The sequence below is a fragment of the Anabrus simplex genome, chromosome 1, assembly GCF_040414725.1.
Source record: "Anabrus simplex isolate iqAnaSimp1 chromosome 1, ASM4041472v1, whole genome shotgun sequence".
Taxonomy (NCBI): Eukaryota; Metazoa; Arthropoda; class Insecta; order Orthoptera; family Tettigoniidae; genus Anabrus; species Anabrus simplex.
In genome coordinates, this window is record NC_090265.1 from 716,286,710 (window position 1) to 716,347,657 (window position 60,948).

Consider the following 60,948-nt stretch of genomic DNA (forward strand, 5'->3'; position numbering starts at 1 on the left):
TGTCTCACCCCGTAGCATAACATCATCAGCAAATACAAGTTCATTTGTTGTCTGATCCTTCATTTTCACTGCTTTCATAACCTCATCCATTATAGTAATGATGAGAAGTGGTGATAGACAACTTCTTTGTTGGACCTTCACCACGATTACTTGATACAAAAACTAGAAAAAATCGAAAGGAAAACAGCATGATTTGTTCTGGGTGATTTCCAACAAAAGAATAGCGTTATGAGATTGTGCGCAACTGGCTGGTGACACGACCCTGTTCTTTTTATGATGAGGGCATCAAAAAGCCACCAATACGCTGGGACAAATGCGTTTCCAAAGCAGGAAACTATGTGGAAAACTAAATTGTAATTGCCTTGTGTTTATCAATAAATGAATTTAAATAAAAAATAAAATCCCGTTTATATTTGATCCCCCCTTGTACATTTGTTTGTGCGTATTGAAAATGCCTCTGACAATTAGCGGTCCCGCCGAGTATGAAGTATGCGCTGTGATTCGATCTTTAAATGGAAATGGCGTGAAAACTGTTCAAATTCATCAGCACATTAGTGAAGTGTATGAAGAACACACTATGAGCAAAGGAATGGTAAGAAAATAGGCTAGAGCATTTAAAGAAGGCCGTACTAATATCCACAACGAGAAGCACAGTGGACGACCGTCTGTCAGTACTGAAGACTTGGTGCAAAGGTTCGAGAACACAGACGCTTTAAGATTTCATCATTAAGTTATGAGTTGCCTGAAATTTCAAGAAGCATTCTTTATGAAATTGTGTCAGGATGCTTAGGTTATTGGAAGGTGTGCTCACGCAATCCAAAACAAACAGCTTGTCATGCTCACAAGGGGGATTCTTTTGTTTCATGACAATGTGCAATCTCACGAGGCTAATTGAACCCAAGACCTCATTGCTTCTTTTGGTTGGGGACAATTTGATTATTCCCCGTATAGTTGTGACCTATTATCTAGTGACTACCACTTGTTCCTGCACCTGAACAAGCATTTTGGAAGTCAACACCATGACAACGATGATGATGATCTAAAAAGGACCACGCGGCAGTGGCTGGCACATCAGGTGGCAGATAACTATGCGGGTGGAATTCAGAAGTTGGCTTCATAATATGACAAGTGCCTTAATATGGCTGGAATTTACGTTGAGAAGTAGTTTAAGGTACAGGCTTACACATAAAGAAAAGGAATTTGTTCAAAAAATTGCATTACTTTTTTTCTGAATCGAAACAGTACTTACTTAAAAAACACGCCTTGTATAATACTAATATTATGTATATTATTATTAGCCACCCCTGTGGCGTACTTATATAATGCCTGTTTTTTCATTTTCTGGCCAGTTCAAGGATTTTAATTCTAGCCGGAGGAGTAGAACAGGTTTCACTTGACACAAGAGTTTCTCAAGCTCTTAGTTACATGAAGAAAGCGCACAGTGAGAAGAAGACGCTACTGACCTAGTATACATAGATGAAAAGTTGCTATGGTAACAATGGTGTCAGGAATTTGATGACGCAAACACAAACCCACCAGCCCAAAACATATCCACGTTAAAAAGATAAGCCAGCATTTAGAACTTTCTTCAGAAGCAAAACAAAACACAGTGTTCTATGCATAGAGACTGTTCAAAGGAAGATGCTCCAAGAGTACCTGACAACGTTACAGTATTACTCGCTTCCAGGACTAATGGTAGTAACATCAATAATAGTAAAATATGTTGAGCATAAAACCACAACTCAATCTCATGACAGAAACTGTTTTGACATGAATATGCTTTATGGCTGAGGGTCATCTGAAAATGTGTGTGGGCTGATGAGCTCAGATGTTAGACCCCTTTAACAACAAGCATCAGAAAATGTGCGTAATGCAACAAAATGTGAGATGGAAGTGACGTCATCGTAGGCCTTGTTCGCCAAAAATGTTGCAGCTGTGGATTTGTATAAATAGTGTGTTGAAATAGAAAGTGTACCGTCAGGGATGTCACATTTGTCGTTAAAACTAAGAAACAATGTTAGGTTTTGGTCCACCCAATCAATACACATCACTTTACAAGTGAAAAACTATTTAATTAGAAAACATATTAAATATTAGGGACATGTTTTGTCTCTATTTGAGACTTCATCAGCCATATAATCAAGTGGCAGATTACAAAACTCATTGTTCAGAAATTGAAACAAATGGAAGAACCCAATGCCTTTTTAAGGATTATTTGAGAAATGCAAAATATATATATATATATTATTTACACAAAATGACCTCACTTCTTGCAAAAACTTTTGTTGTCTTCAATGTTAAATTTGAAATATAACTTGAAATGTGACATGCCTGCCATAACGTCTCATACAGAATACAATGCCCATTTTTTCTGTCCGTACTTAAAACGGAAGTTCCTCTATGAACTGTTGAGAATACACTGGAGAACAAATATACTCATATTTAATGAGGTAGTTTAACACTTCTTGCAAACAATCTTTCTGCAATGTTAAATATGAACAACCTTACTTGAAAATGTTGCAATCATTGTTGGAATCTGGTAGTTTCAGTGTGTTGACTGGGGAGATTGAAATTCTGGCCTCAGAAACAGGATTGGTAAAAATCCACATCAGAACATTTAAAAACTTTAACTTGTAAGGAATACTTTCTTCAAATTGAGCTATTCTGGTAGAAGTAATCTGAAGCCTTATGAGATCGCCTGTCATATGGCAAAGATCAGCACTGCATGACCACTATATTCAGAGTGTGTTGAAATAGGAAGTGTACCATCAGTAACGTCACAATAGTCGTTACCGTAGGCCTCGGTCACCAAAAATGCTGCAACTATGGTTTCGTATAAATAGTGTGTCGAAATAGAAAGTGTACTGTTAGTGACATACATTAGTCGTTACCGTAGGCCTTGGTCACCAAAGATGCTGTGGCTGTGGATTTGTATAAATAGACCGTGCTGAAATAGAAAATGTACCGTCAGTGACGTCACATTAATAGTTACCACAGCCCTTGGTCGCCAAAGATGCTACGGATACAAGTTCCTTCGACGTAGAGCTGAAGTTCTCCTCGATGTAACATTGTTTGCCAGATGTAGATGATTGTTTCATATTAAAAAAAATTAAATAATTTTCATGTAAATACTTTACTGATTAGGATACTAACCAGTGGGCACCCTATGTAAAAATCCTGGCATTTTTTTGATTTCTTTTTACATGTATGTGTATGTTGGGTATTCAGCCCAAAGGCTGGTTTGATCCTCTACAGCTCCACCAACAGCTGTCATAGATAGCCTAGGTGTCACTAAAGAGGCATACTAGGGAAAAACTTGGATTTTAATTTCTTATGGTTTTCAAATTTTCTCTGAAATATTATAAAAGTGAGAGCGCTGTGTAGTGAATATAGGTCTACATTCTAATCTACAAGATATTTTTATAACATGAAATACAAATAAATTGTGGAGGAGGGTGCTACGCACCCTGTATGATATTTCCCACCCATTTGTTTCCTCACTATACCACTGGTTTGTACAACAATACTTACTGCTTATAACAAAAAATAATTTCAAAATACCACACAGTTTATAACTTAAGTTGTGTTAAGAATATTATGGTTAGAGGCGTATTTTGAGTAACAATATCCTCCTGTGGATGGGGGTGGTAGAATAACACCTGCCTGTCGTAAGAGGTGACTAAAAGGAGCTCCAGAGGCTCTCAATTTGCGAGTGTGGGTTGGCGACCACGGGGTTTTTAACTGACTCCTCACACTGCTTTCACTTACTTGTGATATACTGTAGATGTCAATTGCCACAGGGAACCAACATCTATTGGCACTGCCGGTGGCTCCAAGTAGCCTAAACAGTGGCTTCCGCAGTATGCACTAGCCATGCGTTTTGGTAAGTGTGCTATTTACCAACTGATGAGCCCAACTTAGTACACTGGGACTTAATGCTGACAACCAGGAAAATTTATAATGTCCAATAACGGACCAACTATATTGGTATTATCCACTTACGTATGCCATGCTCCTCACTTTCATTTATCCTATCCAACCTCCCTTGGTTAACCCTTGTTCTTTTCCGACCCCAACTGTATTAGAGCACTCGAGGCCTAGAGAGTCTTTCATTTTCACACCCTTCGTGGCTCTTGTCTTCCTTTAGTCGATATCTTCATTTTTTAACTGTTGGATCCCTTCCATTTTTCCTCTCTGATTAGTGTTATCTAGAGGATGGTTGCCTAACTGTACTTCCTCTTAAAACAACAATCACCACCACCACCCTCTGAGAAACAATACTGTTGTTCTAACTAACACTAATGTGTGATAACAATACTTACAGTTTACAAACACCAGGACAGTGACATCTGAGCAGTAGGAATGTGAGCAGCTACAACTGTTGTCATGGTAACAGACAAACATATTGATCTTTACAACAGAGCATCAAGCTTTTGTGTCCTACATCAATGAAGAAAAGTGATTTGTATGTATATAGTGGGAGTGTGTTCTGCTACCTAGGTAACAAGTTTAATAAAGGAAGGTAAGACCTGGGACTGTGAAAACACTGTGGCTTGCTCTGAAATATTTTCAGGCTTCATGATATATCAAAAACCAGCTCTGGATTGTGTGAAGGATTAACTATCTAAATACTTAACTCATTACAATCAAATCAGTGACAAAACTACTTGGAGTCATTTGAGGCAATGCCTAACCTAAGAAATACGATTAAACATAAATACTGTAACAAATTTATCTGCTGTTGTTATTGTGTTAAATCAACAATAATCTCCATTTGATATCCGCTACATGATGACAAGAGGATGACGTGCTTCGCTGATCGACCCAATAGATGGCGACAGCAGACTACTTGTTCTGACAGGGAGGCAGGCTGTAACTTGTCTCACCCAGGATTTTTCATTTTGTTTGCATTCAGTCAGCTTGTGGACTAGAGCAGGGTGGTGGAGAAAAGATAGGTTACCGCCCGCACTCCTCTCCCCGCAATGTCTAGGCCCCAGTGAGACATGCATCCTCTGCTATTTGAGTGTGTAGAAACTCCCAGCGCGAAGGTGACAATCAAGCACTGTATTGTTAATTGTGCAATAGTCTTTCGAATTAGTAGGCAATCAGTACATTATTGGCTTTATTTGTGACAATTCAGACATGGACAGTTATTTGGGTAAAACAAGACTGACATCATCCTGTTGAAACTCACATTGAAATAATGAGTGAAGTAGGCCCCTTTGGGAACTTAACGAATCTTTTGAACTCTATAAAATGTAAACCATTCTCATCTTGGACTTACAAAGAGAAGTGTGAAACCAAAAACAAAATATGAATGCCTAATTTAGATATTAAGTATTTTGACGGTAAAGTAGCAAGAACATTTCAATTTACTTGGTATACACAATATTTGTGGTTAACAGCCTGTTCCGAAAGCAAGAAACTCTTTTGTTATACGTGTGTTTTGTTTGGGGGTGAAAAGGAATCGACTTAAAATGGGTTGTTACAAAAATCTTTCTTACAAAAGCAGAGATTCAAATAAATATATTCAGAATGAAGAGAGATTCCATTTACTGGGGCGCGGGAGGATAGAACATTCTTTATCTGAAGGTGCAAGAATTTAAGCCATTCAACATCACGGAGCTGTGAAACAAAATCGGCTTGTTGAGAAACTTATTGACATTGTGTGTTTTCTTGGTTTGCTTAACATACTCAAGAAGGCCCAGTTAATTTAGTTGATCTGTCTCTATGGATAAATGTTTATTTATACAGACCATCTCCTTGCTCTAGTGCAACATAAAACCACATCTGATGTAATTCCAAGCAGTACTGAAATTAGAAAAACCACTGGTATCCTCAAGGATATGCAATCAGAAAACACGGTATCCTCTTGCATTGTCTCCCTGTGAGTGGGGGTGGTATAATTAATAAGCATGGTATCCCCTACCTGCCATAAGAGGCAACTAAAACGGGCCTCAGATGCGTGGGTTAGCGACCATGGGGCCTTTAACTGAGTCCTGGCGTTGCTTCCACTTACTTGTGCAGGGCTCCTCTCTCTTATCTATTCTATCAGACCTCCCTTGGTCAAAACTTGTTCTTTTCCAACACCGACGGTATTAGGTCCGTGAATCTTAGGAAGTCTTTCATTTTCACGCCATTTGTGTGACCCTTGTCTTTCTTTGGCCGATATCTTCATTTTTTGAAGTGCCGGATACTCTCCAATTTTTCTCTCTGATTATTGTTATACAGAGGATGGTTGCCTAGTTGTACTTCCTCTTAAAACAATAATCACCACTGCTACCACCACCTCTTGCGTTGAAAATGTTGCAAAATAAATAGTAAGATGAATGTAGATGAAACAACATTCCAAATGCTCAAAATTTTTACACATGAAGTTTTTGATACATTAATTATGCAAATGGAAAAACAGCTTGACGATTTTGAAAGCATCCAGTTTTTTGAGTTGTTGGATCCAAATCACTTCATAGTTTACAAAGAGAGTTTCCCTGCTGTTAAAATGAACAGTCTTTAATAATAAGGCTTGGAAGTTCATGCCCTAAAAAACTACGAAATATGCACGCAAATATGCCAATAAATATGCACTATTAAAATTTAAAAATGACAGTAGACAAGTCAAGTTAGTACTGATAACAATAAACTTGCATTTATTCCTTGGAGGTTGAAGCAGAAATGGTCCCGCTGCCAATGCTTGAGTGATGAATTGCAGTTCACAACCATCACTTTGCACAAATTTTCAACTAAAAAACATCATCTGCTCTCTCGCAAAACACTTTTGTAACGCGAAAAACTTCTTTCCACATCACAAGATGTTATTGGGGCATATTTAAATGATGATAACTGCTCCACAGAAAGAGGCTAGTCTCTTGGTGTGACAGACGGTTTTCCTTTGAGAATGTCTCGAATATCGCACAACTGTTTATAACCGGAATTTTTTGAAGTTACATAATTTATTTCTTTCACTTTTTGTCCTATACTACCAGGAACAGAATTTAAATTGGATATCGTTTTTTCGAAAACAGTGTTTCCTTAAGGGAGATCCTACAGCTTCCAGTGACGTTACGGCGGTTGGCAAAAAAGAAAAATGGGCATTTATAAAAACAAGATTCTCTTCCAACTCAATGCCTGACAGAATATTTTGCACTGTTCGTACTGATGCAGCTTCATTCAAGTCCAATGAATTAACAACCTCTTTGAATACTTCTATGTGCTGAGCGGCATCCAGCCATGATCCTCATCATGTTAACACTGGCGCAGGAGGAAGTGGGATACTGGGTGCTGTTGATCTAAACAACTTGACTCTTGAAGGAGATTTAACAAAAATTTTCTTTGAACAGGCTACAAATCGATCTACCAATGGGAAAGAATTGCGTATTGTCTCAGCAATGAGATTAAGAGCATGTGCCTAACAAGTTATATGAATTAAGTTAGGAAAAATGCCTTTCATTGTTTGTCCTGATTTTACCATGTAAGTACCAGCATCGTAACAAATAAAAGTAGCCAGACGTATTTGATTCCAGATGGCCATAATAATTACAATGAGTCCATCACACACTGCGTTACAGTTACATTGTTAGTGGCCGGCAATTCACACATTAAGAAGATATGGTATCGTCTTTTGTTCCTTATTTAAGGCGCCCACAATTACATTAGCAATAAATCGGCCCTCAGAATCAGTGGTTTCATCAATAGACAACCACACAAACTGATCCGCTAATTAAATTTGTAAACTTGACAATACGTTATTGTACCAACGTCCTACGTAAGTCTTACACAATATACTTGCTTCAGGCACATGTGGTCGAGTGTATTTGGCAAGAAAATGTTTTAATGTGGGGTTATTAATGTTATACAAGGGAATATCAGCAGCTAAAAATGCTTGGCACAAGTTGTAAGAAAACTCACTAATCCTACTTCCTAAAAACACTAATAGTTGTTTTTTACAGGCTCTTTATTTGCGAGTTTGCTAATTAAATTCTCCTTATGTTTTGCTGTGTTTATGTGTTGAACTATTTGAAATCTATTCTCAATCCCTATAGTTTTCTCACACGCTCCACAGAACAGTACCCCATTATCTGTAGATATTAAGTCACCTGAAAACTCCTTCTGTAAATTAGTTTATCTACAACTCGAAGTTGCTCTTATTTTCGGCATTTAAAGAACTTTTTAAGCCTCCATGGCTCAGACGGCAGCGCGTCGGCCCCTCACTGCTGGATACTGTGGTTCAAATCCTGGTAACTCCATGTGAGATTTGTGCTGGACAAAGTGGAGGCGGGACAGGTTTTTCTCCAGGTACTCCGGTTTTCCCTGTCATCTTTCATTCCAGCAACACTCTCCATTATCATTTCATAGCATTTATCACTTATTAATAAAAATCACCTTGGGAGTGGCGACCCCATTGTAATAACAGCCTATATATGTTTCATTCATTATATCCCTGACCCGGTCAATGACTGGAAAACAGGTTGTAGGTTTTCATTTTCAAAGAACTTTTTAAGGGACATTTTATACACAAAACATAGTTTGGTCACAATCAGTTCACAACACCATTACACGACTCAATGGACAGCCAGTCGACAGCTAAGCACAAAACGTGAGGGTAGATGATGAAACAGGGGATTAACTGCGTGACATCATAACTCCTCACCACATGACAAGTTGCATCATACCGGGCGAGTTGGCTGTGCAGTTATAGGCACGCAGCTGTGAGCTTGCATCCGGGAGATAGTGGGTTTGAATCCCTGAAGATGCTTTTCCATGTTTTCCCATTTTCACACCAGGCAAATGCTGGGGCTGTACCTTAATTGAATCGGTCATTTGGAAAAGGGCACATGTCCACTTTTTTCCAAATGCATGTTTTCTTATATTCCTGTAGTTGAAATGTAGACGCATTGATCCACGCGAAAAAGACACATCTAAGACTTCTAAGTATGGAGCACGGGATCTGAAAATTTCGTCATTCCATTCAAGAAGGACACATAGCCCACTGCATGTCCTTTTCCAATGGATCGCAGTGACTCTGAGGCATTGCTTGTATGTTGCAGTTGTAAACATGGCAAGCTCAAGTGATTGTAGTGAGAGTATAGATTCTGATAGTGCTACAGTATGCAAGAGAAGAAAGAAAGGAGTAGTTAACCGCACAAATTATCAGCCTTTTCTAATTAAAATGGCTAAGATTAAAGGATTGTCTCATATTAACCACATTGGTAAATCTATTGACGCTAGGAAAACTGGATCAAGCTGCAGGTGTGTCCATATTATTATTATTATTATTATTATTATTATTATTATTATTATTATTATTATGTGAGCTACACACATTATATTTAGGTTATACAAAATATTTTCCTTTGTGTTTTAGATGTCCCAGAGGGTGTTTTAAAGGATTAACGGAAGAAGATAAAATGACTGTTTTGAGCTGTGTTAATAACTTTGACACTAAGGATGCACAGGACACATATTTACAAAGTCTTATTGAGTTTAAGGAGATTTCAAGAGAACGAAAGAATCCAGAAGGTTCTGTTTCAAAACCTAAAATACACAGTATTATATTTGCCTGAACAGTCGGCGAGTACCAGTATGCAAACAAGCTTTGATTAGTTTACATGGTGTAAGTTCTAAGAAACGATTTATGTACATTGTTTGAAATATTTTTGTAATTCTCTGATTTCTAAGTGCTACAGGTTGATTAAAAAGACACATTGCAATGATAAAATGTAATTTAAAACAAAATTAAAGAGACAGGGATGAAAAATGAGCGTTTAATTTCTAAGAACATTCCATTCCCTTGGAAAAGGCACATCTCCAGGAAATAAAATTTGAATTTTTGTCCTTTAGGGATGGAATCTGAAATCCGTATCATGGGAATAAAAGGCCCTCTACCTGTTACATGCATTACCAAAAAGCAGCTTTGGTACTTTCACTCATTCACCATTTATTCACTTTTTTGTCTCTCCTGTAAAATTTACTTTTGTGGACATGTGCCCTTTTCCAAATGACCGATTCAATTAAGGCCACGGCCGCTTCCTTCCAACTCCTCAGCCTTTCTTATCCCATCGTCGCCATAAGACCTATCTGTGTCGGTGCGATGTAATGCCACAAGCAAAAACAAAAAGGTTGCATTCATCTTGCACATCACTGCTAACATCAACCAGATGGAAAAAGCTGATTAAAAAATACTGTAAAAACCATTAAATTGATTAAAATATGCCATATAGAAGCTAAATTATTAAAATATGACGCATTTATCAAAATCACGAAAATATGCAGTTATATTCACCATAAAAGCATGTTCAAATGACTGAAAATTCCATAATTCGTGCACATAATGTACTGTATAAGGATACATTTTTAACCCCTAAAGAAACATGCAAATGCATAAACTTACGAGCCCTACCTATTAACAATTACCCCTTTTGAAATAGAGAAAGATTGCAAAATGAACAGATTAACATTTATTGCGATATAGAAAGACAATTTGTCAATGACCTCGAACCAGTGTGTGTGGAAGTGTCAAAATTGATTCTATTAATATTCACACTTCCAGTGACCACGGCTTCCTCTGAAAAGATGGGCCGATGGCATTCGATGTTAGGCCCTTTAAAACAACAAGCATCATCATCATCACCTCTGAAAAGAATATGAGAACTCTGAAGAGGATGAAAACATACTTGGCGTAATACAATGAAAGATTCGGCAGCCTTAGTACCATTTCCATCGAGAAAATGCTTGCAAAGGAATGTATGAGTGATCAAGTGTTGAAGGATCGTGTGATTGACCATTTTACAACAAAGAAAACTCGACGTTTGGAACTGATCTACTACCCGTTCATTAACTAACAGCTTTGCCACTGATTGAAATATGTACTTTTATCCATTTTTATCTCTCTGCATTATCGTGGGAATGCAAAATGCAAAGCACAATTTTTTTTAAAAAATTATGAGAACTATATAACTTTAAAAAAAGCAATATTTATAATGAACAGGGTTTTGCCATTATCTTTTAATTATTTCCGTAGGAACACCAGAGATACATAGTATTATCAGTTGTTCATGAGGAAAACGGGAATGACTGTCATCACTTTGTAGTGATGGAGCTTCAGTAACATTGTACTCGGTCAACATCTCATAGTCAGCCACCTTTGGTTGAACCGAGTGTATATAGACGGTATTTAGTCTGATTGGCTATAGCTGATCTCATGTCTTAGGGTAAAAACATGCCAAGAGAGTGGCTGAAGCTATCGATGTCGCTATGTCACACCTCCCCCTGTGGGTGGAGGTGGTAGAATAATACCCACAATATTCCCTGCCTGTCATAAGAGGCAACTAAAAGGGGCCCAGGGGCTCTTGACATGGGAACGTGGGTTGGCGACCACAGGGCCCTTAGCTCAGTCCTGGCATTGCTTCCACTTACTTGTGCCAGGCTCCTCACTTTCATCTATCCTATCCGACCTTACATGGTTAACTCTTGTTTTTTTCAACCCCGGCAGTATTAGGTTGCGAATCCTAGGGAGTTTTTAATTTTCACGTCCTTTGTGGCCCTTGTCTCCCTTTGGCCAATATCTTCTTTTTTTAAAGTGTCAGACCCCTTCCATTTTTCTCTCTGATTAGTGTAAATAGAGGATGGTTACCCAGTTGTACTCACTCTTGAAACAATTGTCACCACCACCACCACGATATGTCACAAACACACCGTGTGGTTCGCTAGGTATATCGCTATCGCTAACAGCCGCAATGCATGATGAAACACTTAGCTTACAGCTTCAGTCGCAAGCTGTTTTGTTACGTCGAGTGGACGAAAATGTTGAATTACAATCTCATCACTGATAAGAAGGATTATGCCCTTGATGGTATGGGTCTCCCTCCTATTTCAGCTCACTTTAATATGTCTGTTTCCAGATCAAACAACGTTGTTCAACGAGAGTGAAATGCATTAGAAAATACTTTGAAACATTTTTCCTAGAGCATTAACAGAATGCTGCCAGACAAGCTAAGAGCGATTGTACAGGGTGTCCCTTATAAACCCAGACCGTTCAGCGGCATTTCTACTATCCGAGACCTAAGCAGCAGTATGAGAGGCATGTGCACAGCTCTTGAAATAACAAGGAGCGTGCAAGTTTGACCTAGCGGCTAGTATCAGTAGCTAGTCTAAATCCCAACTGTTAACATGGAGTGACAGTTATCATTGCAACACCGTATTTATGTATGTGGAAGTCATCTTAAGTGCTGTCTTCACGAGCACAGATTCATGTAATTGTAAATAAATTTGAAGCCACTGGCTCAGTGCTCAATAAAAATCATGCGCACCAAGGATTAAAACTTGGAAGATGTTCCAACTGAACATTGTCGTTGTCAATTTCTGATATTTGCAAATAATCTGACTGTAAATTAAAGTTCTTAAAATTAATTGTTGTCTGTACCAGTAAAATTAAAAAAAACAAAAAAAAAACAATAAAATTGACACACTTACATGACTTGATGACTGAATGATTAGGGACCTGTTCAACTGAAAAATCATGTTTGTTTTACATAGCCCTACCGAACTGATAAGTGTGTGAAGGGATGAGGGGAAGGTGGGGAATGCAACGTGACAGCACGCTGCCGCCTGGTGGCCACGAGCCATCGTGTGCTCCTAGGATTTAAGGTCAGCTTTACCTCTCCCCACCTCCACGCTAATGCCGTCGTCCAGTAGGTTTTCGGCGTTCAAAATTGAAAGTGGCCCGTGCGATTTTCACTACGTCATTGTACGACTTTGTAGGAATAAAACTCCATGGCACTTACGCCCTTGAAAGTGCTTTGGCCTGCCCAGCAACCACTGCTCAGCCCAAAGGCCTGCAGATTATGAGTGGCCATGTGGTCAGAACTACACATCCTCTCAGCCGTTATTCTGAGCTTTCGAGACCGGAGCCGCCATCTCACCGTCAGATAGCTCCTCAATTTAATGACACAGGCTGAGTGGACCTCGAGCCAGTCCTCAGGTCGAGAGAAAAATCCCTAACCTGGCCGGGGATCGAACCCGGGCCTCCGGGCAAGAGGCAGGCTCTTTGTAGGAATACAGTGTACTAAATTTCAACCAGATTAGAATTTTACACCAAAATCTGTCCCCTTGTCAGTGGTCGACAATATTGCTTCAGAAAATACTTGGCACTGCTGACTACTATATCAACACTGACAGATTTTATACCAGCTGTGATCTGGCAGAGGAGCTACTAAATTTAAGGCTTCACATCATGGGAACCTTGAACATGAACAGAAAGTTACTGCCAATACAAATGAAGACACACAAGTCTGAAGCCAAAGAGAATTTGCTCTTTTATGGAATGGATGGTCAAGAGGACAGAGTCACTGCTGAGTGTATGGAATATTCTTTTCCATGCTACTCTTTCATGGTCAAAGCTTACATAAGGGTTTAGTGGCATCATACTGTAACTCTGGTGAATTAGCTTACTATAGGCTCATCCAGACCATTCTCTTGATTTGATCCATCCATTGCAGCAGTGCAAATTTTTATTTCCTGGTCTTCTGGAAGTGTGACCAAAGTACCGGAGTTGCTTTTGGCTGATAAGGGTCGACAGTCTTATTTTGATGCCTAGCTCTTTCAGAATTAATGTATTTGTTTGGTGTACCGACTAAGGTATTCAGAGAAATCTCCTAGAGCATCAAATCTTTTTTCTCTTTACAATTTGATTTACATCACACCGACATAGATAGGTCTTACGGCGACAATGGGATAGGAAACTGCTAGGAATGGGAAAGAAACAACCATCGTCTTAATTAAGTTGCAGCCCCAGCACTTGCCTGGCATGTTGCCTATGAGATATTGAAGGCCGGGAAATACAGTGCATTAGATTCGGCCTCGAGATACTTCCAACTACCGCCACTAGAGTTCTCTTTACTGAGCTGTCTCACCCGCTCACTGCAACACGTTCATATATAAAAATTCATTAAAACTACTAATTTCAGAAGGCACTGAACAGACATCAGATACAAATAGACCAAAAACAATTGTATGACATACTTTCTACAACGTATTTCTTACAGTATGTTAAAACGAAGTAATTCACGAAAACTTTGTGATAAATTAAGACAAATATTTCAGCAGCATTAATGTTCAAATGTTCGCAAGGATCACTTCATTTCATCTCATACAAATACCGTATAATCCCGAATACCACCCGCCACCGAATAAGACCCGCACCCTAAATTTGAGACAGCAATATACGGAAAAAAAATTAAAAATCAAATAACTTGCATACCTATTTAATTTTCTTCAAATATACCACAAATATAAATTCAAACATCTTACAATTAATAAAATCATCACAAATACCGTAAATAAAATTGGTCCAGTACCCAGACCATTCAAAATTCACCATCGTCGTCTGAAGTTTCACCATATGAACTTTCGTCACTGGCATCTTTCCACAAATAGTCATCCTCGCCACATTTCTTAAAGCTTTTGGACACTAGATCGTTGGGAAGGTGCACCCATGCAGTCTTGATCCAGCTGCATATTAGTCCTACTTAAGACCCTTTCACTTGTTCGGTTGGTGTTAATGCGTGATCAGCATCAGACATCCATTCAGTGTACAACTGTTTCATTGCAGTTTTGAAAGGCCGGTTCACGCACGCATCCAACGGCTGTAGAATAGAAGTGAGTCCTCCGGGAATTATCGCAAGATCGGTTTTTCCTTTCCTCATCATATCTTTTACGGGCGTCAGTTGTATGTCCTCGGTAACTGTTCAACACAAGCATGTTTCGTTTCTGTAACAAAGCTCTCGGACGACATTGCCAAACGCACTCCACCCAGTCCTCAACTAACACACTGCCATCTAGCCAGACTCATGTGTTCTAACAGTAACACCGTACAGCAAGTTCCCTTTCGGAAGTGTTTTCCTTTTTAGAACCAGATATGGAGGGAGTTTGGTTCCATCCGCTAATACGCACAACATTACCATGCATCGCTGCTTTTCGTTACCACCCGTTCTGATGGTTACACTTTTAGAACCCTTCGTATCCACTGTATTTTCCAACGGCATTTCAAAATAGACAGGTGTCTGGTCAGCATTCCCAATTTGCTTCCTCAAATGAATAATGTGATGCTGAAAGGCTGTTAATTTTTCTTCATACGCCTCAGAGAGACGTTGTGAAATAGACGTACGTCTCCGAATGCACAATCCCTTTCTCCGATAAAAGTTTTGGATCCATCCGCGGCTTGCAGTAAAACCCTGTGTTTTGAGATCTTTTGAGATTTCTATCATTTTCAATTGACACATTTCACTAGAAACATTATATCCAAACTCACGTTCTTCTATCACAAATTTGTGGAGTCGTTCTTCAATTTCCGGAAACATTGCACTCCGCCGCGGAACGCTCTGCGATTGCCGTTACTTTTTAGAAGTTTTTCCTTCTTCTTCTGCCAATCACGAATACACGATTCATCAATATCAGACTTTCTGCCAACGGCACGATTTCCGTATATTTTAGCTTTGCTTACAACTTTTAAGTTTCTCACACACAGTAAATGACCGCTGATGCCATATTGAATCCATCGCTTACTATCGAGACAGCACTTTCACGGGACAGATACAGAACTAGAAAGTGAGCGAGGTATACTTCCGTGACCAACAGTCTAGACTCTCTCAAAGTACGATATCCTGCGAGATCAGCTATTCGCGCACCCAGCAACACTTGTGAAACAAATGACGATCGAGCATCCGCAGCAGCAGCAGCAGCTTTCATATTTACCCATATTCTTTGATTTACCGTATTTCATTACCTTACATTTTGCGTTTACATGCCACTGTAACTGTATTGAGAAAAAATTGATCTTGTTTTCTTGAACGCAACTAAAAAAAAATAAGACCTGAATGCCCGTTTACATGCGGTATATTGAGTACGGTAACTGTATTCAAATCTATTCCAATACTCCATGTAAACGTAGTAAATATTTATGAGAATGAATGGCTTGAATACGACCCCACCCAAGATTTAGAACCAATATTTTGGGGAAAAAAGTGAGGATGGTATTCGGGATTATACGGTATTATCTATCTTCTATGATGTACTGATACATAATATTAGATTACCTCTAATTTCAGGAAGTTATCACAATTTCAACACTTTGGGTTCAGGGGTTTCATTCTGAAATTCTTGAAGACATCATCCTGACAGATACCCTAAAACTCTATTTTTCTGATTTCATTACCCATATCCTACTTCCCAATTTAAAGATTATTTTCCTTAATCAGGTATTTGATTTTCTCATCAATTTATATTTAACAGAGCTACTTGTAGCCTTTCCTCGATACAGAAACAGGACTAGTACTTCTTTTTAGTTTATGGCTGAAGTAGAACAGTTATTTGCTGAACATACTGCGTGTTCACCCTTATCTGAATCGGAAATGCTACTAAATTTTGATGGCAATACGTTACTTCTCGGAGCTAGATCCTTCCTGGGTTTGACACTTTCATGTTTGTGACAGGATACACCCTAAAAACAGAAGGAAATTTGTTGGGAAGAATCAGTTTGATGTGCTTACACTGAAATCTGTCAGGTAGCCAAAGATATCCTACCTTATCACCTTGACTCAAAATAGCTTGCCTCCATTTCTCTCTAAAACCGCACTTCGAAGGGAAACTATGAAACGTCACACTTTCTTGCTCTTAGCAGTATCCGAAGTACATAGAGGTACACAACTGTTTACCACCTGCTCAACCTCACAGACATTCACAGACCGAATCAACTGCACAAAATCAACACAGTATCACAATTACTCTGCACATCTCTATGTTAAAAGTCTGCCAAGAACAAGCAGCCAAACCGTGAACCCGGTTGGGCCATTTTTTCAGCAGCAAATCAGTATATCTCGTAGGCAACGCCTGGTGTGAAAAAGGGAAGACATGGAAAACCATCTTCAGGACTGCCGACAGTGGGGTTTGAACCCACTATCTCCCAAATGCAAGCTGATACCTGCGTGATCCTAAACCGCAAGGCCAACTCGTTTGGTAGAACATCAATTCACCATCCAAGTTTCTGCAGCATAGGTGGAAAAATATGGAAGATTCACGTTTGAACGACGATGAGTTTTGTGCTATTCACTGATAATTAAGGGATGTTAGAAATGCAGACATCCATAGTCAATTCCGTTCTAGTTAGAGATTGAAACACTGATATTTTTTTTTTTTGCTAGGGGCTTTACGTCGCACCGACACAGATAGGTCTTATGGCGACGATGGGATAGGAAAGGCCTAGGAGTTGGAAGGAAGCGGCCGTGGCCTTAATTAAGGTACAGCCCCAGCATTTGCCTGGTGTGAAAATGGGAAACCACGGAAAACCATCTTCAGGGCTGCCGATAGTGGGATTCGAACCTACTATCTCCCGGATGCAAGCTCACAGCCGCGCGCCTCTACGCGCACGGCCAACTCGCCCGGTAAACACTGATATTACAAATAATTACAGAAAGATGGGAACTTGAACAGGAAAATGTAATTGGATAAATACAATGACAAACCAGTGTTGGGAAGAGGGAGCAACAGAAAGAGGGAACAAGAATAAACAAGGAAACAATAAATAATGTTATTTGCTTTATGTCTCACTAACTACTTTTAAGTTTTCGGAGACGCCGAGGTGCCAGAATTTAGTCCAGCAGGAGTTCTTTAACATGCCAGTAAATCTACCAGCACAAGGCTAACGTATTTGAGCACCTTCAAATACCACTAGATTGAGCCAAGATCGAGCCTGCCAAGTTGGGGTCAGAACGCCAGCGCCTCAACCGTCTGAGCCACTCAGCCTGGCAAACATGGAAACAGAGGAGGACAAACTCAATCTTCAGATCTTCATACACTGTTGTCTTCAAACAGATGAGCTCTCCCATCATTAATCCCAGTTCTTCTACATCCATTCTGTCTTAGCCTCCAATGAGCTTACTTCCACTTCCTAGCCTCATCAGAAGGGTGGGCGTTCACACTCTCTGAGGAGCCGTATTGAAGGATCTACAGTGTAGGATAAGAAGAAAGCTGCATGAAGAATGGAAAAGGTAAGAGACAGAAAAATAAAAATATAGATGATAAAAATTGTTTTAATCCTATTATGCATTTTTTCCTTTTTCCTCACCTTGTCCATGTCCCAGACATTTGGAGATGTTTTAAGCTGTTGACGAGTGCAATAAAGCCAGCCACATCTGAATGTGTATTTGACCGGTAAACAACCTCTGGGGAGTAGGAATTTAAAAAAAAAAAAAAATTTACAATAAACTTATTTATTACAACTTAGAAACACATGAGAAGACATTCTGGATCGAGACAACACTGCCATTTCAAAATATTTTTAGTGTATGATACAGTTCAAAACAAGGATGTATGCAGAGTGTGACGTCACATATAGAACACTCATAGCTCGTTTCTTTCCCCTTCTGTCCTGATCGGGTAGTGTGCTTGCTTGAGAAGTTTACACTTCTTTGATTCACTTTGTGGAAATGACCTCATAAAATGGCAACCTTCGAGGCGTAACAGATCTTGTGTCTCACCTCCAATTGGGCGTGCAACATTCCTTCCATTGTTTTTAGCAGTAAAGTGTTTCTCAAGCAGTTGTCGAATTAGGTTTAGTCTGAAATCCATTATGTGTAATTTTACAGTAGGGTTAGATTTCTTTTGATATTCTTTGTACATGAAAAAGGCGTTCAAAGCACAAATATCTAGTAAATGGAAAAATGTTTTGTGTACCACTTTATAGTTTTTCTTGTTGAATCATTGAATGAAACCATCATATACATTTGTCTACTGGTCCCGTATTTGCATTATAATTTGTTAGAGATTTTGGCTTTAGCTTATTTTCAACTGACCTGGTGTTGACAGTAGTCACTTCGCTTGTGTTAACAGTGAACAACATTGTCACTAGCCTTTTATCACACCATCTTACTACTAACATTTTATCTTTGTGCCAAGCTCTGACTTTCCTTTTTTTTTTTTTTTGAGACATGGTACATTTTTTCTTCCGGCATTTAGCGTTTTACATGCTCCAGTACCTCATACAGCCAAGAGAACAAACCTGGGCTTGAATACCAGTTATCCATAAATAGTATGTGATTTCTATCCAGGTATGGTTGCATTAAGAGTTCTAATTACCTTTGATGAAAGGCCACTCTGATTACTTCGGTCAACGTCAACAATTGTGCCTTTACCAGTGTATACTATAAAATCTCTTACCATTCCAGTTTGACAGTCACTAACAACAAATTATGTTATTCCAAATCGTTTCCTTTTATTGGAAAGGCATTGCCGAAAAGACAGTGGGACCTTCCACAGCATGAAGCGTTTGTCTATAACTAAATTTCAAAAAGGATTTAGTGCAGAGGAGAACTTTTTTTCTCAATGTTTTGATCACAGTTCGTATTTTATAAAGCCTGTCACACAGCCACCCCTACCAGTGAGTTGTCATCAAAATGAAGCATTCTTCGTAAATTTAGATATCTGTCCTGGGATAATATTTTTTAAAAAATAGGAGTTTCTATGAGTGGATTCGTAGACTAGTATTGCTTCAGACTATTTTTTTTTTTTCACGTGAGCCATAAGCAGTGAAGTTGCGAAAACACAAAACATCTCAACAACAGTGGTTTAGTTTAGAATACACAGTATGTACATCATTAGCAGTTTCCTTGTAGTACTTATTTGTTTCTGAAGCAATATGATTTACCATGTCATAATCTAAAAAGCAATAAAAGACATCGACCTCATTCCATTCATTGCCCATGATCTCATCTGTAATAATAATGCCTGATTTTGAAGAGTCAAAAGGTAAATTACGGGGCTGATAATCACTATTATGTTCCCATTCACATAGAGGCGACGGTTTGTAACGGGTCGGCGGGAAGGCTGTCCGAATTCTGTTCGTTGTTTTCACTGTTAGGTGGTCTTGGTGTACTTAAATCAGAAGATGTATTTACATCAGAAGGTGAATCGTCGTCAAAAAGCACTGTAAGATCGTTTTCATCGTCACTATTCTTCTTCATCGGAACCTAATCTATCACCTTCACTAATATCTCTATTTACTTCATCTATAATATCACCACTTCTGTCCAGAAACTCCATAGCATCACTTGTAATTTACAAAAGAAGAAAGATTCACAGTTATATTTACTAAAACCAATAATATTTATAGCTACAAAGAGCACAAACAACAGTCCACATCAGTGGCAATCGCAACACTGCTGTAACCTGTAGACTAACGGTGTGCCAAAACTCTTACAATGTAGGGAGTATACGCATTTCCATCAGAGACCATCACCATACAGAACTAGGATTTGTACAGCGACACTATTCGAATAACTGAAAAAGTTTCAAAAAACGCCGCCAGATGTTATATTACGTCAGTAAACAATTACGTTCTTAGTACTAGCCTAAAACGACAAATGCCGTGCTCTCTTGTGTGGGACCAAACGGCAAATGTTGTGTGCACTCTATTGACTGTCCTTACGCGCACTTGCCAACAGGTTAAGAAATAGACAATACCACAAGATTTGACACATGATGGCCGGCTATATGGTCTATGAGAAAATGTCTGAATGACGGCAAATGGAAGCACTGGGCGACTAGATGTCATAGCCTCTGAACCAGAAAGTAAGAATGGAATGACCATTAATCCAACTGTGCGATTTGAATCCCATTCTGAAAAACAAGAACAAGTGGTAGCTTAATGTTCACAGTACATTGAACCAATTGAATAGGCAACGACTGCACGCAAGAAAATGAGCTAACTTCCCTGTAACAGGGACTTCAAGATCAATCTCTGTCTCTGTAATGTAGGTATTTTCTGTCTTACTTTATGGTGCCAAGACTTGGACCCTAACAGTGTACACCACCAAGAAACTTTGATCCTTTGAGATGCAACCGACACCTGCTCAGAATATCACGTGTTGACAGAATACATAACACTGAAGTACTCCAACGCCTGAACAATGAGCTAGTGGTCATGCACAATATCAAAAAGAAGAAACTTGAGTACTTTGGCCATATCATTCAAAATGATAAATATAGACTCCTTCAGCTTATCTTACAAGGTAAAAGTGAAGGTAAAAAACAAGAATATCGTGGCTATAGAATCTACAAGAATGGTATAGGCTCAGTACCCCCATTCTTTATCGTGTTGCAGAGAACAAGAACCAGATCGCCCTGATGACAGCCAACATCCAATGAGGATATGAAACAAAAAGGAGTGGACTTTGAGAAGAAGAGCATTTATGAACCTACTGTCCCATATTATAAAGAAAAAATATGGACTGCAAAGTATATCAGTCACATGGTTAATGGTGGAAGCCAAATTCTTATCCCAGATTTGGACTTCATTATGCGCAGAAAAGCATCTGTTGACAAACGTAATGGTAGCTGCCATCCGAGGTTCAATATTAATTTTGAGAAATTATTTATACGATTAACAGTATTGTGCATTGCATACTCTTTGTTAACTTGCTTCTTTACTTCCTTTTTCCATTTTATGAGAAGTTTTTTTTATACTCCATACTAAAATGATTTATTAGATTACTCTGTCCTAGTGGAAACCCTGTAATTAGGGAAATTACAAAATAAAATAATGACTTGATTTGTCCGTTGTTTGTTTCTTTTGTTCTCAAAATAATATACAAAACTAATACAAAATTATAATTTGCAAAATTGATATTTTATTCCATACTGAATGTAATCAATGACCAGAAAAAGTTGTACATTTTCGCAGGTTTTAATGTCACGTGAAGAAAGTTGCATCATCCAGATTCTTCAATGTCATACTCAAGCCTATCATGCAGGACAAAGGAAACGTGTTACATATATCACGAGTGTTTAATTGGTTGCTTAACACAGTAAAAGGGCATATAAAAAGTTTTCATATGCCGCTGGTGACAGGATTACTGTCCATCATATTGTTATTGTTGTTATTGTAGCTATCATCATAGCCACTGTTGTCATAGCTGTTGTCGAACGAACCATCGCCAGGTCCTTGGGGTCTGAGATGAGGGGGAGGAGGCGGCCGCAAGCCCCGTGGAGGTGGCGGAGGACCCCGTGGAGGAAACGGTGGTCGTGCAAATGGTGGACGACCGGGTGGAGGCGGTCGCCAGCCTGGAGGTGGACCACCTGAAACACAAGCAACAATGTTATGTAGTACATCACCTATATCTCTTACACATTGAAAACTGGCATATTTGTAACATGTTAACTGCTGTATACTTAGCATTTTAGCCACATTCTGAAGCGTTATAACTTCAATACCTTTTGACTTAAACCTAAACGAAATATCCAAACCTATACCTAGGGACCTGAAAAAATCGCATTTGCAATAAATGTGAATTTTTGAATCTTGTACTGAATCCAAGCCTACGGTAATTCTAATGGGGAATAAAATCACTTTTAGCCATAAATGCGAATTGTGACCCAAAAGGCGAAATTAGTATAAATATGCGATTTTGGTGCAAATTCTGCAAAAATGTGCTATTTTACTGGGAAAAACAACATATTTTGGCAAAATCGTCAGAAATACTCAAAATATGATTCATAAATCTTTCGACCGTTCCAATCGATGAAGAAAAGTAGCCGATCGATTGCTGCTTGCTGACTTTTGATATTTACAATGGGAATAGCAAGGGGAATAAGATCTGTATCGATTATCGAAATGTAAATCGAATGTCACAAAAATAACGAGATAGGCGCAGCGTTGTTTTCCTGTTGTTCAAAATTGAAACTAGTTAAGAGTATAAGGTTTGGGCAACAGTAAAAGAGCCCATAAGCCTCACGAAAGAAGAAGAAGAAGAAGAAGAGTAGAAAGTCAAGCAAATGTTTAGGTTATGGGGCGCACGACAAAAACTGCGCACGAAAGGGCTCATCAGCAATATGCAAAGGATGGTTCAGATTCAGCAACAGTGTTTTGCAAGTTTCGTAATTGCCGAGTTGGGTGGGGAAAAAAAGGATAGCATTGTGAAACATGTTAAATCTGAAAAACACGTGGGTAAGCGACCCGATAATGAAAGTTCAATCCCTGCTGCTAGTACGTCTCAAAGAAAGCAATCTTCTATGCTTACACAGATAGCTGTAAAAAAAAAAAAAAAAAAAAATTTTTAATTCCAGAGATAACTTCTCGAAATGCACAGGTGAAGGAAGTATTTACCAAAGCAAATATACCTCTGGAAAAGCTGGAAAGCAAAGAGCTAAGAGTCTGGATTACTGAGTTTTCAAATGAAGAGCTGCCATGTGTGAGAACTCTACGTGAAGTATATTTACCGGGTAAGTTTCGATTTCATTGATCGGGTACGGTTTAGGTATTACGACATCGAAACCACGCACAAAATTGAAGGATACCAAATCTGAGTGCAATTTTCATATCAAACTATCTTACCCGTACCCAATTTATCCAGTAATTTTAAATTATTTTGTTATAACCTGAGGCCTTTCTTCCTTTCTAGAAGTTGCATATGACCACCAGAAAAGTACAGCAGAGACTCTAGTGGGGAAGAACATCAACATACTCTGTGATGAAACTACAGATAGAATGGGCCGTTGTGTTTTTATCATCTTATTCCAAGTCCCAGCCGGATCAAAAAGAGATCTGCACGTTGTTTCTGTGAACTATCTTGATGCAGGAAATGCTACAAAGTGCTCTTGTGCTGTTTTAGAAGCTCTGCACAGTTATAGTGTACCATATTATGCAGTTAAAGTGTTTGTTAGTGACAGGGCCCCATACATGACCCGATGTTATGAAACATTAAGTGTGGTCATATGGGATCATTTAGTGCATGTACAGTGCTGGGCACATAAGATCAGCTTGGTTGGCAATAGTTGGGTCGCAGTGATGACAGATTTAAATCATGAGGTTGCAATAGTAAAGTCTGCATTTTTGAACACAGGAAAGCAAAAATATAATTATTTACAATTCTTAACATCAAACTATGGTGCTTCAAAGGAAGCAAAGCTTTTTCCTGCACCTGTCATAACCCGATGGAATAGCTGGTTTCAGGCTGTCTTCTACTTGAGTGCTTACTTTACTGATGTTGTTACATTTTTCAAGATGTCTGGCATGAAAAACATCAACAACTGTGGTATTAAGTACATGACTGACCTGACTGACATGGTTTTTGTCACAGATCATGCAGCTGAATTGGTTGACCTCCTTACTGAACTTGAAGGGTCTCTGTATCCTACCTTTCATCTCCTTTACCCCAAACTGCATAACCTTGACGCCAGTTTTACCTTAATTTGTGAGGGGAATTTTTCTGCAGCAACTAATGATGCTTTGATTAAGCTCACTCCTCTACAGCAGGCTGCATGTAGAGACACATTTGTTAAAGCTGCTCATTCTTCACAGTGCAAGCTAGCCACATTGAAAGCTAAAGACCCCCAACATTGTGTCAATTTCTCAAGCTCTGTATCCAAAAAATATAATTTTGAATGACACTGAAAAAATTAGATGAGCTAGAAATTGTTTGGAGTAAGAGGTCTCTCATGAAACGATATCTGGTCTGGTTACATGCAATTCAAACCCAGATGAAAGAAAGTGAAAAATGTGATGCCATGCTTGCATTAACTGCAGTTCAGACAGAGTTCAGCATATTTGCTAAATATTGTCTTGAGTTGTTGTGGACCCCAATAAACACTGTAGATAGCGAGCGCGTGTTGTCTCATTACAACACAGTGGTTACAGACAGACGGAGCAATTTGAAAAAAAAAAAAAAAAGCAATGCCGAAGTACTGACAATGCTTACGTTTGAACAATGAATTTGTATTATGTGTGAACCAAGGACAATAATTGCACTTCATAAACTTGGAATCATTAAAATGAATAATACCATGCGATTATTTTAACTTTGTAAATTGATGCTAATCTTGGAAAAAAAAAATAGATGCTAATTTTGAAACAAATAGATACAAATTTTTAAGGTCCCTACCTTTACCGTATAATCTCAAATAACACCTGCACTGTTTTTACAGAAATATTGCTCCTTAAATTCAGGTGCGGGTCATATTTAAGCCTTTCGTACCGTGGTCTCATAATACATTGTTCCGAAGACGCATCAACAGCGGTTTCATGTCACGCGACATGGCAATGGCTGAAATATCGCCCCGTTGCTAACTTCCGCATTACTGGATCTACATGGTGTGGCAGCTGATTAGTACTTTGTGTTCTGAGTAAAGAATCATCAGCAGTAACAAGTGATGAATTCAAAAAGGCATTTGTGGTTATTTACTGTGAGCAAGAAACTTAAGGTTGTAATGGAAGTTGAAACTATCGGAAATCGTGCCACCAGCAGAAAATATAATATTGATGAATCATGTATTCGTGAATGGAGGGAGGAGGAAATGTTATTTTAAAAAAAGTAACAGTGATCGTAGAGATTTCCGAGGGCAGAATGCACAGTTTACAGAAATTTAAGAATGGCTTTATAAATACGTGACTGAAATATGTCACCTAAAATCACTAAAGAACGCAAAAGACCTTAAAATGGACGGTTTTACTGCAAGCATTGGGTGGATTAGGAACTTTTATCAGAGAAGAGGATTGTGTATGTGAAGACGTACATCTATGTATTAAACATCGTCTCCCTGTTGCCTACGAAGAAAAGTTGACGGCATTTCGTCACAACATTATCCACTTGCAAAAACAAAATTCGTATTTCTTTTTCTCAAATTGGGAATGCTGATCAGACGCCCGTTTATTTTGAAATGCCACTAGACAATACAAGTTCACATTAAGGGCTCTAAAAGCAATATTATCAGGACAGGTGGTAAGGAAAAACAATGCTGGACGGTAATGTTATGCATGATAGTGGAACCAAACTTTCTCCATATGTGGTTCTGAAAAGAAAAAAAAAAAACACTTCCGAAAGGAAATTTGCCATCTGGTATTTTCGTTCGAACCCAAGAATCCGGCTGGATAGACAGTGAGCTAATTGAGGACCGGGTGAAGTGTATTTGGCAACGTCGCCCGGGAACTTTATTGCAAAAGAAGAGCCTGTTTGTGCTAGACAGTTATCGCGGACATACCACAGACCCCGTAAAGGTATTGAAAAGATTGAAAAACTGATTTGGCAATAATTCCAGGAGGGCTGACCTCTATGTTACAGCCATTGGATGTTTGTGTGAACTGGCTTTCCAAAGCTACACTGAAACAGATCTACACCGAGTGGATGGTGTCTGCCAGCAATCACGCACTGACACTGGCTAAATGAGTGAAATGACGCGAAGTGGAACTTCTATGCAAATATATACAGACTGCATAGAATTGTATCTCCGATGACTTAGTGAGGAAACGTTTAAAGACATGTGGAATTTCATATTCTATGGATGGACGCGAGGACAACTGTGTACAGGAAGGTGACAGTGAACAAAGATCCGATGGTGATAGTTCTGATGACATTCAATCGTGATTGATTTGAACACCTGAGCCATTTCACTGAATTCACACACTGTACTAATGTCACCACCGAAACAATGATCTAGTTTTATTTCTCAATGTGGAGTTTTTATTACTTTCAAAGTGTTTTAAATTAGCAATCAAAATTGCTAACTGACACATTTGCAGAAATTTAAAAAACTGGTAAGTAAACAAATGATTTATTTTTTTCCAAATTTTGTTGTTAGAAATTCAGGTGTGTGGGTCTTATTCGATGGCGGGGTGATATTCGGGATTATGCGGTAATTGTACTTTAATAATTGAGTGGATATGACACTGATCTAAAGAAATGCACTGAGGAAGCCCTTAAACATGTATGTTGTAAACTGAAATTAAAAAGTACTGACCGGTATACAGTAGAAGTCCGTTATAGCGAGAATTCATAACGGCAAAAAACTTACTTGCTTAGCGGATTGTCGTTGTATCCGACTTTTTATAAAAATCGGGAAAACCCCCGTACACATTAAAATCAGTATGAAATGGCAATCAGCTTGTTCAAAACTTGCGTTTTCGCGGATAATATCCACACTATGGCTTACTTGTTTGTTGTTTTTTGAAATCCGATACTACGTGAAAGTGTGTATTTAATTTCATTTGGAAAAACATATATTACCATATTTCCCCGAATCCAAGACGACCACCACTTTTTCCTTCAAACATTTTAAATGAGGCTTAAAAGTGCTTTGTAAAATCATATGAATGTCTTTCTTATACAGTAGGCCTACGCATATTTAGACTATTTGTAGACGCTGAACATTGGCTTTAGTTATGCCGTATTTTTTCCGACTATACAATTATGCTTTATTTCAGCGGGTTTAATAACCATTAACTTAAAATTGACATCATAATATCGAAGGTAACTCGCTGAATATTTGCCGACAATATACATTCCACGCATCTCTACAATACAACGATCCATCAGGAAAATATTTTTGCTTACTAAAAGACTGCTACTTTCACTCAGCGTCAGATATAACTGGCTGCCGCTACACGCACGTCTTGCTTGCCGGATTCGGCCAACTTCAGCGGCTAGCGATGTATAGGTCTTAATAGCGGACTTTGAAAGTCAACGAATGAGTTTATTGCGCCGCGGTATGTCAATTCCGCCCCTGCATTTTTGTGCACATACATCACAATTGCATCTTCGACTTCTTTAAAGCGTCCTTGTTGCGGGCCACTGAATGCATTTTTTGTTCAGTACGCATTTTTAAGCTATCTTTGTCTTCACGGTAACACCGAATATTGGCTTTAGTTAGGCCTATGCCGTACTTTCTTGCGGCTGCACAATTATTATACATTTCTGAGTGTTTAAAAGCCATTAACTTAAAATTGGCATCATAACATAGACGAGCACCCGTTGAAAATTTGCCTGCAATACCTGTTCCACGTATCTTTACAATACGATGATCCATCACGAAAATATTCCTGCTGTCTATAAAACTTAATTTTACTAAGCACCAGGTACAGCAGACATGATATAACTCTGCTACTGAGTAGCCATGGCCTTTCTAAGAATTCGAAGGCTCCCATGTTTTGGTGCCATTCTGCAGATTTAAGAAACGTTTTTGTAGAGGATAATAGAATGTCATTTTCTCTTCACCATTTTCTGAGATCCAGTGATGTTACACACAGGCACTCTACAACCGGTCGCCGCGGCTAGCGATGTATGATACAGAGGCGGTCGTTTATTGTCATCGAGTTTTGTGTGTGCGCACGCATGGGGGTGAAAAGAAACAACATGGTTACTGCGGTCATTGCCAGTGGTGTTCATTACTATCAGGCCGCGAATGCAAAATGACCCTTGATTTTTCACATGAGATTCTGAGAAAAAAAACGTCGTCCTGAATTTGGAGAAATACGGTATCACTCCAGAGGCTTCTGTGGCAAACATTTCACTTTTCTTTTTCAAGCGGCGTCACCTAACATAATGTATATGTACCTATCATGTAAACCTAATTGAAGCGCATGTAGAGAAATGATAACTTCCTCGCTAAAAACTGACATGGGAATAGCTATCCGAAATTTAACTAGATGCGAGAAAATATAAACTATCCTCTGAAATCAGTGATGTACCTTGCCATATCTTGAGGTGTATCACATTCTTACTTAATTTCAATATACGGTATACCATTAAAATGAAGAGATCGTTTACTTCAGCCTTTATTTTTAATAAGTTAACAGCTGCTATCGGCCACGTTATTTACGCATTTATTACGAAAACGTGTTATCCTCTTTCATTTTATTTAGAGAACACCAGTCGACGCGCATTACTGATCGACTCCAATATCGCCTTCGAATGTTGAAGAGAGAGCTCGCAAATACACATAGTGCGAAAACTATACCGTACCGAAGATGATCGATCGCACTCTGTGGCAAACTTTTCAGTTTTGTTAATCAAATAGTGTCACCTATCCTCACTTAACTGTAGTATGTATGATGAAAACATACTTCAAGCACCAATAGAGAAATTATAACCTACTCGCCATAAATTTACACGATAATAGCCTTTCCGTAATTTAACGGACGCGAGGAAATATAAACTAACCTCGTAATCAATGACGCACTCTGTCATATCTTGAGGTGTAGGCCTATCTCATTCTTAATTTTGGTATTTAGCATTAAAATTAAGCGATTATCTTTAACGAGTTAACAACGGTTATCGGACACGTTATTTACGCATTTATTACAAAAACATGTTCTCCTCTTTCATTTTCCTTGCGGAAGAGCAGTCAACGGGTATTAAAATCGACTCCGACATTGCCTTCGAATGTCGACAAGAGAGCTCGCTGGTGGGCAAAGCGAGAAAACGATACGGTGCCGAAGATGATCGATCGCATGCAGTATAATGACTGGGTGCATAAATATCGGCAACGGAAAAAATCGAGCGCGAATAATCACTCGTAATAATGGATGCGTCAGTGATACGTCCCGCGCTGTAACCGAAGGATAATACACAGTTCAATATAGGAATTTTGAAGGGACGGACAAAGACTATCGTTATAATGGAGTCCTCGTTATATGCCGTATTCGCTCTAGTGGACTTTTACTGTATTTAACAGTTTAACTTTATTAAGATTAATTGGTTGGTCGATATGGATTAATATAATTTCCGTCTTTTACAGGGTGAGCAACAAAAAGCGAAACCGGTCCCGCAGCTTGCACAAGGAGGGTGTGTGCGTGACAGGAAGTCTGCCATAAATACATTGCCGCATAAGCTATTTCAAACAAACAAACAACACAAAAAATAAAAGTACTCGCATATATCCTGTCAGGAGATGTTGTAACTGCCTCCCTTCATTGTTCAAGCATTTCTGGCACCTGCTTAGGACATTGTTCATTACCCTTCAGTAACTTTGTACCCGTTCGAACAGAACAATAGAAAATTTCCATTTCCTGAGCAAGTTGTCAAAGTGATTTTGTAGGAGACTTTTCCAGACCGTTATCAATGTTACTATTAAACCACAAAATAGATCTTTCAATACTTTTACAGACCTAAGGAATATTCGTGCAATTATCTCTGTATGCATTCTATTTCAATTAACTCAATGGCATATACATATGACTCCTAGCAGTACAATAGTCCATGGGATATAACGTACACACACAGCTCTCTATAGCTGCATGAGCTTGATCATATTTAAGTGGATATTTCAGGTGTTATACCAAGAGCATTTGAAAGAAGAATGGATTTTTCTTGTGAGAAAAACTGTGGTTTATTATTTCAACTAGTTCACACTGTGAGCAACACTGAGCCAGGCTGAGTGGCTCAGATGGTTGAGGCGCCAGACTTCTGACCCCAATTCGGCAGGTTCAATCCTGGCTCAGTCTGGTGGTATTTGAATGTGCTCAAATACACAGTGTTCACACAGAGACCCACTGACCCATTAGTCAGTTTTAAATAGGCATGGTAGCAAACTGCGTACGTTGTTCAATCCATCATGAACGGAAATTATACATTATGCACATATACGCTAAAATAGGTACAGTAAAATTTTGTCATACATGAAGAGATGAAGAAAATAAGGCCGGGCAGTGGTGATATGCCTGGACAGAAGTCTACACACACCGATGAAAGCTATCAACAAAACAGAGTAAAACGCATCAGTTTTGACTTGAACATTGAGAAGTGAACACAGTTACGAGCCTTTTTTATTTTAGAAGTGATACTGGTGATTTAAGATGGAATCGGGAAAATTAGGAAGGAAACTACAATTAAAGAACTAAAAATAATAGTAACTCTGCATGAAGAAGGCAAATCATACGCCGAAATTGCACAATCATTAAACAAAGCAGATACACAGTGTGTTAAGAAGTACTACAAAACTTCAAATATATTGATGAATAAAGAGAGAAGTGGACGTCCCTGTAAGCTCACTGTGAGAGAAGAGAAGACGGTAATTAGGACAGTGAAAAAGAGCCGGAAAATATCATCTTCCGAAATTGCAGCAGATGTTCAGGAATACCATGGTAAACAGATACATCCTAAGACCATTCACAGAACTCTTCATAGAGCTAGATATCATGCCCAAAGTCCCAGGAGGAAGTCATTTACCAACCCAGTGAACAAAAAGAAGAGATTGGCATTTGGTCAAGAGTACATAATGAAGGATGAAGACTTCTGGAAAGAAGTTCTTTTTTCAGATGAAACAAATTAAACATTTTTCACCATGAAGGAAGAATGTCAGTGTGGAGGAAAATGAATACAGAGTTTGAAACAGCCAACCTCCGGGCTACAGTTTAACACGGTGGTGGAGGTGTTGTGGTGTGCGGGTGCATGGCGGCTTCAAGTGTTGGGGACCTAGTGTTTACAGATGGAACAATGGACCAGCATGTTTATTTCAATATTTTGAAAAAAAAAAAATACGACATAGTACCGAAAAAACTGGGTCTACAGGCTAATTATTACTTTCAGCAGAACAACGACCTGAACCATACTGCTAATAAAGTTCGTTATTGGACTGTTCATAATACATCTCATATCCTGAAAAGCCCTTCCTAGTTCCCTGACCTTAACCCCACTGAATATCTATGGGATGAACTCGAACAAGTCAGAAAGCACCACATATCCAGCAAAAACCAGCTGAAAGAATTGCTTCTGCAAGAATCGAATACTATTAGTGAAGAAGTCACAAGAAAGTCTCCGAAAACGTTAGTGGGACATAAAGCCATTATTATTACAGTAGACTCCCTCTAGTTTGGCTTCGGTCAGTTCGGCCGCCAGAAAGTCCGGCTGGCACCAGTCCATGAATAAAGAGGGAAAAAAAGTGTCATGCTGAGGGAAGAGCGACTTATATTGAGCAGCAGACAGAAGCAACAGAAGTTGACCTAATGTTTATAAAGAAGTGGCATTATTTTGCTTAAGAAAAAAAAAAAAAAAGCAATTGACACAAAGAAACAGAATAAGATAGGTGTTTAATTTCTGAATTCTGCAGAGTTTATGACACAATACTACAACCTGTGTTCCTTTTGTTTATGACATTTTATGATGTTTATACAAAGTGTTAGTGTACCTTCATGAATTAAATTCTAAGTTTTTGTAATATGTCCTGTGTTTAATTTTCCAACACGACTGTTTATCTCTCATCGGGAGTGAAACTTCAAGTGTATGGAGACATCATAAAGACATCAACTTATTTCGGATGAGTACACTTGGTAAAGACACATTAATACTACTTGCCTTATTATTGGTTTTTTATTCATATACTGTATTTCAATTAAGCTAAATACTGGTATTTATAGCATATTGTCAGTTAGTCCGGCCTAGAGTCTGGTCCCGAAATGGCCGAACTAGAGGGAGTGGTTACGTGCTGAAACACAGACATCCAACCATTCCCAAGCTGCCATTCATATCAATTTATATCGGTAGAGCGTGATCTCGAAACCTAGTTGCCAACTAATATTTACATTCACCACGTGGTTAACCTATCTCACGCAGGCCTGGTTTCTCCAACTGTATGTTAAATTTTACTTAACAAATGTTAACTAACAATTGTTATTAATTTAACACTTTGTTTAAAAGTGCCCTGTTTCACGAACACATTTCCAACATTTGTTACGAAATAATTGTTAAAGACAAATTAACACATTTCAGTGAGATTTCTGAACGCATTTGGCAGTGAGCGTCTTTTGTTTTACATAAAGTGCTCCTAGTGGTGTGTTGAAGTAGTATTTTGTTACACAGACACATGGTTGACATTATTATACGATTATTACAGGATTCTACACATTTTCTTGCACTCGTAAACATAGTCGCCTACAATTACATGAAAAGTGTCTCAAGCACCGAGCTTCAATGTACCGGTGGGGAGACACTCAATGGTAACTCGTGTATAAGGGTTTAATTCAAAACGCTTTCGTTTTCGAAAAAAATGAGGTCAGATGTCATTATACAGAATCCGCTTCGGACAAAGAGGAGGTGATAGAACAAATTTTACTTAAACATGTCACATCCGCAACCTAATAACTTCTGAAAAAATTGATGAATCCCCGAATCCAATGCAAGGCATATATACTTCGGAGTTACATCACAGCGGAGCGGAGTGGTGGCCAAGTGGTCACCGTATTTGTCTGCGAACCTCGTAACGCGAATTCGAGTCTCGTCGCAGCTATGATTTTTGTACAAAATAAATTAATATGTCCGCCTCTGTGGCGTAGTGGTTAGTGTGATTAGTTGCCACCCCTGGAGGCCCGGAATGGATTCCCGGCTCTGCCACGAAATTTGAAGAGAGGTACGAGGGCTGGAACGGGGTCCACTTAGCCTCCAGAGGTCAATTGATTAGAGGTGGGTTCGATTCCCACCTCAGCCATCCCGGAAGTAGTTTTCCGTGGTTTCCCACTTCTCCTCCTAACTTAAGGCCATGGCCGCTTCCTTTCCTCTCCCTTCCAATCTTCCCATCCCCCAGCAAGGCCCCTGTTCAGCATAGCAGGTGAGGCCACCTGGGCGAAGTACTGGTCATCCTCCCCAGTTGTATCCCCGACACAGTCTGAAGCTCCAGGACACTGGAGGGTAAACAGATAAATAAGAATAAGAAGATGATTAAATTAATATTTGAGGGAACGTTAAGATAAAAATTGGAACAAAAATATTACAGAAATTGCAGTACAGTTTATTTTCTACCTGAAATTAATATAGGCCTAAACGTTCTCACAGTTACTGCTGGATCTCTTTCTATATATATCTGGATCTATTTCTATTAATTTTAGGTAGAAAATAAAGTTCCACTGCAATTTGATTATTCATTTTATTCACATTTTACCTTCACATTCCCTGAAACAATGATTTCATTTGTATTGAAAATGTATGTCTATGGCTCGACTCGAACTCACGTTGTCGCGGTTAGGAGACAAGTGCGATGACCACTTGTCGGGGTTGCAACTCTTCAAATATATAGATGTTGTGTTAGAATCGGGGGATTCGTACATTTTTCGGAAATTATTAGGTTGCAGACCTGACAAGTTTGAGTAAAATATGTTCGCATTTTAGTGTTCTATCACCTCCATGTGGTCCGAAGTGGATCCTCCCTCATGATATTTGTCCTCATTGTTGGAAACTCTAACGTATTTTCAATATCGTCTAGTATCTTGTTCGTTATGGCTTTGGTAATTAGAAATATATCTTCTGAAAACCCTAGAAAGTAGTTATTTTTTAGTATGGGTCATCCTTTACCTTCTCAGCTTATAAATAGTCTTCATACAGCAGTAAAGCTTCAAACTTACGTCTTATACAGTGAAACCTCGATTCTCCGTTTTTCGAGGGACCATGAAAATAAAACGTACAACACGGGAAAACGGAAAATCCGGGAATGAATGAAAACCATCAACAATTTGGCTAAACATCACAAAAATGAAATATGTATAATTATAATCTTACAAAACTCCTAAACCAAACCAAACTACAGCCCCAGTGGGACTTTGCCTGCCAAGCGACCGCTGCTCAGCCCGAAGGACTCCAGATTACGAGGTGCGCATGGTCAGTGCGACGAATCCTCTCGGCCGATATTCTTGGCTCTGTAGATCGGGGTCGCCATCTCACCATTAGATAGCTCCACAATTAAAGGTAATCACGTAGGCTGAGTGGACCTGGAACCAGACTTATATCCAGGTAAAATTGTCTGACCTGGTCGCAATCGAACCCAGGCCTCTGGATGAGAGGCGGGCATGTTAGACCACGAAACCGCATTAATTACCAGTACGCGAGTTCAAAATCTCGATACTTTATATTCAATTTTACAGGGGAATCTTCGTCAGTTTCCCGTGAAAACTTCTTTCAGTTCAGTGACTTTGATTAGGCTAGCCAAACTCTTCGAAAAATCTAATAACGCCAAGCCAAACGACAATCGACCACAAGTAGTTTTTAATTCTCTCATCTAATAAAATAAAGCACGTTAGATACGAAAGCACCCAAAATGAATGTGAAATCCGTTCATTTCTTAATCTTTCATTGTAATTTGGTCTCCGGTATACTACTGTTCGTAGTCAGTTTCTGGAAATCTCGTACCGCGCAAATTAGGTCTACGTCGACTTTTAAAGGTTATGTTGAACTCGAAAACATGGTTTCGAATGTAAGTATCGATTCTTAAAAGTTCTCGAATGCATTATATTCAATTCTGCGCGTCACAAATCCAATCAAATTGGAAAGATAAAAGAAATATCAAAACTTCAGAAATTACGGTTATTCGTGACCGAACTACTTCACTCATTCACACTCTTTACTGTGAACCGTTCAAATGAAGTAGTTCGTTCATGAAGTAGTTCATGAAGTAATCAAGCCTAATGAAGCTGCTTAGTATGTCGTTCAGCAGTGACTTCGTTCACAGTATCTCACTCACTCACTCACTCAATAAAGCTTCATAATACTTAATAATATTACCAACAGATGGCAGAGCTATGTAATTATGGGCGAAATAGCTTGCTTGCTTACAGCATCTAGAATTCTAGATGATGGTTGATAGGGACAGGGGAAAAGATAAAGATATACCGGTAACGAAGGAAATATATTTAAATATATTTAATCTAGGGTCATCTTATTCGCATGATGCACTCAACAGTGTATTTATCTGCCACGTGATACCTGTTTTAGCTGTACTCTGGCAGAAAACACCAGGGTTACCAACGTTATTCATCATAATATTTTTCCTCTTAAAATACAATCCGAAATAGAATGAATATTACTACCACTGCCATAAATATATATTTATCTATCCTGATGAATCTTTCATATAGTTATCCTCCTGTGGGCGGGGGCGGTAGAATAACACCCACGGTATCCCCCTGCCTGTCATAAGAGGCGACTAGAAGGGGCCCCAGGGTCTCTGAACTTTGTAGCATGGATTAGCGACTACGGGACCCTTAGCTGAGTTCTGGCATTGCTTCCACTTACTTGTGCCAGGCTCCTCACTTTCATCCACCCTATCCGACCTCCCTTGGTCAACTCGTGTTCTTTTCTGACCCCCACGTTATTAGCACTCGAGGCCTAGGGAGTCCTTCATTTTCACGCCCTTCGTGGCCTTTGTCTTCCTTTGGCCGATACCTTCATTTTTCGAAGTGTCGGATCCCTTCAGTTTTTTCTCTCTGATTAGTTTTAATAGAGGATGGTTGCCTAGTTGTACTTCCTCTTAAAACAATAATCACCATCACCTTTTATATAGTGTGCTGTCACTAACAAGTAGCTCTTTTTTAATTGAAGTTCGCCCATCCATTGTCAATACAACCGCTTCTGCAGACGACATTGCAAGCATAACACAAGCCTGCGAAGTGTTGAAAGTTTTCAAAGATTGTACTGAGAAAATGAGCAGTGAAAGACTGGTCACTGCGTCAAAAGTTATACTCCTCATTCGGTCATTGAAAAGATGGTGTAGCAGATTCATCAATAACTCTGAAATTCGTGGTGATATGAAACAGATGGCCGAGAAGCTAGTGGAAGAGCTAAATCGTCATACTTAAAGCACCCTCTATAGGAGAGACGATTCCAGCTTCAGGTCTTTAAAAATGATATAAAGTCCGCTCATTTTGATTTATTATTTAATTAGTCTATTCCCCAAGTGCAGTTTTAATTAATTAAGTGTTGTGTATGAGATGAACACTCCTGCAAGGAAGATCTTCTTTCGGCTGTGGATTCAGCGCACTTTTTCCTTCCAGATTCACAAGGCAAGCATTTTATTTGCATGTCTGCTGTGCTCACTCTGTCGGATTGTCAGTGTCTTCGTAGGCTATATATCTTTAATGGTGTAATAACACAGTTGAGAGGTAGGATGGGACTAAGGACAAAATGAATGACGTAGCTAGACTCAGAGGAGGGAAGAGAGAGAGTGAGCGAGCGACAGACAAATCGAATGAGTTGTGAATGATATGAAGTTTTTGAATGGTGAATGATGTGAAGTGTGAGAACTGTGAAGTGTTTGAACTAATAGTTCATTGAAATTGAGTGGTTAGTTCACACTTCATATGAGTGAAGCGTTCATTTTGAACGACTCATTCACGTGCTACCCATCACTATTGAGGTCATCTGGAAAGCGCGCTCGCTGCACATGTCATTGCGAGTTTGAAATTATCCATTTAAAATGTAACGTGCGCAAATAAAACGACTGCGGTTTTTGGTATTTTAACACGAAAACGTAAAATTCCCAGTCTTACATTAGGACCTAAACAGTAATAGGCAATTCCAAGACCTCCCATGGCTTTCTTTTTTTTAAAATTACATGTAGGTGCAACATGTGTTTTGGTCTCGCTAACATAATCATGTACGATAATATCAAAAATACTGAATTTGTGTTAAGAAGCAGTTTCGATTCCTGCCTGAAAGCCCAGTTACTCTGCAGTGCCCTGAGCAAAGTGCCAAAAACCTCTTCGGCAGTACGATCGAAAAAAGTAAAAATATAAACATCTAACCCTGGACGTAATATGGACGTTTTATAAGTGCGAACGTTTGACGAAACTCGTTCCGTCTTCAAGCAGAGCTGTCGAAATGCGCCGTGTCTCCTTGCAATTGTTGTCGCCACTCTCTGCTTTATGATTTTCCGAGATTCTCTAAACAATACCACCCGAATGCGATGCTAAGATGGTCCCTTATGCAAGTTCACCGCCGATCGCTTTTCCAGTACCGGTACAGTACTTGCTTTAATTATCGCAGTGACGGGGCGTTAACGCCAAGATCCATAAATATGCCATAGCCGTCCTTTTGTGAGATACAGTTTATTAAAAAACGATTGATCGAGGATTTAGCGTTGATGGGACTGGAATTTCTGGACGGTTGATCCGGGAAATCGTTTCTTCGAGGAACGGATAATGCGGGACTATTACAACGTGATTTAATTACGATGCTCGCGGGACCACGTAATTTGAACGCATATTCCGGGAAAACGTATTTTCCGGGAACGGATAATCGAGGTTCCACTGTACATGCCTCCATTTTGAAATTTTAGCAGTTGTTAAGAGGTTTAACACAGGGCTGCTGCCAGGTTAATTTACACAAGTATTAACATTTGTTAGAGTTAACAATTCTTGATGAGACGACCATTTTGTTAAATTATGTGTTAAGTCTCCTTAACAGCTGAGTTAACACTTAACATTCGTTGAAGAAACCGGGCCTCAGCGTGTATGGTATCCAGTACGGTTCAGGATCTTTTCCATTTTTCTGCAGCAATTAGTGTGTTTTTCATATTAGTCTTTATCTCTCTAGTATAGTACAGTACAGCGTAGTTTACAGTTCAGCATAACATTAAGTTAGTACAATACAGGTTTAATTGTTCATAGAATAAAAATAGCTGTAGTTTTATTTACGTTCATGTATTGGTTAGTGTACTTAGTTCGTCATGTTTACCATGTCTCGGTGTAGTTTGGGAAAGACAAGTGGCAGGAAATCGAGAGGTGTGGGACAAGGCACCGCCCTTGACAAGTCAAGCTCATGAAATTGTGTCTAACGTGCGCAAGTACTTTAAGAAAGAAAAGGAGAATTGTGCTATATTGCTTCCTTTATCACAAGCCGTACAGAGAACTGCCAACACAACCAAAGTAAGTAAATGCATAGTAGTCGCAGTTGGAAAGGATAAAATACCACGCTGAGGAACAATCTCCTGGATCCCCTAAGTTGAATCCCCGGGTAAAAAAAGGAATCAAGCTAAACCAGTGATGAACTTGGACAGTTTCCATAAAGATACCACTTGTCGGCATATATATGAATACCACCGCACAAAAGACTACCATACTCTTACGAAACTATGAGAGTCTCTGGGAGAAAGGGGAAGCAAGACTTCACTGAATGTTGCGGTAAAGGAATAGGGATTCCGATACAAAAACTTAAACGGCCAGCGAGTATTAATGGAGAGAAATGTTTGTGATGTGGCGTTGCCGGTTCTTAAAGGACATTAAGAATGAAAAGTTTGATTTGATTGTGTGACTGGATGAAACATAGATCGATGCAATCCATAACGTAGGAAATGGCTGGACAAATGATTCTGTGGAAGGTACAATGGCAGTGCCCACTGGAAAGGGGAGGATGAATTATTCTGCTATATGCCAGTACCGCAAATGGATCCGTACCTAACTGTTTATATGTACTGAGATCTAAGAAGACTGGCAATTACCACGAGGAGATGAATAGTGTTAATTTTTAGAATTGGTTTGGATACACGTTACTGAGTAACCTGCCTGAAAATCGTACAATAATAATGGACAACGCCCCCTACGATTCCATAATTCAGAACAAGGCTCTGACAATGGCAGCAAAGAAGTAGATTCTTGCTGAGTGGTTAAGGAGGCACAACATTCCTGTGTGGGGCGACATAAGAAAGGTGAACTGTTGGAGCTTGTGAAAGAAAACACACCACAATTTTCACTGTATGATGTGGACGAAATTGCAAGACATCATGGACATAAAGTTTTCAACTTCCACCTCATCATTGCTATTTTAATGCAATAGAGAAAATTTGGGGCTCAGATTAAGGGATACTTTGCAACCAAAAATAAGCAGTTTACAGTACCCGAGGTGGAAAACCTGTCAGCCGAAGCTGTGGTGAATGCCAGTGCCGATGACTGGAAGAAAGCTGTGCTCAGTACACAAAGAGTAATACATAAGGCGTGGGGAAAATGAAGATGAAGTGGAAAGCTGCATCGACAGTTTAATAATATCTTTGGGAGCTGGTGATAGTGACAGTGATTCATTGTTGGAGGGTTCCAGTGTCCCTTCGTAGGCCATGAACGCCTTCCTGTGCCAGCCTTTAGCGGTGAGTGATGTGTTATTTCCTCATTCTCTTTTATTCTTAATTATACATTCTGTTTTAAGTGCTGGATTTTGTTAGTAAGTGTAGTTTTTGTGAATTTGTTTTCAATCCAAATTCATTAGCTTTCCTGAGTACGGTATTACATTTTACAAGGGCTATTTACCACGGTCTTATTATATCAGCCGTTCTCATGGCAGTAGCGCGCTGGCAACAGAGGAAAGGCGATCCTCATGTGTTTTGCGAAACGTCAATTTATAAGTAAAGCCATGAATTATTCTGCTATATGCCAGTACCGCAAATGGATCTGTACCTAACTGTTTATATGTACTGAGATCTAAGAAGACTGGCAATTACCACGAGGAGATGAATAGTGTTAATTTTTAGAATTGGTTTGGATACACCCTTTATAACCTTTATAACCCTTTATAACCACATATCCCGATTTGCACAAAATGAATCCCATTTTAAAACAGGTCTTCAATCTTATATCATCCTTGCCCCACGTCCAAGATCTCCCTAAAAGCCCCAAAGTCACATTCCGACATTCACGAAACCTCAAAAAACTTTCTCACTCACTATAAACCACACCAAAACCTGCCATCTTTATAGACCCAGCACCACTTTCACCAGCGGCATCATCACAACTGCATCTCATCCAACATCATCTACCAGCTTCAATGCAGATCATACCCTTCTTCATTGGTTTAACTAGCAACGCTAACCAAATGAATATGCGATCACTGCAGAACCTGCAAAATCAATAACATGGATCTTCCTGTCCCTATTTTCAGACCCAGCACCATCAAAACCCTTTCAATGATTGTTTCACTGTTTAAATTCTTAAACATTTACTTCCACCTGTCCACCCACCGTCTTGCCCTTAAGAGATTGTGAAGCTGGACATCAAATGGTCCTCGGATCGGGGGAAACTTCCATCCTTAATGTTAGATAACCGCTCCTTCTTTCCATTCACTTAAATAGCCTATCTTTCCTCCCACCTCACAACCGCAAATAATGGTCAACAATGATCACTACCATTTTTATTCAATCCTTCTCTGATAAAGCCTGCGGCCAAAATACTTGATTCATTGTTTCTTTTTTTTGTACGTACTATATCCACGCATGCTCACACGGTAAGTTGCTACTCTCCAACAGTTTTCTACATGTATATTTATTGTTAACCTGTTGTAATTCAATTCTCTGTTATTAACTTCACTAAGAACCTCAACTATATACTCACCATGAGGTGGAGGAGGCGGAGGATAAGTGCCAGGAGGAAACTGGCCTTGAGGTGGTGGTGGAGGCGGAAACTGCCCTCCCTGCCATGGAGGAGGCAACATTCTTGGTGGAGGCGGTGGTCCTCCTTGTGGAGGAGGAGGCATTGGAGGCATAGGTCCCATGGGAGGCTGTTGTGGAGGTTGCTGTTGAGGCATCTGCTGTGGGGTCGATGTGGGTGGCATGGGAGGGAGTGGAGGAGGAGCTCGAGCCATAGGAGGAGGGGGCACTCCAGGAGGAAGTGGAGGAGGATGACCCATTGCCTGCGGAGGAAGAGGTGGGGGAGGGATACCTGGAGGCAGACCCATTGGAGGTGGTGGAATGCCGGCAGGAGGTGGAACGGGAGGTGGAGGAGGAGGATGCATTCCTGGAGTGGGAGGTGGTGGAGGAACCATTCCCAGCATGGATACTGGAGGAGGAGGTGGCACAAGAGCCGAGGGAGGTTGAGGGAGAGGAGCGGGAGGAGGTGCATCTGCAAAGAGCTGGTGAGGACGATCTGCCTGTGAGAGCGGGTTCTGAGCTGCCAATAACCGCTCTGCTGCCGAGCCATGGCGTTCTCCTTTGGCATCCTTCTTGAAAGCATATGACACAGAGATGGGACGATTGCACAAGTACTGTCCGTTCATTGCTTCAATGGCTGCATCTGATGCATCAAAGCTAGCAAAATTGATGAAAGCAAATCCTTTGGAATTTCCTGTTTCTGGATCATGCATAATCTGAAAATAAGAACAAATTAATTAAATTACCAGAAATAAAAAGTATAAGGAGAATGTCTACAACTCATCAATATATCCCCATCTAGATATTTTACACAAAGAAAATTATCCTTCTCCTCACCAAAATAAAACACAAAGCATAATTTAAACCATGATGCAATCAATTCACAATGTTTATTTGACCACAATTTGAAAATGTATTATTGGAAGCAAAAATCTAAATTTCAATCTGAGACAAATGATATTATAGGGGCTGTCCAGAGGTCTGGGCACAGAGCACTCAACATGTAAGCCAACATCAAGGGCCATTTTCTCCAAATCGAGTTAAACCTGGTACAAATTAAACCTGTTTAATTTCTGTACCTAGTTTAAACCTGCATCCTTTTTCTCCACCAATTTATGACACTTGTTTAGTTTAAACGACAGCTCGCCCATTTGAACTAATGATGTCAAGTCTATGCTAACATTGGCTGCACTGAATAGTCAAAGGTATGGTCGATTGGAATTGACCAATCAGAGCCAATTAATTCAATGACCGACATTTTTGTATTACTATCAGCTGATTGTGGTGAATTAATGCTATCATAGGTAGTAAATAAAGGAGAAATTCAGCAGGATATTAGCTTTACTGATAAATAAATTGTTTACATTTGTGTGAAGTGTTGTGTGGTATAATTTTACCCATTGTTGTCTACAATTTCTTGGAAAGCACTTCTTTTCTTATTTTTCTCTAACATGCTTTCCCATAAACAAGTACTGTGGGCCTAATACATGTTTTTTTAAAGTCTGTATTATCTTACGGAACACATGAAAACATTGAAATATAAAAATCCTGGTCTTTTAGCAATATTCATTTCCTCGAAAATCAACATATATGTGAATTTCAAGTAAACAAATTCCAAGCATGCTCAGGACCTATGTCCTATTAAAATCCATCGCCCTCGGCCAGGATCAATCTCACAAACCTCGGATCCTGCAGACAGACCACCGAGGATGTATTATTTGGAGATGTACAAGGGTAATCCCAAAAATAAGGTCTCCTATTTTTTAAAATACAGAACTCTGTTTGTGTGGCTGTTGGTCACAATATTGTGCAGTGTTTCCCGCGCTCACATATAAACATGCGCACGCCGCACTGAGGCACTCAGTCTTGGCTTGGCAGCCGTTGAGAATGGAGCTCCCGTTGTATGTTACCGTCAAGTGCGAAGTGCGCACAGTTATTCGGTTTTTGAACGCAAGAGGTACTGAACCAATTGAAATCCATCACCAATTGACGGAAGTGTATGGCGAGTCATGCATGGATGTCAAAAACGTTTGTAAGTGATGTAGAGAGTTTGCAGCCGGCCGCACTGAAATTCACGACGAACGAATAAAGGAGCAGGAGGCCATCAATTTCCATCAAGACAGTCGTAAAGGTTGAGCAAATCATGCGTGAAGTTCGGCGGATCACCCTGGATGATCTCTGCACTTTGGTTCCTGAGGTTTCCTGAAGCACCACTCACAACTTCCTGAACAGCATGGCGGCGAGCTGGTATGATATTGGCATACAAAAACTGTCACAGTACCTACAAAAATGCATCAACTGAAATAGTGATTATGTAGAAAAATAGCTAAATGTTCAAGCTGTAAACTGATGTAAACCATTGTAGAAATGAACAGGTCTGTGTATTTATAAAATAATAGGAGATCTTATTTTTTGGATTACCTTTCTATTACTTGATTTTATACTTGTTTATAACATAACCTAGTTCGCAGTATGTGGTACTGTATGCATAATACTCTTTTCCCTGTAGCATTAATATTTCTATTGCTGGTATGTTGACAATAGTTACGATGAAACATTCTTCACTATAATTTGTTTTATTACTAGTTTACTAGCAAGCATGAAACACTATTATTTTTTGATCCCATAAATATTTATTGAGTATAGGTTATATTTTCTTAAGAGCAGTTGCCTTAAATATGACAAAATAAACACACATTATGTAAGGCGTGTTATATTTGATCAGTTTCCAAAAATCCTGATCACTCAAAAATAAAGCTGTGGTACTCTATTCAATCTCCAGCAATGTAGTTTTCATAATTTCAGTAATTTCTCCACTGAGTGGAACTCATTCAATCTACAGCATCACAGTTATTCGACATTTTCTAAGTGCAACCTGTCAAGAATACGTTGGAAGAACTTGGGAAAGTATCAGATTGGTTATCTGAGAGTGATCACAGTCAGGATATTTAAATATTTCGTTAAACTTCAGTGCTGCAAATGACAAGAATGTTTCTGCGATATTTTCCTTGCACAGTTTATTTTGTGCTCCGTCTGTCTGTTAGGTCATCAGCCCAGAAGCTGGTTGTATCCTCAAATAGCACTACCAAAGGCTATGCGGTTACATATTACATCACATGTAATAAAACCGCAACAACCGATGGCGACGCCAAAATGAGGCGTACTAGGCAAGATGAGGAGTATAGTAGTAAATGTATTATAAATGTAAGGAATTTACTCAAGGGAAAGGCAAATTTTCTTGAGATATACCGTAAAGCTCCCTGATCTTGATGCTTACTTAAACATTGTAAAGCGCTGTTGCTAGCACAAGAAGATAAGCAGGGTGTACATGTGATCTAGATTTCAATAATTTTGCTAATGGACTTCTTCTTGAAGCTGGACTCTTTATAACCGCATGCCCTTCCTGACGTCAATTACATCAGGGGAGATGATGAGATGAAATTAATGGCGTGATATATGATAGTATGAAGGGGGTGCTATGTTGAGTGGTTCAGACGGTTGAGGCGCTGGCCTTCTGAACCCAACTTGGTAGGTTCGATCCTGGCTCAGTCGGGTGGTATTTGAAGGTGCTCAAATACGTCAGCCTTGTGTCAATAGATTTATTGGCACGTAAAACAACTTATGTGGGACAAAATTCCGACACCTCGGCGTCTCCAAAAACGGTCAAAAGTAGTTAGTGAGACGTAGAAACAATAACATTATTATTATTAGGAATAGGGAGGGTAAGGCCCGGTGTCGATATAGCCCACTGCTATCCAAACAGCACCGAGGGGTTTACTCGGCTTAACGTTGCCATCCGACGAACGAATCACCATCAACAGTGTCAATGCCCCCACTCTATACAAACACGGCACCAATGTTTGGGATTGAATCCAGGCTTTTGGCACGCAATCTAGTGATTAGAAATTGTATATCACCACCTCTCTTACCGGGCCGGCCAACATTCTGATGGTAAAAATATTTTCGACCAATTGGATTCGAACTGACTCGACGCTTCAACGATCAAAGCCATCAGACCAGGCACAAACATGGGACATATTACATCATTTATGTAGGAATATGTTTATGCTTCACATTACAGTATTCATGTCACCAACAGTATTTTATATAATATTGTAAGGAGATTGCAATTTAAGGCCTGTGGTCCCCGATATTAATGAGAAAAATGCCTGCTGCATAATATCTTAAAGCAACCAGAATGATTGCTTCTGGTGAAATAGCATTTTTTCATGCAGTTGACGTTTCTTCTTAACCTCACTTGCACATCAAAATTATTTCCTATGTAACTAAAGACTTCAATAAATTCTTCCATTTTTCTAATGCTAATACTGCATTCTAATTTTAGTACATTTTCTATTTAAGTGCTGCAGTACTGGTACTCAAAACTAACCCTTCTACTAGGAAAACCACAGATACGCCAATATAATGTCAAGAAGGTTGAATATAAACAGAAATTTAAACCTACAATATAGAAGGTGGTTTAACTTTGAACTTTTTTTTTTTTTTTTTTTGCCATTTGTTACGTTGCACCGACACAGATGGGTCTTAAAGGTGACGATGGGAAAGGAAAGGTCTAGGAATGGGAAGGAAGCGGGTGGACTTCAGTAAAGTACAGCCCCAGTATTTACCAGGTGTGAAAATGGGAAACCAAGAAAACCATCTTCAGGGCTGCCGACAGTGGGGGTCGAACCCACTATCTCCCGGATGCAAGCTCACAGCTGTGCAACCCTAACCGCATGGCCAACTTGCCCAGTGAACCAAGTTTAAACTTGAAACAAAGTTTAAACCAATGTGGGGAAAATGAATGTTAGTTTAAACTCAGAATTAAACCAGATTAAAATAAACCTAGTTTAAACTCATTTGGAGTAAACGGCCCTAAAAGTCATAATGATGTACCTACAGTTAAGGTTCGCTGAGATGTTTTATACACTACAATGGCACAATTTAGATTATAATAAAGATACAAAATGCAGTCTCACTCTATTGATTTAAATTCATCAAGTGGCTCAGAACAATTTACGGGAATGTTTTACAACAAACAAACCGGCCACTATAATAAAAAATTAAATTCCTATAAGGAAATTTTAATTTCAATGATTGAAAATATTGCATCAAATTCTCTCCCCCATATAAATAACTTAAGAGTTTTGACCCAATGAGTAACGGTTAGCACTATTAGCTGCCGACCTCAGATGCCCGGATTCAAATCCAGTACTGCCTAATATTTAAGGATGGCAGGAGGGGTGGTGTGTGGTTAAAATGATACATGCTACTCACTTCCATTGGAGGGTGTCTGAAAAGATTTGCACCACCTCGATATGAGAACACGAATTTAGTGTTGTAAGTAAAATATATCTGAGTAAACATTTTTTTCTCTTTTCTTATCTAATATCTAAGAGGAAGAAGAAGAAGCAGCAACATTCATGTGAAACTTTATTTTCCTATTTTTTTTTTAACCAACCCCCATAGAGGTGGAATTTTTCCAAACCTTTATCTTACTTAACATCTACAGTATGATATAAAAGAACAACAATTATGTGAAATTTCAACTAACACAGAACAGTTTCAGAGGAATGAGTATTTTCGTTTTTAGGCTTTAACCCCCATTTCATCCCCTTATGGCTAGAATACGAGGGTAATCCCAAAAAAAAGTCTCCTATTTTTTTAAAATACAGAACTCTGTTCGTGTGAAGAGTATTTCCCGCGCTCGCATATAAACATGCGCACGCTGCGCTGAGGCACTCAGTCTTGGCTTGGCAGCCGTTGAGTATGGAGCTCTCGTTGGATGTTACCGCCAAGTGCGAAGTGTTACAAGTTGTCCATTTCATGACCGTATCGATGTTTAATCAAGAAGTGCGAAGTGTGCGCAGTTATTAGTTTTTTTAAAGCAAAATGTACTGAACCGATTGAAATCCATCGCCAATTGACGGAAGTGTATGGTGAGTCATGCATGAATGTCAAAAATGTTCGTAAGTGGTGTAGAGAGTTTGCAGCTGGTCGGATTGAAATTCACGACGAACAAAGGAGCAGGAGACCGTCAATTTCCATCGAGACAGTCGTGAAGGTTGAGCAAATCATACGTGAAGATCGGCGGATCACCCTGGATGATCACTGCACTTTGGTTCCTGGGGTTTCCAAAAGCGCCGCTCACAGAATTTTAACGGAAAAGTTAAAATACCAGAAGGTGTGCGCAAGATGGGTGCCACGCATGCTGACTGAAGACCACATGCGGCAACGATTTGATTCTTCCTGCGCATCTCTTCAAGGCTTTGCAGCTGAACAGGACAACTTTTTGGACTCAATTGTCACGGGTGATGAAACCTGGGCCTTCTGCTTTACACCTGAGACTAAACAACAATCACGCCAGTGGCGGCATCCCTCTTCGCCAAAGCCGCGGAAATTCAAGCAAACACAGTCTGCCGGTAAAGTCATGACAACTATGTTTTGGGATCAAAAAGGGGTATTGTTGGTCGGTTTTATACCCGCTGGGACTACAATTAATGCCGACAGGTACTGTGAGACCCTGAGAAAACTCAGACAGGCAATTCAGAACCGGGTAAGAGGAATGTTGAGCAAGGGCGTAAACATTCTCCAAGATAACGCTCGCCCGCACGTCGCCCGACAAACCGTTGCTCTCCTGCAACAGTTTCAGTGGAACACCATCAACCACCCACCCTATAGTCCCGACCTGGCGCCCAGAGATTATCACTTGTTCCCTAAGTTGAAAGAACATTTGGCTGGAAAGTGATTCAGCACCGACGACGAGGTGAAAGATGAAGTTCACAACTTCCTGAACAGCATGGCGGCGAGCTGGTATGACACGGGCATACAAAAACTGTCACAGCGTCTACAAAAATGCATAGACCGAAATGGTGATTATGTAGAAAAATAGCTAAATGTTCAAGATGTAAAATGATGTAAACCATTGTAGAAATAAACAGGTCTATGTATTTATAGGAGACCTTATATTTTGGATTACCTTCGTATTTTCAAACCCTTTCATAGTGATGTATAATTCTAATGAATAAATCATTTAAAACTGAATACTTTCTTATGTTAAGAAATTTCTCAGTGAATGCCTTTGCAACACGAACTTTACAACGGCATGAGGGAAACCTAAACTCAAATACTGCAATTCATCTGATGCCTAAACACCAGTTGGCTCAAGTATGGCCACTCCCATACACTGAAACGTGAGCCGAGTAGGTTTCAATCTAATGAAGCTGAAGTTTTGTCCCCGTTGAAAACGTTTCACTTTGATGTGGAGAGTCCTTAATGGCTGGGTTCATGTGACTAACACATTTTTTGTCTCCTTACAGTTGAATAAAGGGCTAGACTTTATTGAGGTGTGTCCATATTTAAATTTCGCTATTGGTTGAAACAAGTACCTTCTTGCAAGTAACGGTCAAACATTACATGTTGACTCACTGGCACCCACCCTCCTGAAGATTTACCACAGGCTATTGTATAGGACTTGACCCAAGTTGCAGAACTCGCAATCTAATCTCACTGATTTGCACGTACAACGACAATGCTTGATATATTGTTCTAAAGAGAAAGGACCAGTGCACCTAGCAACAAGAGTCTCACCTGGGTATGACATCACTAGGAAATGCAATAGTGTTGCCATCTTGAATGTTAAAATCACTATGCTGGTACCTAATAATTAGTGTAGCTCTGGACTGTGGTGCGGTAGCATGTCATGTGAAGTGTCTCTTGATTCACCTCCGTAAGCTCTACAGGTAGACAGTGAGAAATACTCAAGCGCTGAACAATTGGGGAAAATTGTGGTGTGAAAGTGTGAAAAATATCTTTCTTTCCCAATATGTCTTGAAATACGGACAATATATGGCTTCAAAATTACCAAAAAATCGCTCAAGAAGATACAGCGGCTTGACAGACTTCCGAAAGGTCCAAAATCGCCAGTGCCAAGCATCAGGTGTGCCTCAAAATTTAAGATGGCCGAGTGTCATGTGGCGAGTTCTGCGATACTGGAGATCCACTGATCCACTGGTGGAAAATGATTTAAACACTTGTCTTGAAGATATGATTTAAACTCTTGTCCTGAAGATGTGTAAATTTGATGAGAATTAAGAAATAAACAATAACATTTCAAGGCAACACCAAATAGACACTTTATTTCAATGACACCTATCATGTGGTACTTATTCTGTGTGAAAACTTTTGTGACCCCGACTCAGCCCCATTCCATTTTTAGGACCACTTAACGATGCAGAAAAATTTTTTGGAGATGAGACCATGATTAATCCAGTTACCAGTTGGCCATGTCCTTTTTCTTTACGTTGCACCAACACAGATAGGTCTTATGATGATGATGGGATAGGAAAGAGCTAGGAATAGGAAGGAAGCAGCCATGGCCTTAATTAAAGCACAGCCCCAGCATTTGACTGGTGTTAAAATGGACCACCACAGAAAACCATCTTCAGAGCCGCCGACAGTGGGGTTCGAACCCACTATCTCCCAAATGCAAGCTCATAGCAGCACGCCCCTAAACGCACGGCCAACTCGGATGGCAAAGTCGACAAGACAAGAACTAGTACAGGCAAGGCATTTTATGCACTGGTTATGAACTGGTATCAAGCCTGTACAACTTGCTATGGATTATGTACAGAAACAGTACGTGCCAAAGAGACAAGAATTTATACTGTACGTACATTTCATCCCCGTAAAATAAACAGTCTGTGGGAATTGAAACATGTTCAGCAATTCTCTATTACACTTGCAGATGACCTAAACTGGAACAAAGTAAACCAAGATTTTAAGTCTTACCTTGGGAGTCTGTAAAATGACACCAAAAGCCGAGAAGGTATCGTACAAAAGCTTCTCATCCACTTCTGGATCCAAGTTCCCAATAAAGATGTTTGCACCAACATCTAAATTTTTCTGATGAGCAGAGGCCTGAAAAGAAAGAACACACTCCAAATTTATACAGACTCTTTGCATAATCCAGTATCAGAATTGATTATTTTCACTATGCTGGTTATTCGTGGTGGTGGTGGTGATTATTGTTTTAAGAGGAAGTACAACTGGGCAACCATCCTCTATATAACACTAATCAGAGAGAAAAAATGGAAGGGGTCCGACACTTCGAAAAATGAAGATATCGGCCAAAGGAAGACAAGGGCCACGAAGGGCATGAAAATGAAAGACTCCCTAGCCCTCGCAAACCTAATAGCATCGGGGTTGGAAAAGAACAAGAGTTAACCAAGTGAGGTCGGATAGGATAGATGAAAGTGAGGAGCCTGGCACAAGTAAGTGGAAGCAATGCCAGGACTCAGCTAAGGGCCCCGTGGTCACCAACCCACGCTCCAAAGTTCAGAGTCCCTAGGGCCCCTTTAAGTCGCCTCTTACGACAGGCTGACACGAGGGTGCATGAATTTTTCAAGGGTGCGAATGTGTTATATCCTCTGCTACATTAAGGTAAATTCAACAGAAAATTATTGTTGTTCTGTATTGTACACTATTACGTTAGAGATTGCATTTATATGTATTGGAATTTTGCATGGGTTCGTAACGGAATGCATTTGACTTGATTGGTGGGAATAACGTCATGTATCGATTGTATCTCAGCTACCGGTAATGGAAATACTACTGTGTTCTAGAGCAATGGAGAATGGCACATGCTAAATTACATTAAGTTATAAAAGGCAATGTAACTGGGCTGGTGAGTGGGTCTCTGGATGTCGCTGTAAACACATCTATCTTCTACAAGGTATTCCACATAAGATTTGTACTACTTAAAATCCAACATAATGTTATAAAACTACTTAATTTCTACTCAATGATCTTGAAACTGAAATGAAAAGGCGTATGACTTTTAGTGCCGGGAGTCTTCAAGGCCATGTTCGGCTCGCCAGGTGCAGGTCATATTGATATGACGCCCGTAGGCGACGTGCGCGTCGTGATGATGAGGAGGAGGAGGATGATGATGATGATGATGATGATACATACACCCAGCCCCCATGCCAGCGAAATTAACCAATGATGGTTAAAATTCCCGACCCTGGGACCCCTATGACCAAAGGGCAGCACGCTGACCATTTAGCCACGGACCCTGTAGCTAAATGGACCCAACAAATACAGACCAATGGTCCTATCACTAGCTGGATCTAGCAAAGTCACAAGTTGGACCTCAGTTCAGATGCCGTGTGATCCACACCATGTTGCATTCCTAACCTCTCTTTTTCAGGACTCGTTACTAAAGTTTTACCGAAGCCAAAAGGTAGGGATGTAAAGATGGAGCATTAAAGGGTTCCTACATCAATTTACAAACTCTAAAAAAATGAAAAACTCTATGTCAGGGATATCTTCACCTGGCCTCTGTAATAGACAATCAGTGAACGTGGAACCAATACCTTACCTTGTTCACTCTAATGGGTTTTCCATAGAGCTTTATCATGTTCATTATTTTAATAGCATAATCAGCATCTTCTTCTCCCATGAATTCAACAAAACCATAACCTTGATGCATTTGGGTTACACGATCCTTGGGCATGTGAACATTCACTGCAAAAAGGAAAATGAAGATATTTAGAAAAACATACAAGATAAATATGAGGTTAATTGACAGACCGCATAATGGTATTTCTTACCGACAGGACCTGACTGTACAAAAAGTTCCCACATCAAGGCTTCTGAAACTTTTTCGTCCAAACCACCGACGTAAATAGTGGCGTCTGTAATATTACAATACAAAAATTACGAAAGTCACTTAACACATAGTCGCATAACATACAGAACACAGCGTTTGGGACAAGCCAACTGTGAATTATTTTTACATAACAATATCTGGCGCACCCAGGGCACTCAGTACTTGAAAAAAAAAAGCACGAGTTTCAACTAAATGCAAGAATTCTCAAGTTATACTAAAAGTTTATGTCTCGAAACTCAATCAAAACAAACAATTTGAGAATTGTAAACAAACAATTTGAGAAATGTAAACAAGAGTTTTACTTACCCTGATTCCGTTCCGCTATAGGACCAGCAGCCATTGTGTAAGTTTACCGACGAGATAATTAATGAACAAAAACCAAACCGTACGTAAGTTTCTACATCCACATTAGTGTCATTCACAACATAGTGCCATGGTGCGATTAATCAACATCAACATAGCAATCCCTATCGTACCGACTACGTTTTATATTACACACTCCTTGACCAAAACATTCTCACGCGAAGCTCTAATAAGAGGAAACTTATCCATTTGACAGCTGGAGCGATACTAGCACCTCTAGCGGCGAGGAAGAGGCAACTTGCTAGCAGACAACAGGGACCGTATTACCTAATCTCTACTGTATTTTGTATTACCCCTACAGACTTGACTAAACATAACATCTGAACCATTCATGCAAATAATATCCTGACAAGGCTATTCTAATCCTTATGAAATATTGGAGGAGATCAAACAATTTATTTCGATGAGGAGTTCGAGGATAATAACGAAATAATATAATATAATATAATATAATATAATATAATATAATATAATATAATATAATATAATATAATATAATATAAATATAATATAAAATCGCTTCTAGAGGGCAACCGGTTGGAAATTGGTATATATCATCGCGGACTTCTTTGTACAATTCGTACGCTTACACTTGGGATCTATCGTTGATGATTCACGCTGCGTAAGCCAAGAAAGCAAGTGATTTCACGAGCCTCGAAACATATTCAGAAATATAAGTTATTAACACATAATAATGTTCATGTTATCGGTTTTACGTCCTACTATGTGTTTCAGCACCTTCACCACCGGACAAGATCGAACCTGACAAGTTGAGCTAAGAAAGCCAGCGCTCTACCATCTGAGTTGCCACTCAGTCCGGCTATTAGCACATAATGATTTTATAGTGGTGAACAGTGTTCGTGTTGTCAGTATCTAAAGTAGAACCAATGTACTGATTAAAATGCAGTCAACGTATTATGGAAACGTGTGTGGTGCTATACATTGTCCGCACGTAAAAGAACTCCCGTGGGTCAAAATTACGGCACCTTCAGTCTCAGAAAACCGTGAATGTTGTTACTGACACTTAACACAAATAACATTATTATTATTTTGCATAATAAAAAAGACAATCACGACAACAACCATCATAGCCAGTTAGTTTGCTACTGTGATGGCATAACAATACTTCCTCGTCAGCAATGCTTGGCTGTTGATACACTTTGTAATAAACTCTTAAATATGTCCATTATTACAGCTCGTAAGGTAAAAAGGTGTCATATAAATGATTGAATAATAAATATATTCTCTATAATTATGGCTATATGCTAATAGCCGGGCTGAGTAGCAACACAGATGGTAGAGCGCTGGTTTTCTTAGCCCAACTTGGCAGGTTAGACCTTTTGCAAGTAATCAGCTTCATTTTCCGTATCAAATTCTAATCACAGAGAGTTACAATAATTGAAAATCTTCCACCTTTTTGATACTTTTTATTTGCTTTTTAGATAATTATTATTTGAAAACCGTACATGTTTCGTTCTCACTTGGGAACATCTTCAGCTGTTGTTAAGCTTAGGTGAATCGCTAAGTTTCTGAACACGTTATTTGCAAGTACATTGATCCTCTTAGAGACTACTTGAATACAAATTAAATTAAAATGATGTTAAAACAATGTGGGGGTTAATGGGTTCATGAAATGAGACTGGATGATTACATAGTTGCTCAGCTTAAAAACTATATCTATTCACTGAAATGGTTGTTAAAAGTTTCACTTTGTTACATTAAAAATGTCTGTTTGTCTTCCGGTTAAAAGGTTTTAAAAATGATTGGCTTCATGACACTGTTGAAATTGTTGTTGAATGTTCTTTCTTTCACTCCTTCCAGGTAGGCTGTTATTTATTATGAGCTTGCTAAATGTGCCCTAAATTGAGTCTAATGCAACTTTGAAGCTGATTGCTGGTCAATTTTTGGGAAGGGAGCTTCGTCTCAATTTCTGAAATGAAATGAAATGAGGAAAATAGGAATTTGTTTTTGTAATGAAAACTGTGTCTTTACATAATAACTTAATGTATAAAATGGTTCCTTGCCTTACTGTTGTTAGACTCCAATTCTACTGTGACCCTGTTGTAACAGGAAAAGTGTGTGTGTCAGGAGGTTTTTGTGGAGACATGAAATAGCGAGTTTATTGTTTTTTTTTACCTAGCATGCTAAGACTGCACAGGCCAGTTGGAAGTATTTGCTGACACAAGGAATACAAAGTTAATTGTTCGTACAAGTTCGCGACTTGGGTGCATACATGCAGGAACGTATCTTCATACTGAATACTTAAGGTGGTGCTGGAATTTTAGCCCTGCAGGATATTCGCGTATGGTCTACCTACACTTTACGTTCAATACCCCTGCAGGCCTAACGCTGCGCTGACCACGCATTACATTACCCTCCTAGGATTTGACATGGTACTAGGGAGATGGTGTAAGGCATAAAGGGGTATCTGATGAGGAAGAGGTATAGCTACGTTCCTTTTTTACATTCCCTCTTCCTTATTAATGCAAACATCGTATAATTCCAATCAATAAACCTATTCTCGTAGCCGCTATATTCCTAGGATTTGATGCTGGCTAATCTTTTTAAAACTTCTGCATAGAATAATAATACTTACCTGTAGCATAGTAAAAAATAATTTCCGTATAGCTGTACATATGCTGAGAAGCAGATAGGAAGTCTTACGTAGCAAGAGATGCTTCTTTTAGAGGCAAAACATTCTTTCTTAACATACAGCTTCTTCTTCTTCTTCTTCTTCTTCTTCTCCTTCGAGTGTTGTAGTATTTAAGCAAACGATTGAAACTTGATCTTGCAAAGAAGAGGAGGAGAGCCGTAGAAGGAGAAGGTAATACACACATGTAGACAAAGGAATACGTAATCTAAAATAAAAGAATATGCTAATCTACATTATTTATTACATCATGTATGTACAAGTTTCATTTTGTATAACTTGCTTCATATATGTACATCTTACAATGTTGGTGTACTTTACCCTTCTTAAATGATAATGCATTTCTCTCAAGTTAATGATGCTAATTCTTGTATGTACAAGTTTCATCTTCAGTTATTTGCTGTACTACACTCTTAGTGTACCTCTCCCTTCTCACTATCTTTACGGATCTTTTATACAATATGTATAGTATATTTAAAAAATTGTGTTTAAATACAGTTACCTGTATGGTAAGACAGCTTAAAATTAGCATATATATTACAAAGTAGATAGCTCTAGCATAATATTTACACACACACACACACACACACACACACAAACGACTTTAGGTTACCTTTCAGTACCACTGTGCCCCCAGGCTAAAGTGTTGGTAGAATTTGGAATGACAACCCATTTACAGCCTTCATTCTTAAGTGCAACCTTATTAATTAAATAAATGTACAACTGATGCTTCTTGCGGCTAATGACAGCCATTTGCTTATGTAAAATAGGTGGATTATTATTAATACAATTTTCATAATTTTCTAAACATAGCTCATTCTGAACTACATTCTTTTAATTCCTTTCAATCTCTTTATTTGTGTTTTATTTAAGGGCATTATGCAATATGACTTTGATTTAGTACCTACAAATGAATCTATGATACTTCCAGGACATTCGTCTTTCATTGTACCCAGAAAGTTTTTGTTTACCAGTGGTAGATTATGATCATTTTTAGGATAGTTACTACTATCAAACGTACCTAAGTCTGGTTTTATATCATTGTAATAGTCATCAGTTTTTATTTGGTAAATAAACGAATCGGTATCTGTGTAGAGTAATTGCACATTATGAGCGTACTTCTTCATCATATAATCGTAATGGAATTCATACACAGCAAAACCAACGTAGGTAGGTTTGTCGTGCTTAAACTTAACACGATTCATCTGTATAATGACTAAATTTTCATGTATAATAGTACAACTATGGAAATTCAGTTTACTTATTAAATAGTTAACACCATACCTTTGCTTAATATTTTCCCAGTTTGTAATCAATTTTACATCAACACGTTTGTCAACATTTTCCATGGTATTACCAAACACACTGTTATTCATGAGCTTATAGGAATATTCCTCAAACTCGTTAACTGCATTTGTTCTTAAATCATTTTTGAAATCGTTATATGGTTTTAGCCATGGTGACTGATAGAAATTTAATACGCGATGAATTTTGGTTAACTTCAAACTATGCAGCAAACACTGCTTTAAATTCCGATAACGAATAACATACATAGATTTGTTACACAAATTGGTTATTAGCATCTTTGTTGTTGGTGTGATGTACGGAGACTTCATATTTTCAGGACAGAACGGTAAGTCATTATGAGAAATGTGCAACTCTTCAGGATACTGTAAGTCGACTGCAAGGAAATACCCATTATTATCTTCATCGTTTAGGGTGTGCAGCTGCAAATCATCAATTTCGCACTGCGGTAGCCAGCGGAAACCATTTAATGGTAGATGCTGACTCATTGCCCACCCATACCGATTGTTAGCATCAAGATAAACAATATACTGAGATTGCTGACTAGAGTCAAAACTCGGCATGTACTTATTATTTGCCTTAGAATACTGCCCACTACACTGACTTAGGCCACATCTAATAGACGATTTTATAAAGTGCACCATATCGATATCTGTTAGCAGTTCCAAATTCACTTCGGTGTATTTTAACATAGCATTCCAACTTAACCCAAGCGCTGTAAAATAGTGACATAGATCAAGGCTATACGTTTTCTTGCAAACACAGCGAAAATTTCCGAAAACATCATCTAACAAATTTACATCTGTCTTTAAATATAAGTCAGATTATTCGCCTAGCGTTTGAATGTGGAACTGCTCCCAGATCCGATATGCATGTAAATAGTCGTCATGTTTAAATGTATTTGTGTAAGGATGGAGGATAAAGAAGGTGTATGCAATAGTAATTTAGATAGATTAAATGGGACTGTAGTTAAGGAGAAAATGTTGGGAGTATGGTAATTATGAAAGTAGGTCATGTGAAAAAAAATGAAAAAGTTGAATGGTTGTAGATGCCTTGTTGAGGGTTGTAAAATGATGGACACTTGATGTTTATGTACTAAGTTTAATAGGATGGAAGAACTGGGATAAGTCTAACAGTTTGATGTAAGTGTGATGCTGTAGATTGAGAAGACTGAGTGAACTAATGGACTTGGTATGGATACTGTTTGTTTGTGTGTGAGGTGTGAAAAAGAAAAAAAAATGTTAAATTGTTTTAGGTGCGTTGATGAGGGATGTAAAATGGTTGTTAGTTGATGTTTAAGTTTTAAGTTTATTAAGGTGAGATGTAGTCGTCGAAAATAGTGCGAGAGAGGAGAAGGTGACGTATCAAGGGAAGAGGGAGGGGTTGGGACTTGACCCACCCCAAAGAAGTTAGGCTTGAGCATGTCTGCACGGGAAAAAAGGAGAGGGAAGGTAGAGAGCTGACAATGAACAGCGAAGGTGTGAAGTACATAGCGGAAGTGTGTGGCAGGCCATGTGTTGGGTCTGGTTTCTGCCAAGCTGGCCTGTCACACATGGTAGGGAAGGAATACAGTGTCAGCAAGTGTAGCTGAGATATGAGATCAGTTCTCACGTGGCGAGGCTGGTGGCTGCGGTCAACGGGTTGGTGGGCATGTATTCCATATCAGGGCTGACGCAGCGACCGGTCTACTAAATTTTTAGGTGGTAGGTAGGAGTAGGGGAATAGGGTAGTTTATAGTGCGGTGCTTCCTGCACGTATGCTGGCTATCCACGTACGTATGGGAGGACACTGAGTAGATGTAGAGGGAGATAATTTAGTTAAGTAGTTTTAGGAAAAAAAAAGTAGTTCCTATCGTCTGTTTGTTTTTGTGTTTCGCTCTGACTTTATTACCTGTAAGCCGATGGAGTATACTAGGGTGGGTAATAAAGATATGTATGTATGAATGTATATATGTAAATAGTCATCATCACTAATATTAGCTGAATTCAGCGAGCTGTAAAATGATTATTTTGATGACAAGGCGCGTTCTTCCAGGCGTTCTAAGCAGTCAATATATTCATAAGAGAATACACCCTTACGCCGAATTAAATTAAACAGCTTTTCTTCAGGAAAAACGCGTCGAATTTCTGTGAATTGTTCTGGTTGCAAATTACTCGAAAATTTACCGGGGCTACTTGCCATAAAGCGAAACGAGTCAAGAAATCTCAATTTTATAGTATGCTTCTCATCTACCTTTACGCACTTTGTAAATGCAATATACCGCTCTTTGTTCTCAGGGATTATATCTATTTTTTCATCTGAAGCTCCAAATTGTGAAATAATAAAATGTGAGTCGTAACCAGATAAGTTATGAAAAATTACAGGAGTAGATTATAGCTATTATGAGCTGGGCATCTGTACAGCCAGTTAAATGCTCATGATCGAAAACTTTAGGGTCATTTTCTGAACATTCACCATCACAAATACTACATTTTGTAGCACGTTCATGTTCTTGTAACTGAATTTTGGTGAGTGGTTTCATAGGAATGTTAGTATTTAGTATATGGCTAAGACGCACTGCATCACTTTCAAGTCTTTCTAAAAATGCTTTAGCAGCATCAGGTCCTCGATACAGCTCTAAATTGTTAAGCGTACTGATGATGATGATTGTTGTTTTAAGGGGCCTAACATCAAAGGTCATCGTCCCCGTTAAGCGTACTATCATAACTGCACTTGATATAATACGCGAAGCTATACGGGACATGAATGTGTGTAGTATTCGTAAAAGAGTTGTCTGGATTAGGCGCGCATGTGCTAATGGTTTGAGGATCACTTCAAAGTCTGCGTAGATGACAAAAGGCACCCACAGCTGCTTTTTATAATTCGTAAATTTCAAAACATTATTGCCTGTAGTAGGTATCTCTGTACATATATGATTGCAGTTATTTTTAGAATGGTTTGTTAACTGATCTTCAGTTCTAAAATATTGAAAGCATCCGTCGCATAACTACCTTTTACATTTTTCTTTTGAAAACTGACTACTAACAAGTCTACTCAAATTTTTAATCCAACAAAAGTGACTATTCTCACTATTTTCTATATAGAGCAAGTTAACATGAGTACTCTTCTTATTACATGTATAATACAAAGGACCTACCACAGACGTTTTGTCTACGCCATACACATTAATGCTAATATTATTTAGTTGCAAAGTGCGTAATGTCCTTTAACTGCATAGGATATTTTATAGCATCTAAATTTAGTTGTGTTGAATAGTGAGGATACGATGGCGTTCTATTCGCTACATTCGATTTCGAAAGATTTAAAGCCGACAAAACAGCCGATGCAAAACACGCCTCGACATCTATCACAACAGCTTCTTTTCGCTTAATCCATGTCGGTAGCTCGATGTACGAAGATCCTCGCAAAGGATTGTACTTATTGATATTAAACTCTACATAAAAATGTCAACTAAAACCCACCCTAATTCTTTCTCTTGAAACGCTTCACTCTTAGTTGAAATAACGTTTGGGATGTCTCCAAAAACATTCCAAAAATCAGATGACTCACTAACAACTATATTCTTAGTATTAAAGGATTTAATATCTGTTATTTCTCTTTGATCTGTGCTCTTAATATACAACGCAAAAAGCTCTAAATTAACTTTTAAATTAATTATGGTCAGACAAAGTTTTGTTAAGAAGCTGTTGCACATCCTGCTTAACGCATTTTAAAAAGTTTTCAGTGCTTTGAAACTTCCGACTAGTACGAATTATTTAACTGGAAATCCTACTTTTAAATGCTGTAATAAGTTCTTCTATGTTTGTATTACTAGCACTTCTACACGCATTGCTTTTATGTGCATTACTTCTTAACTGATCCCGAAAATGTGAAGATGGTACATTAGTGTTACAGTGTTCGCAGGGTATAGTTTGAGTTCTTCTGTGACTTCATTTTTCCTTGTTTTTTCTTACTACAGCTGTCTTCATCTACATCAGTATTTACATGCTTTCTTTGCGCAGCCTGAGGGATATAATCGCAAGTAGATACCTGATGTACTTTTACTAAGTGAGCTTGGTACTGCTATACATTAGCAAAATATTTCCCACAAACTTCACATAAAGCAGATGTTATGCTAGGATAATTTGTTTTAATATGACGTGCAAGGTTATCCCGTGTTGTACACGTAGCCCCACACTGCCCGCAGGGGAACATAGTGTTACTGGGTTTAGCATCTTTATGTCTGAGAAGAGCACAACGCCTTGCAAAGCCCTTCATGCATAGATCACACTTAAACATAGTAAATGCTTATAGAAGTACTTCAGTTAATTGCTGCAGCTTGTAAAATCTCTGCGAAAAACAAATACATTAAATTAATTATACGCACGCTACCTTATGAAAGACAACCATTTATCAATAGAGATTAGACGAAAGAGTAAAGTGTTACGTATAGTTGCAATGTTCGGAAGAAACCAACTTTTAATGTAGAGAGGTCAGAGATCGTCGCGAGTTAAGGAAACTAAGACACATATAGTTGTAAAGTTCGGAAAAATTAAGTTTTCACCTATAGAGGTTAATATTATTGTGAGTTTAAAGTTAGAAGAAACAAACAGAGAGATTAATGTTCCATACCTAACAAAGTAGAAGCACTGTTGCAGATAACGATCGATCAGGGTGTTGCCGCTGTTGTTAAAAATGTGTCAACTTGAGCTAACTCACGCTGTTCATTTGAATGTAGTTCTGTCGAGTAGCAAGCATAAAAAACAGTAAAAACGAAAATTCGATTAATAAAGGTTAGATACAGGAACCAGTTTGAGGTTTGAAGAGAACAAGAGAATCAATAGAGATTAGATGAAAGAGTAAAGGGTTACGTATAGTTGCAATGTATGGAAGAAACCAAATTTTAATCTATAGAGGTCAGACATCGTCGCGAGTTTGAATTACAAGATTACTAATAAAGATTAAATGTAACAGAGACACATATGGTTGTAAAGTTAGGAAGAAACCAAGTTTTAACCCATCGAAGACAGATATTATCGTCAGTTTAAAGTTAGAAGAG

The 60,948-nt window shown here is 39.0% G+C and overlaps 1 protein-coding gene across 1 annotated transcript; it reads right to left on the bottom strand.

Moving 5' to 3' along the window:
- Nucleotides 1–18,952: 18,952 nt before the first annotated feature.
- Nucleotides 18,953–52,160, bottom strand: Spx (Spliceosomal protein on the X). The gene is made up of 6 exons (XM_067136037.2): nt 51,899–52,160; nt 51,534–51,617; nt 51,302–51,447; nt 49,711–49,839; nt 40,886–41,636; nt 18,953–22,122 (listed from the first exon to the last, which is right to left on the bottom strand). Exons 1-6 carry the CDS (start codon nt 51,930–51,932, stop codon nt 21,875–21,877), a joined length of 1,392 nt encoding a protein of 463 aa, XP_066992138.1. The 5' UTR covers nt 51,933–52,160; the 3' UTR covers nt 18,953–21,874.
- Between the last annotated feature and the right edge of the window lie 8,788 nt (nt 52,161–60,948).

Excerpts from the sequence above, each read along its gene's own strand:
- Spx (XM_067136037.2), bottom strand. The coding sequence starts at position 51,932 with ATGGCTGCTGGTCCTATAGCGGAACGGAATCAGG. Across the intron at positions 49,840-51,301 it reads AACCCATTAGAGTGAACAAG|GCCTCTGCTCATCAGAAAAA; the intron begins GTAAGGTATTGG and ends CTTTCTTTTCAG. Across the intron at positions 41,637-49,710 it reads TCATTTTACAGACTCCCAAG|ATTATGCATGATCCAGAAAC; the intron begins GTAAGACTTAAA and ends TCTTATTTTCAG.